Raw genomic sequence first — 72,089 nt, 5'->3', positions numbered from 1 at the left:
TTCACCCGAAGACATACATTTTTAGGGGTCGATATTCTTCGAATAACTCAAACTCCTCAGCAACTTATAGAGCATGTGTACACTCACAAACATATCAGTCTCTTAATCTATAAGTCTTCAATCCACCAAAATCACTAAGGGGCACTAGATGCACTTACATAGGTAAAACCCTACGTCCTGCTCTTTTTTATATTGATGATGGGGTATTGAGTTCAGAGTTGATTTACCTCGAGATCATATGTTGTGGTTTAAACCCTAATGATGTAGATGTTGTGTCTCGTGCATATATATCAAATGGCCTGGCCTCGGCTTATATAACACACATCGGAGGCCTAGGATAACAAGAGTCCTAGTCGGCTACGTCGGTGTAGAGGAGTCCTTGTCTTGATCACCAAGTCTTGTGGAATATTCCTTGTATATGTCATCGTGTGACTAAAGTAGCCCAAGAATCTGACCCGTAGAGGTAGGCCGGCGGCCCGAGGACGCCTTAGTCCTCGACTCCCTCAGTAGCCCCCGAACTGGCCACCAATGTCGCAGTCTTGATCCTTAGCATCATGCATCCAAAGTCATCGGCTTGCGGGGCGAGTTCTTCTCCCCATTTACGTCCAGCCAACACCACTTCGGTTGCTGATGACTTCCCGACTTCCAAGCATAGGTCTTCAAGTCGGGGAAACTCCTCAGTTCTATTGAACTGTTCTTCATCTTTGGTTGTCGGTCTTGAATAGTGTTTTAACAAATCTTCCTAGCACTCATCTTGAGGATCGCTGGGTGAATCAAATTGTTTACACGTCGGACATCCAAGGAACCCCTTTAAGTTACCGACCTTTATTAATGCCTTGTAATTTTTCATGCCACACCTCGGGTTCAAAATGTTTCCCGTGCGACGATATCCTCTTGCTTCCGAGCTCCAACACCAAACTACATCCGAGGTGCCCTCTTGCTTATGAGCTCCAACACCGGACCACATCCGAGGTGTCTTTTTGTAGTTGAGCTCCAACGCTGATCGGTATGCGAGGTGACATAGATTACCTCGGTTTGTGAAAATTCAAAGGAATACATCTGAGCTTAAATGCTGGAATAGTCAGCCATCCATTCACATCCGAACTATATGCCGGACTGCTTCCGGAGTGGTGCACCACCTCAACCGTGGGCTGATATTTTGTGGCTATATAGCCAGTAGCCCTCAAGGTGCATGTCGGTCTAAAACCTAAGATGCACCGTAAGGAAAAACTAAAACCATTGATCCCAATATCCCCTGAGACTCGGGTCTATTCATGAAATTGGCCCGAGGATCAATTTCTTGTTGGGGAGCAAACTTTAGGAATTAAAACGCGCTGTGCAGTAGCCCCTGAGACTGAGGTTGGGTGCGGCCGATCGACCCGAGGATCAAATCTACTTGGAAACCGTATTGCACATGTTGTGTGTGTTTTGACAACGCCAAGGTGCAAACCGGTAGGGAAGATGCCGAACTGCGAGTCGGAAAAGATTTTCCGGTTGGTTTAATTTATTCTCTGACGAGCTATATAGCCAGTAGCCCCTGAGACTTGGGTTGGGCAACATGGACAATCCTATGATCGTATCTCCTTGAGAACCATTTCATCCATTAAGTGTGTTTTGACAACACTGAGGTGGAGCTCGGGAGGGAAGATGCCGAACTCTAGGACGAAAAAAAATCTTAGAACAGAATCACCATGTAGAACACCTCGAACAAGAGGATGTCCCGCCTCCTAAAATAGAACATATAAATAGGTTAAAGGTGCCATAAGCTTGGCAATACCAAAAACTTTAGCAAAACATTACATTCCGAACTAAATCAAGTTTCATTCATGTGTGCAATAGCCTCTGATACTCAGGTTGGGTGCGACAGACGACCTGAGGATAGAATCTCCTCAGAAACCGTACTGCACTTCGAATTTGTTGCATTTAATAATCTATGCAGTAGCCTCCGAGCCTTTATTTGGGCACGGGTGGTCGAATAAGGATTGATATTTTCTTGACACAAACTTTTTTATGTTTGCCATAGTTTAAGTGTAATGATTCTATGTATCCAAGTACTTTACATCACTAATGCTTGTATCCGCATTTTACAACACTTTGTTAACCGACCATCGGCTTCAACCTCCTCCGCCAGTAGTCTAGGAGTGTTTGTACTACTTTATAAAGCCTTTATAATGGCAAAGGTTTACGACAAACAAGGTAATCCGGCCATATGTGTAACACCCTCAAATTTTCAATTTGGGATCTTCTCATTTATTTGCGTTTAAAGTGAATTTCCAAAACTTAGACAATTTTTTTTTTGGAATCTTCTTGGAAATCTTACTTGAGACAAATTATTTTGAGTTTTCCTTGTCAAACAATTCTGTTTTGGAAAGGAGATTTACTTATGTTCCCTTCTTGACCAAGATTTTCACTTGAGAATCCCCCTCTCCTTAAAAAAGCCCCTTAGTATTTTGGGTCAAACATTTTGCTAACTAAGTTTTGCACTAAAAAGTTTTCTCTCTTCCTCTCTCACTCATTTCTTGCCCATGGCTTCCCTCTAACATCATGTCATCTTTTAAAAACAGATTCTTAAAGTTTTGGGGTAGTTCAACTACCTTTCCTATTTTTAAATGACCAAAACCATTTTCTGTGGTCAGATTTGACCCCAAGAAAATTACAAAGGAACTTATAGATTCCTTTGGCTTTTGACCTCCAACTTCCTATTCAGTGTAGCCCTAGGTACCCTCAACCCTTTGCCACAAAACTTTCTCGTTTTAGGTTTAAAAATTTGAGATTCTCTTTGACCAAACTTTTGACCAGATTTGCTGTTTTTGCTAAAAACCTAACGTAACCATTTTAAAAAATTCAGAAACTTCGCACGCATCTTCTAGAGTCGAAGAGAGGCCAGCCCAAAAAATTTCAACACCTAACTCATTTTCCTCGTGCCTTTTTCATTTCATCGAACATGTGGCGTGCACTACTTCGAGCAAGGGAGAATGGCAGCGCAAATCTCACAAGTGCTAGCCCTGGTGGCTTGTGCACTATGCCTTGCTCTTATCCATTGTGCCGCATGGTCCTTTGGCTGTTTGCGAGAATCGGTGGTGAGCTGGCCTGAGCTCCGCCAGCTCTAGGGTTTGGGGTAGTTCAACTAGCAAGGGTTTGGGGTAGTTCAACTAGCTTTCCTATTTTTAAATGACAAAACCATTTTTTGTAATAAGATTTCACCCCAGGAAAATTAGAAATAAACTTATAGATTCCTTTGGCTTTTGTCCTCCAACTTCATATCCATTGTATCCCTAGGTACCCTCAACCCTTCGTCCCAAAAACTTTGTGGTTTCATGTTTAAATATTTCAAATTCTGTTTGGCCAAAGTTTGGACCAGTTTGTTGTTTTTGATAAAAACCTAACCCACCCATTTTCAAAAATTCTAAAACTTTTCGCGCATCTTTTAGAGTCAAAGAGAGGCCACCCCATAAAAATTCAGAAGCTAACTCATTTTCCTCGTGACTTTTTCATTTCATCGAACACATGGCATGCACTAATTTGATCACATGAGAATGGCAGCGGTAATCTCACGAATGCTAGCCCTTGCGGCTTGCGCACCATGTCCCATGCTTATCCACAGCGTCGAATAGTCCTTTGACTGGCTGTGAACATCGATGGTGAGCTGGCCTGAGCTCCGCCAGCTCTAGCAGCGACACGAGCGACGGTTGCTGCGGCCACGAGTGCAGCAATGTTGCAAAGCCGCGCTGCCCGGCACCGTCCAAGCACCCTGCGATCTCCACGTGGTCGTCCCCACCCCTGCATGGGATGATACTCGTCGTCACGCTTTGGATAGCATAGAGTGCGCCCTCTGCCGCCGACGCACCCGTGGCTAGCCGCTCCATCGAGATCCATCCACTGCACGTAATGTCGCGAAGCTAGTTGTAAAATAGAGCCCCCGTAGTCTCCTGTAGCTATTCCAGCCCCGTAATCGCGTGCCGAACCTATGGCTTGCCGTAATTCAGCGCCGGAGATATCATCTAAGTGGCACCCCTCTCGGCAGCCCATAAATAGGACCCCCGAACCTTGCTGAAGCCACCCCCCTCCTACACCTCACCAGATCCATGCGTGAGCCACTCGAAGAGCTCCGGGAAGGTCATCTTCCCCGCCTTCGGCCGCCCGATTTAGTTTCTGGTTCCGGTTAAATTCGAGATGGTGAGTGCACCCCGATAGCCCAAACCTTGCCAGTAAGCTCCTCAAACTCCAGCCCATCTAACTCGAGCTCCAATTCAGAGTTTGCAGGGGTCTCCGACGAGATCCACCTGCACCCGAAAGCGTCATCCGCCGGAGTTGGAGCTGTCGTCGACGTGCTGTTCTCCGACAACTGCCTCCAACTTCATCAGTTGGGGGACGTTCATGACAACACATATGCTCCCTTGGTGGTTTTCATAATTCATGACAACATACATTGTCTCTTGGACTAACAACTTTAGCTAGTATATTTGAGGTATAGTCCACACAGAGCTTTGGCTGTTGGATTGGGAGGAGATTCCCCCTGATGAAGGAAGGAATATGATTGGCTCAAGATTCAAGCAAGAAGACTCTTCATTTTATACTTTGTGAGATATCATTTTTGATTCCATAGGAAAGCCAATACTATTAAAAGGGGATGAGGTATTATGATGAATTGGTTGCACAAGTAATTAGAGATAGCCACCAAAAATAGTCGGCCACTTTCCCACATAATATACCTGTCCCAAGCCAAATATGCAAAATCGGTGCCACCAACGTTTCCCACTCAGCTATACCAATTTTACACTTAGACAAGTCGTATGTCAATCCCACCATCTCAGTACAACCAACATTCCTATTGGTGCCACCGAGATTGGGTGACGAATATTCTAGTGAGCTAACTTCAAGTGTCAAACTTTCCGAGTTTGAAGCCGGTCTCATCGAGTTTGGAAACCAGTCTAGGTCATCGTATCTGTACCAACAAGATTCCTATATCGGTCTCACCGAGAAATCAAAATTGCCACATTTAGTGCAACTCGGTACCACCGAGATTAAGATTTCAGTGTCACCGAGTTGGGTAATAATATTGTAACGGTTGGATTTTGGGAGATGCCTATATATACCACTCCACCTACCTCCCATTCATAGAGGAAGCACTCAGAACACACTTACACTTGCCAGATCCATTTTTCGAATAGAAATCCACCTAGTCATGTGTTGAGATCAAGAGATTCCATTCTAACCATTTGAACCTTTATTTTTAGCCTCCCCAAGTTGCTTTCCACAAGGTCAATGTCTCCTACCCGTGCAAAATCTCGGAGAGAGCGATTGAGTGTTGAGGATACTATCTTTAGAAGCACAAGAGCAAGGAGTTCATCGTTCTACCACATCTATTACCTTTTGGAGGGTGGTGCCTCCTAGATTGGTTAGGTGTCGCTTGCGAGCCTCCTACTTCGTGTTTTGGAGTTGAACTAAGAAGTTTGTACGAGCAAGGAGATCGCCTACTTCATGAAGATCTACCGTTACTGAGGCTAGTCGAATGCGGACGGAAGCCGTGGTGGAATATACAAGGCTGCTTCTTCGTGGACACCTTGTGGGTGGAGCCCTCCGTGGACTCTCGTAGTCGTTACCTCCATGGGTTGAAGTCTCCACTAACATGGACGTACGAATGCGATAACTATAGGAACCATGCCAAAAAATTTCGTGCCAACTTCTTTGGGTTTGATCTTCCTAAACTATGCTCCTTACTACATGTGCAAAGTCTTTACTTTCCGCTGCCATATTTGTTGACTACCATGTGTAGGGTGCACTAGACTTGTTAGAATTGCTAAACTCTCCCAACCATTGAATTTAGGAAAAGGCTAGGATTTTAATTATGCAAGTAGTCTATTCACCCCCCTCTAGACACCTCTTCTGTCGATCCCTCAATTGGAATCAAAGCAAGGTCTCCAAAACCTTGGTATAAACACCACTCGAGGAAGATGGATGTGCCTTGTTTGGGAAATATTAGTTGTAGAGTGCCTATTCTTGATGGGGAATATTTTAGACAATGGAAATATTAAATGCTTGATATATTTGATAAACTACATTTGTGCAAGTATGTTAAATATCCCTATGAGACTCCCATTGATCCTTTGCATCCTTCTTATGATGAAGAACTTGATATGCTTCGTAATCTTCAAACTGTTAACCTAATCCTTAGAGGACTTCCAAGAAATGTGGTTAATGAATTACAAAATTTTGAGTGCGATCATACTTTGTGGAAAAACTTAGAGAAAAGATATCCCGACTATTCACTAAAAAATCTTGAGATCATTTTCCATAAACGCATTGCGTTTCATAAAATGAAGCCAACCGATCCTAATTTTGATAAATGCCTTTTTGAGCTTCGTGACCTCATGTGTGCTAAATGAGATGTCTTACCATTAAAAATGTCATTGTTGAAGCCATTCACATGCATAAATATGAACATTGTCATAGTAAAAAATCTGATGAAATTCTTGTTTCTTATGACGAGGATATTTCGTCCGACGATGACAATGTGGAGCATGGCTACTATGATGAAGATGAAGAGTTTGATATCAAGTACGAGAAGACCATGAGGAACCTTAGTCTCATGGCGAACCTTAGAGACTACATGCAGGGTGGAAAGGAGTGCGTTCTCGATAGTGGATGCAGCGATCACATGACCAGAGATAAAGACATGTTCCATGAGATCACACCAAACCGTGGACCTCGAAGGTATGTGAATTTTGGAGAAAACTCCAAGGGTATGGACTTGGTCGTGGTAAGGTGGCCATATCTCTTGATAGTTCCATTCAAAATGTCATGCTTGTTGAATCCCTTGGCTACAATCTTCTTTCCCTATCTAAACTAGCAGACTTTGGTTTCAATGTGCTATTTACGTAAGTTTACTCCCAAGTGTTTCGTAGTGACAATCATAACATGGTCTTTACTGGTATCTGTAGAGGTGATCTATACATTATCGATTTTACTAAACAATCCAAACCCCGTACATGTCTTATTGCTAAATCTTCTAATGGTTGGTTATGGCATAGAAGGTTAGGACATGTAGTTATGCGTAACTGTGACACACTCATCAAAGGTGATAATATTCTTGGTTTTAGAGATGTTATCTTTGAGAAAGATAGACTTTGTAGTGTTTGTCAAGCAGAAAAGCAAATCGGTGGAAGTCGTCCCTTGAAGAACATCATGACTACAAGAAGGCCACTCGAGCTACTTCACATGGGTCTTTTTGGTCCCAATGGTTACAACAGCCTCGGTGGAAATTCTTATGGTTTAGTCATTGTTGATGATTTTTCTAGATTTACGTGGGTATTCTTTCTTGATGATAAGTCGCGGGTACAAATGATCTTCAAGAACTTCACTCAGAAATCTCAAAATCAGTTTGAAGCGAAGGTCATGAAAGTTCGGAGCGATAACAAAACAGAGTTCAAGAACACTAATATGGAAAATTTTCTTGACGAAGAAGGTATCTCACATGAGTTCTCGACGACGTACACACCTCAACAAAATGGAGTTGTTGATAGGAAGAACCGTACTCTCATGGAGATGGCCAGAATGATGCTTGATGAATAGAAGACGCCAAGACACTTTTGGGCAGAAACCGTGGAAACAGCTTGCCATGCCATAAACCGACCCTACTTAGACAAGCTTATCGGTAAAAAAGCATACGAGCTACTCACCGGTAACAAACTGCAAGTTGGATACTTTTATGTATTCAGCTCTAAGTGCTACGTTCTTGATAAGCATCGTGGCTCTAAATTTTCTCCTAAATCTCATGAAGGTTCACTACTCGGTTATATCTCAAACTCTCACACTTACCTTGTCTACAAGAACTTCACTCGAAAAGTTGAAGAGACGGTAGATGTGAATTTTGATGAATCTAGTGGTTCACAAGTCGAACAATTGCCAAATGATGTAGGAGATACGGAACCTTCGGAAGCCATCCAAGATCTACCTATCGACAAGCTTGGGTTTGCTCGGTTCGGAGCTCGCATGCGAAAGTTATGTCTGTTTCAGTGGCGAGCGGTAGTACCGCTTGTCCCAAATGGTAGTACCACTCCCTAGCGGTAGTACCGCTCTGGGTGGGCGGTAGTACCGCTTCGGGACGGTAGTACCTCTCTCTGAGCGGTTGTACTTCGTCAGACTTTTTGAGAATACTTTTCCAAGTGGTGGTAGGCCTCACAGTAATATCTTTACTACCATGGCCTAGCGGTAGTACCGCTCCTCACCAGCGGTAGTACCACTAGAGGCAGCGGTAGTACCGCGCCTCGCCAGCGGTAGTAGCGCTGTGTGCGGGCTGTAAGTGGGGGTAACGGTCTGATTCCTTCCCCCACTATATAAAGGGGTCTTCTTCCACCTTGGACTTATCTATCCGTTGAGCTCCTTTTCTTCCCCCATTGTTGACCTTCTTAGAGCTTTCTAACTCTCAATCCCTCCAATGATTCTTGCTAGTTCTTGAGGGAAAAGAGAGTGGATATCTAGATCCACATCTCCACCAATCACTTTCTCCTCTATGTGAGGGGAACCCCTTGGATCTAGATCTTGGAGTTCTTTGTGAGATCCTTGTTCTTCCTCTCATATTTCTCCATATCTTTTGTTGTTGTGGAGGGATTTGAGCGTGAGGGACTTGACCACTTCGTGTGTTCTTGCCATTGCATTAGTTGCATCGGTTTGAGTTCTCCACGGTGATACGTGGAAGTGAGAAGTTGAGAAGCTTATTACCTTTTGGTACTTAGTACCCTAGAGATTGTACTTCGTGGATGCTTTGGCATCCTAGAAGCTTGGTGGTGCCTTGGAGCTCAATCATTGTGGTGTAAAGCTCCGGGCAAGCATCAAGGTCTCCAATTCGGTTGTGTAGATTGCCCCGAGCAATTTGTACATGTATCGGTGACCGCCCCCAAGGGTTGCCATTTGGATGGGTTCGGTGACCGCCCTCAAGGGTCCCGTAGTGGAATCACGGCATCTTGCATTGTGCGAGGGCGTGAGGATATTACGGTGGTCTTAGTGGCATCTTGGGGAGCATTGTGCCTCCACACCGCTCCAACGGATATTAGCATCCGCAAGGGTGTGAACTTCAGGATACATCATCGTCTCCGCGTGCCTCGGTTATCTCTTACCCGAATCCTTTACTTATGCACTTTACTTTGTGATATCCATATTGTTTATTGTCATATATCTTGCTATCACTTAGTTGTTTATCTTGCTTAGCATAAGGAGTTGGTGCACATATGTGAGCCTAGTTGTTTTAGGTTTTGTGCTTGACAAATTAAACATTAGTTTTATTCCGCATTTGTTCAAGCCTAAACCGTAATTATTTTAAAGCGCCTATTCACCCCCCTCTAGGCGACATCCATGTCCTTTCAATAGCTCCCAACTCAAGATGGTCATCATCATCAACGTTGAGCATCCACGATAAGTTCACCTACATGCCACGTTATCAACACCATTCGAAGGTATGTACTCATATCCTTGATAAAGCTTTGCACCAAGTCATGAGGTAAAGCAACTCAAGAGATATGAAGACATTAATAGCTTAACTGAAAAATGGTAACCCCATTTTGCGCTTAACGATGAGTATGACCTATGATCAAGCATTCTTGCTTTACTCCTCAAGTCAAATACGCTAATATAGGTGACCTAGTCACCACCCTACATCTAGATGGAGTTTCCTGTACGGTTCACATTTTTCATTGCATACTTCCTTGGAACCATACAACTCACGTCTATATGTATGTTTATATTTTCAAAAAAACTTATTATTTGATGTTGATTTATGTTTTCTTTCATAATTGGTATCTTATAATAATCTTTAGATTATTTTCTGTCAAGTTTCAGTTAAGATGTTGATATTCATTGCAAATCGGTTTCATCGGTCTTGGAAACTCGGTCCAGCCGATTTCTCCGAGAGGCCTGTTACCATTCTCGGTTCTACAGAACTTGAATGCCTCGGTGTCTCCAAAATTTATCACTTCATAAGATTTTCAGATATTTTTTTGACTTTTGCCTTAGGGGGAGAAATATTATCAATGATCCCAAGTTTCATTTCTTTCTAAGACTTTATTGCACATTTTGGAAGACCATATTAGTTTTAGCATAATTTTCTAGGTGTAGAAAACTTGTCTCGGGGGAAAAACTCTCAATGATCCCACAATATAAGAGGGAGAATCATTGAGGATCCGTAACCTAGGGGGAGATAGTTCAAGGAAATCTTCTCAATTCTTAAGGGGGAGAAGTGTCAAATTTCAAAGAATCCTTATCAAGAGGAAAGACTCAAGGATCCCTTTCTCTCAATGAGTCCTGACCCTCTGATCTTTTTTGCAATTAATGCCAAAGGGGGAGAAATGTCAAACCTTCCAATTAACCTATGTAAAGGAGGAGAAATATAAATATCAAAGCTTTCAATGAACCTATAGAAAGGAGGATAAATATTGCCAATAAGCTTACATGAGGGGAGAAATATCAATAGTTGGAGATATATGTTCCTAAAGGAAGGTCTACCTAAGGTAAGATCTACCTCACGGGAGATGTCTCAAACCTTACATATTAATGACGATGGAGCTAAAATTGTTTCAGACATATGTTTTTTACTATCTTTGGATTGAACTTGTCTTACCCTACCTACTCCCAATATCTACATGCTATGATTCAGGGCAAGATGAAATTCTTACATATTCATCCTTAGGGGAGAAACTTCTGAATTCTAAGAACCTCAAGGTAAGTATATGCATCGTATCCTTGTTCATGATGATCTCTTCTCTCTTGAACATATGTTTGCAAGAGAGTCATGAAAACGGAAGCCCTTCATTCACATATGTTTGATGCATATAGCCAAGATCTATATGACTTGTCTTGTCCTGCTACCATGTGTGTGCCCATGCAGTCCAAAGCAACTATCATTTAAAAGGGATTGCACACATTTAGGGGGAACTTATACTAGTCATGTACTCTCTCCGTCCGGAAATACTTGTCCTAAAAATGCATGTATCTAGACTTATTTTAGTTATAGATACATCTATTTTATTCATTTCTATGACAAGTATTTCCGAACGGAGGGAGTATCTTTCAAAGCTGTCATATTGTAATGCCTATCTTTATTTGAAGCTTTCATAGTATGTTGTCATTAATTACCAAAAATGGGGATATTGAAAGCACATATGCTCCCTTGGTGGTTCTGACAATACATGACAACATACATTATCTCTTGGACTAACACTTTTACCTAATATATTTTAGGTATAGTCCACAGAGAGCTTTGTCTATAAGATTGTGAGGAGATGCCCCTTGACCAAGGAAGGAATATCATTGGATCAAAATTCGAGCAAGAAGTCTCTTCATTTTATACTTTGTGAGAAATCACTTTTGAGTCCATAGGAAAGCCAATACTATTAAAAGGGGATGAGGTATTATGATGAATTGGTTGCTCAAGTGCTTAGAGATAGACACCAAAAATACTGAGCCACTTACCCACAAAATATATATGTACCAAGCCAAATATGCAAAATCGATGCCAACAACATTTCTCACTCGGCTATACCGATTTTACACTTAGACATATCCTATGCCAATCCCACCATCTCGGTAGAACTAGCATTCCTACCGGTGCCACCGAGATTGGGTGACCAACATTATATTGAGCTAACTTCAAATTTCGGAATTTCCGAGTTTGAAGTCAGTCTCACCGAGTTTGGAAACCAGTCTAGGTCATCATATCGGTACCACCAAGATTCCTATATCGGTCTCACCGAGAATTCAAAGTTGCCATATTTGGTGCAACTTGGTACCATCGATATTAACATTTCGGTGTCACCGAGTTGGGCAATAATGTTGTAACGGTTGGATTTTGGGAGATACCTATATATACCTCTCCACCTACCTCTCATTAATAGAGGAAGCACTCAGAACACACTTACACTTGCGAGTCCATTTTTCTAGGAGAGAGCCACCTACTCATGTGTTGAACCTGATTCCATTCCAACCATTTGAAACTGATTTCTAGCCTCCCCTAGTTGCTTTCCACAAGATCAATCTCTCCTACCCCTGCCAAATCTGAGAGAGAGTGATTGCGTGTTGAGGAGACTATCTTTAGAAGCACAATAGAAAGGAGTTCATCTTTCTACCACATCTATTACCTTTTTTACGGTGGTGCCTCCTAGATTGGTTAGGTGTCGCTTGGGAGCCTCCTACTTTGGGTTGTGGAGTTGAAACTAGAAGATTGTATGGGCAAGGAGATTGCCTACTTCATTAAGATCTACTATGAGTGAGGCTAGTCCTGTGTGGACCGAAGCTGTGGTGGAATAGATAAGGCCGCTTCTTTATGGTCCACTTGTGGGTCGAGCCATCCATGGACTCTCACATCCGTTACCCACCGTGGGTTGAAGTCTCCACTAACATGGATGTACGATAGCGCCACCTATCGGAACCATGGCAAAAATTGTCGTGTCAACTTCTTCATATTTGATCTTCCTATACTCTACTCCTTACTACTTGCGCAAAGTCTTTACTTTCCGCTGCCATATTTGTTGACTAGCTTGTGTAGGGTGCACTAGACTTGTTAGAATCGCTAAAATGTACCAACCATTGAATTTGGGAAAAGGCTAGGATTTTAATTATGCAAGTAGTCTATTCACCCCCCTATAGACACCTCTTCTATTAATTCCTCACTTCTTGTGAGCGCGCCCGGGTCATCCTTCCCCTCTGGTTTGCTGCAGGATGCCGCCGGTGACATCGCATGCGTGTGCCGCTGATGAGGTGGATTCAAACCTCATAGTGGAGGCTGAGTGTGAGGATTGTAATTTCTATTCGAACCATTTTCCTAAAACGTATTCTTCCAGAATACGCCTTCCCCTATGGCCTGTGTAATTTCACCAAAGCGCTTTGTTTCTTTTTAGTCAGCCCTCTCGGCTAGTTTCTTTCTTCACAAATTAGCCCCTAAATTCATTTTGTTTATATCTTTTAAACTACAGGGGCTTTTCGAGTGATTCTTTTTGCCAAGAATTTCTCTTTCTGTATAGATCATTTCAATAGTTATTCAAATATACTTTGAGACATTATTTGAACCTTTATCATTTATGGTAGTATTCAGTGTATGTGACATAGATACCGACGAGGCAAGCGCTGCCGTCAACTTCACCGAGCTCGATCCCGACTTCGTCGAACCAGGCAAGTTGTTTACACAATTGATGTGATGTTTGCTGATACTATTGTTAGTGTTTTGCTGCATAAGAACACTTGGATATGATGAACTGCTTCATAATAACACCTGCATACGAGATGATTTATTTCTTAACAAAGTTGTTTGTCAAGGTGATGATGAGAGGCCATGGAGAACTTGGTCTTGTTAGTGCGTCACCTTACCTTCCATCCTACCACATGTCTTTACGGAAGGGAATATAGTGTAGTATGTCATAAACCTATTATCAGGTACACACCAACTAGACGAGCCGGGATGAATGTCTCCATGGCCCTAGAATAAAGCCCGTCATCCGGTCAGGGGGCATGGGTGTTTCTGGTCTGGGACCGAGAGGGGGGGGACCCCCTTGTAGTGTGCGGTAGAAATGTGATCCCATGCTATTCGAGGATGTTGGCCTCCCTGTCTTAGAGTTTTCCCATAAGAGCGTGACCCGGGTGATACGCGGCCTTGCTTGTTAAGAATGGGTGTGTGCTAGTTCTGAGTGTTTACTTGTGAAATACCATACACGGGATTAGTCTTAGTTAGTATGGAAACCCATTGACTGTGGGTAAAGAGTACACCCTCTGGAGGGTCAAAACTATTCGAGTACTTGTGTCCACGGTCAAGGACAACTAGTTTACGCATCAAGTGTCGGTCCAAGTGTCTGTCTCTGGAGAACGAGTTTGTTTATGAAACTGCTAATGTTGACATCTGACTGTGATGATAGAACTAACATGATGAAACTTGGTTGTTTTAAATATCTTGAAGGTTGGTTGTACCACCCGGATATTCATTAACTTTTATTTCATTTTTGTGGTGTCGCTAAGATGCCCGGCTGAGGCGAGCATTTACTTTTATGCCCTTTCTATGGTGTCGCTAAGATGCCCGGCTGAGGCAAGCATTTACTTTTATGCCCTTTATATGGTGTCACTAAGACGCCCGACTGAGGCGAGCATTTACTTTTATGCCCTTTCTATGGTTTCGCTAAGACACCCGACTGAGGCAAGCATTTACTTTTATGCCCTTTCCATGGTGTCCCATAGACGCCCGACTGTGGCTTGTTAATTTATTATGCCTTGTATATGGTGTCGCTGAGACGCCCGACGGTGGTTATTTATTTTTGTTTGTTAACCTTTCGAGGCGTCGCTTCACACACCCGATCAGTGCATTTCATTTTTATTTGGATATTTCGGGAGGACGACCGCCCGACTTATCTATTCTAACCTAGCTCCTATTAAGTTTTCTATCATGATAATTGTGATAATTAACCATGCATATAAAATTGTTGTATTCATCTTATCTTTTGTGCAAACTATCTTGCGAGTACTTTCAAAGTACTAAGTGGCCTTTTGATGTGGACAGATATGGATGAAGGAGACCTCATAGACGAAGAGTACGATAGCGAGTTTGATGCCTTGAAAAGTCCCAGTCAGTCTTGCGATCTTGGATTTAACCATTGTATTATTCCACCGCTTGTGCCACCACAAATAAATAGTCAAGCCTCACTCTGACGCTTGGCATGTAGTATTACTTAAGCTGTGTCACTTCACGCAGATGTGACATGCCTACCATTTTATGCGAGCAATAGAGCTACCCCATGACTACTGTGATATATCCACCCTTATGGTAAGTAGGGTGTGTTGTAATAAACTGTAGAGGGACCTCTGCTCTACCCTGTTTAATATTAAGTACTACTGGTCTTCTGTATCAAGTTGGTCTATGAGTGTGAATGATTTTTTGCACTGGTGGCATTCATGGCTGATTTAAATTTATTTTATTTGGAAACGGTTTTGACAATATGGTTTTATAAACAAAGTTACGCAGAGAGATGTGTTACATTACTATTTATCATAAGAAAAATCCTCTAGCAAAAATAGATCATTTATAAGTTCCTTTTCCCAGGATATAATGTTGACCATGATCGTGAAACCTTAACTCCGATCAATGCAGGAGGAAAATATTGAGGATTTAGTTTGGGGAATGTTCCCAAACTATGTGGTCGTTAATGAACCAAAATTTTCACTTCCTTCATTACCGACCAATTATATTCTTAAAATGGCTGCCTTTCGGCTTCACCGAGTGTGAGGTACTAACCCGGATGACCCGGAAGTAACAATCACAAAGGTGCTCCCTTTACCTCCCAGCCGAATAATTGGGAGCGTAGGGGGTAAGCACAGGAGCCAGGCAACTCAGCTTGGCCAAAATCTTAAGTCAAATTGATGCAAATTTATGGCTTTATAACAATGATTACGGAAGGGAGCACTCGCATATTAAATACAAATGCTTTTATGCTATATGCTATTTTGACTCCTTTGTGACCGTTTATCATTTGAGAGAGGCCCATCATCGGCTTCTACCCCTCTGTACATGTTATGCAGGGTGTTTCCGTAGTAACAAGACAACCCTTGGCCGACGTCTCGATACCTAGAGGTGGTTATGTTAGCGGAAACGAGGCAATTAGATATCTAGGCTTTATAACTCTCAATTAGTCATAGGAGAAGTTTAGGAGGCCAGTTACTAGCCCCTGGTAAGTGTTTAGTGTCAGCCGAGGTCAAGCCATTAACACTTCGGCCAATTTTATGAAAAGGCCATCTCCATCGATCTGTAGTTTGAGCGAGTCATTGGGTCGCTGACCAGTTTACACTCATTCTGACAATCAGTTTTCGGCTTTCTCCACTCAGGTACCTGACCCGTCAAATCGGAAGTACAAACGCAGTGGTTCTCCCTTTCCACACCTAGCAAAATAAAGCGGAACATGGGAGGCAATCACATGAGTTGGGCAACCCAACTATTGACCGAAGACACAATTCGAAACTGATGCATATAAAGCAAATCTGGGAAACCGAGCTACGGGTCGGCAGGGAAGATGTTGAATTGCGGGACGGTAAATATTTCCCCAGCTGAATTATTAGGTTGGGCACCTCGATGAAGAGGATGTTCCTCCTCTTAAAAACATTCAAGAGGTTAAAAGTTTCATAAAATTGAAAAACGAAAAAAATATGTACAAACTTGACATCTCAATTAATTATTTTTTTTGTGCCAATCCAAAATTTGTCTTTTTAAATAAATATGTGCTTAGGTCGTGCTTTAACATGATACATCCTATCTCCAGATTTCAAGCGGGTCAGCCTTTGGCTTCAATATCTATATCCCGGAGGCCGAGTGTGTCTCCGAGTCCTGTTTAGCGAACTAAACACGAGCGGCTTACAAAGAAACCATGCTATCCGGCTATTGACCACACACTATTGTCGAAAAAAGGAGCATTATAAAAATAATTTGCAACAACCAAGAAGAAAAAAAAATTATTTATAAAATGGCTCATATAAATTTAAGAGACCCTAGTTAATGTGGGTAAAGGAAGTGTTTGTAACAAACAACGCTTTTAACAAGCCAAGGTTTTAACAAACAGATTTTGTGTTTAACACAAATATAATGTTTGGTTGAACCGCACAAAAATTAAAAATTGAAAAAATTTGAGCATGAAATCGACTTATCTCGTTAATGTGCTCGGTGTGACGTGGTCCGAGCTTGTAGCGGTCTGAGGTCGCATCTCGCAAGCCTGTCACTAGGTAGCCAATGAAGAGTTTGGCTTGATGAAGTGACAACACAACACTTCAGAAAGGCCGATGCGATAACCCCGGTCCAGCCGAGGAGACAGAGTAGTTCGGCAGTGTGACGGCAAAGCCCCCACGTTAGTCGACCATGTCGACAATGCAATTCGGTTGAAGGAGGCATGACGATGACGTCGGCACGCCGAGGTGACTGTGTAACACGATTAGAGACGATCACGTGTGCACATAAAACATTGAAAGCCAAAGTAATATCAAATAAAAATAAAAACCATCTACTTAATGAACCTAGCGAAGTCAATATTTTAAAAAATATAGCGTGAGCGCCGAGGCGCCCGAGCAAAGAGCTCAGCTTGATGTAGAAGCGATGCTACATGATCGATGTGGTGAGGCGAAGCCCTCAGTCTAGACGAGGTGACAAAGCTGTTCGGCTAGTGATGCTGAAGTCCTCGGAGCATGTTGATGAAGAGGTGGTGAAGCCCCCGGTCTAGCCAAGGTGATGGAGGAGTTTGGTAAGGTGGCGCTAGAACCCATGCCAGCCGATGTGCTGAAGCAGGTCGACGTGTTAAATGTCGGTTTAAAGAAAGCAACGGTGCGGCGATGCCGACGCATGTCGGAATTTGTGACGCAGTCAATGCTCGCTTGATGAAGCAACCGCGCGCCCGACCCGTGCAACCCATGGGCGAAGAGATTCTCCAGAGATTATTCGGCCCTCGCAATGCCGAACTACTGGTCGGTTCATCGAGGTGTTGATCCGATAAGGTTGTACTCGGCTCGACGAAGCAATGATGTGTCTAGTGTTGCTCGAAAGCGGTGGAGCAACGTTATCGGACTAGTTTGCACCAATGAAATGATAAAGATTGCCTTGGAAAAGGCTCAAAATTTATGGACGTGTGTTTTAGAACAACACATACTACTTCTTTTTAAATCCTTAAAAAAGGATGCGTCAAACCCCATTCATGGAGAAAGATGACCTCGGGTTGGATTCGTTTTCGTGTAGAAAACACATTTAAAATTTGTTATATTTATCGGATGTTTTCCGGAGTTTGAAAGATCGGATCGGGCTCAAATTTGGAGGGCTGGTAAATATAGGAAGTCCGTAGCGGACGAAGGGTGGGATTTTCCAATGGATGCCCGAGATGGATACTGGACCCCTCGCTCTAAACTAATCCAAACTCCCGTCCAGATTCGACACGGCTCCGGTATATGGAGATCATCGGAGATTCCTACATCGTAACATGACAAAATTCTGCATGATTGTTGTAGATACAATTCTGCCCAATTCCACCGAAGCAATCATCAAACCTGCTCTCGAGGAAACGGGGACGACCAACACAAATTGGTTGTCGAGAAAAAACGGCAATCAATCTGCAGACGGGCCATCAATCCTTCTGTCGATCACACATCGGAACTCCCAATGAATGCACCAATGTCAGTGTCAAAACCGGCTGATCTCGATTAGGGGGTCCTAACTGTAGATATTGGATCGATGGATAACAAGGGACAAAGGAGATGATGTTTACCCAGGTTCGGGCCCTCTTGATGGAGGTAAAACCCTACGTCCTGGTCTTGTTTATATTGATGATGGAGTATCGAGTACAAAGTTGATCTACCTCGAGATGATATGTTGTGGTCTAAAACCTAATGATGTAGACGTTGTGTCTCATCCATATCTATCAACTTTCTTGGCCTCATCTTAAATAACACACCGGAGGCCTAGGATAACAAGAGTCCTAGTCGGCTACGATGGTGTAGAGGAGTCCTTGTCTTGATCACCAAGTCATTGGAATATTCCTTGTATATGTCATCGGATGCCCGAAGTAGCCGAGGAGTCCGACCCATAGAGATAGATCGGCGGACCGAGGACCCCTTAGTCTTGGACTCCCTCACTCCCGCTCACGTCCAAGTGGAAGTCCCTATGCTTCGCTATAACACCCCAGATGCGACCCTATCCTTATTTTGGCGTGAGGGCCTCGACATGGATAGAAGCGCATCTCGTCGTTTCATAAGAATGGATATCGTTACAAGTACATGTACTGATAAGATGAGTATAAGGAGTTGGCTTACACTCGCCACAAGCTACATCAAGTTCACATCAATACAACAAAATGCAGTCATCATGAAGAAGAGCATGGTCCGACTACGGACGAAAACAAACGATAAAATAATGACATCCATCCTTGCTATTCCAGGCTGCCAGCGTGAACCCATCCTAGATCGAAGAACAACAAGAAGAGGAAACTCCAAAAGCACATTCATTGCACTCACATCATAGTATCACTTTACGTGTACCTGCAATTGGCGTTGTAGTAATCTGTGAGCCACAGGGGACTCGTCAATCTGATTTCCAAAGGTATCAAGACTAGCAAAGCTTAATGGGTGAGGTATGATTAAGTGGTGAGGCTGCAACAAGCGACTAAGCATTTATTTGAGTGGCTAACTTACGAGTACAAGAATAAGAGAGGGGGATAATCCACACATAGAGGACGTGATATACTGATGATCAAATGAATGATCCAGAACACCCACTTGCGTCAGACATAACCCCATCGTGTCCTCTTCCGGATATAGAACTCACATGAAGAGACAGTCATGGTTACGCACACAGTTGGAAATTTTATTTAAGTTAACTTCAAGTTATCTAGAACCGCATGTTAAACAAAGTTTCCAAGTTTGCCACATAACCGCGGGCACGACTTTCCCAAAGATTTAACCCTGCACGGGTGCTCCACCTAGTCCATCACAAATTGCCAAAAGCTGGATAGAAAGCCTCAATCACGAAACTCATGATTTCGTCAGATTCCTTAGTGGAAAACCTCAACTCTGAGATAACCCAAAGCATCACCGGAATCCCGATGCACAAGATATTTCGTAAAAATAAAACAAGTCTAGCAAGGCCACCTAACGTGTCGATGATCCCAATAGGAGCCGCGTATCTCGTTCTCAGGACACGACGAATTGTCCAAACTTCCGGTAGGCTAATCACGGAGGTGCCCTTGGTAGCCACCGGTGGTTGACATGTTGGACCAACACTTGTGCGGAGCACTGGCCCGAGGGGTTGGTTAATTATCCACGGGGGTCGACTGGTCCCTATGCAAGTTTATTAGTTATTAGGAAAATGTAGTACCAACGTTGGGCCTTGCGAGACAAGCTTTAACTAAGACGAATTATCAAGGGGGTCCCCATAACAACCCCGATCATGTTAGGAGTTCTCAAATATGGAATATAACACTGGTAGCCAAAACTAAGGTGGCAAAGGTGGAACAAAACACCAGGCTAAAAAGGCCGAGCCTTCCACCTTTTACCAAGTATACAGGTGTATTAAATTAGATATCATTAATATGGTAATATAACAAGAACCCATGTTTATCACATGGAAGCAACTGCACCTGCAACTAGCAACGCTAACACATGGTTAAGCAAGCGGTAATATTGCCAATCAGTGGTTTGCAAGGTTATAGAAGGTTGAAGGTTTCATGGCAATGTTGAGAGGCTGACATTTAGCAGGTGGCAGGTAGTGAGACATAGCAATAGAAAAGAAACTACTAGCATGGCAATGATAGTAATGGTATCTAGGGAAATGGTCATCTTGCCTGTGATCCCGCTTGGAAGAAGAACGATCCGTGTAGCAGACGAACGTAGTCAAACATATCCTCACATTCCGAAGTGGTTCGGAACTCTATCGAGAAGAAACAAACCGGAAACAAGAAACAACACACAATATTCACCACGACACATGCACGACAAGTTCACCAAAGTTGCTCATTTTCTCCCGGTCAAAGAATCTATCTCGGCAGCTCAGCTTGCAGAGTTGTATATGTCAAGCATAGTCTCCTTGCACGGTGTTCCTATGCTCATTTCTTTAGATCATGGAAGCAAGTTCACTTCCAAGTTCTGGGATTCCTTTCAGACTGCTATGGGTACTAAGATCCGTTTTAGTACACCTTTCCATCCTCAGACAAGTGGTCAAGTTGAGAGGGTCAATCAGATCCTTGAAGATATGCTCCGAGCTTGTGTGATTTCTTTTGGCATGTAGTGGGATTATTGCCTACCGTTTGCCGAGTTCTCATACAACAACAGCTTTCAGGCAAGCTCAGGCAAGGCTCCATTCGAGATTTTATATGGCAGGAACTGTCGTACCCCTCCCAATTGGTCAGAGACTCATGAGCGTCAGATTCTTGGGAATAATGACATGATTGCTGAACCAGAAGAAATGTGTCGTGTCATTCGGGATAATCTCAAAGCAGCTCAGTCCCGTCAGAAGAGCTCCTACGATGATTTTGTGTATCTCAAAGTGTCTCCCATGAAGGGCACTCGACACTTCAGCATCAAAGGAAAGCTTGCTCCTCGCTTTGTTGGTCCTTTCAAAGTTGTTGGCAAGAGAGGTGATATTGCATATGAGTTAGAGCTTCCATCCAACTTTTCCAATGTGCATGATGTGTTTCACGTCTCTCAGCTCCGAAGATGCTTCAAGACTCGTGAGCACATAGTTGATCCCCAAGATATTGATCTCCAGCCCGACCTATCCTACCATGAGCATCCTATAGCAATTCTTGAAGAGACTCAGTGCAAGAGCCGCAATAAGTTAATCAAATTCCCCAAAGTGCAATGATCACATCATTCAGACAAAGAAGCCACTTGGGAGCGCGAGGACCATCTCCGTTTCGAATTCCCACAGTTCTTCCAGTCATAGATCTTGGGTCGAGATCCTCTTGTAGTGTGGGAGTTTTGTGACAGCCCGAGTGCATTCCTTCCCCTTTTTGTAAATCTTTCCTTGTATGGCAACCTTCTTATGTTGGGATGTTGGTTTTGAATAAAGAGTTTAAGATTGTGTCTTCATTTTACGTTGCATCATGGCATCATGCATATCATCACTTATTTTGTTCTTCTCTTTTGTTTTTGTATTACACCTTGGTGTGAAGTGTGAGTGCATGTGTGGATGTGCCTTGGGTATTGCAATGTGACTGGGTGCAACAAGAGTCCCCTCAAAAACCCCTTGTTGCACCATAGTTTCAACACCCCCTCTTTTCCAATTATATTAGAGGCAGATTAGTAAGTTACTGTTTTGCCCAAATAAAATGTTCCTCGCATTTGAAAAATCTTCTTGCTAATTGTGGAGTGCAACCCTTGGTTTATTATTGTTTTTTACTTTTGGTTTTGTTTTAAAACAGTGCCTCACTTTAAATAATGGTCATTTATTTTTCTCTTCAAAAAAAATTCGAGCTTATTTTTATTAAGTGTGGCATGTTTTTAGAAGGCCATAGTTATTTTTTTTGTTAAAAACCCTTTTCCTGTTAACTCCTCGGAATTATTCAAACCTGTTCTGTTTGATTTTGGAAAATTTTTTAAAGCAGAGAGAGGGAGAGCACATGCCCATGACCTGTTTTTTTCGGCCCAGAGCCCAGCCAATGTTCCTCTTCCTCCTCATTGTCGTCATCCTGTGTACGACCAAAGCTCCACCATCAGATCGACCTCCTCCATGAGACAGACACTAGAGCCCCCCTCCAGCCTATTTAGCCATGCCTGTGCCCTAGGGTTGCTCCTCAACCCATTTTACTCCTGCTCACCCTCCTAGCGCCATCAAGGCAAGCCTCTCGACGCTGCCGTTGCCATGGACAACCTCTCGTGAGCTTGATGCCGGCAGCTGAGCGTCGCCCTTCCTCCACTTCTTCAGCGCCAGAAGCACGCGCAACCACAAGAGTTCCATTCCCGTAGCACTCGGACGCCAAGGTCGATGCCACGACGCCCCCGATGACGAGCATCTTCTTCCCCTCTGGCGAACACCTTCTGTAGCAGGTCGTCGACGCGCCGTTCCCCGCTGTCGCCGTCCAACCTCTTCTCCGCCCCTGGGTAAGCAACGCCCCGCTTTCCTCCCTTGCCCTATCTCCCTGTAGCCGCACCATTGCCACGTAGCGCGTCGCCGTCTGATCTGTCACGGGCAGAGCAACACAGCAACGCTTAGTCAGTTCAGCAGCAGCATCGCCTTCGTAGTTTCCGGTAGCAGCGCGCCTTCGTAGTTCCGTAGTAGTAGAAGCAACAGTGCTCGAGCGCAACCCTGGTAGCAGTTTTCCCTGTGTAGCGCTTAAATTGCGTGTGTGTATGTGTGTGCTTCGGTGAGACGTCATCCGCGTTCCAATGAAACTGGGGAAGATTCCCCTTTTCCTTTATAACCGTGTTAGCATCCCCTCTCCTCCTTTTAATTTTTTTTCTGTGTAGCTAGTCACTCATAGGTGGGCCACAAGGCCCACATGTCATAGTAGGGGGCCCTGGTGTCTATGACCAGTGCCCCCCTGTTAATTGTTTTTTTATTGTTTGTGATGTATTTTTTCCATACTTGGAATATTCCACAAGAGGAATATGCCAAATCTGGCATATGCAACTCAACCTCTGATTTTGATATATAGTGTTTATGATTTTGGGTAGATTTCCTTTTCAGTTTTGTGGTGTTTTTATGCATGCCAGTATAGCAGTATGATATATGGATTTGGGGTAGAAAAACAGAAGGAATACAATGGTGGCACTGGATTTCAGTTTTGGACAGTTCTGCAAAAGTGACATTGTGTGATGAGGTGGCACTTTGTCATTTGAGTAGGATTATTTATGCGCGTGCTTTGAAGTGTGTGCCATACATGCACCATATTGTGTGTAGCATTATCATTTGCTGGTGTTTATTTGCTGTTTATTTCTTTGGGTATCATCGGGTGCAGGAATCGAGTTCGAGGAGTCCCATGAGTTCATTTAGGAAGATCAAGAGCAGTTCCACTCTGAAGATTGCACACGCAAGATGATCGTGACCTTGACACCGTTTCTAGCTTTGTTATGCATAGTTGATTCATTTCCATCTATATTCCCCGCTGCCTACCACCTGATATATAGGCCATCAAACATTGCCATGAAACTTCTAACACTTCCCCTCTTAGCAAATATTGTTTGGCTAACTAAGGATTGCTTAACCATTTCATTAGCATTGCTAGTTGCAGGTGCAAGTTGGTCCATGTAATAACATGGGCAATTTGATTATCATCTTATTTTAAATGTTGTTTAATTAATGCACCTATATACTTGGTAAACAGCGGAAGGCCTGGCCTTTTGCCGGGTGATTTGTTCCGCTTTTGCCGCCTTAGTTTCGGCTACCGATGTTTTATTCCATAACTGAGCGCTCCTAACACGTTCCGGGTTGTTATGGGGCCCCCCTTGGTAAATCGTTAGTGTTAAGGCTTGTTTGGAAAGGCCCAACTTTAGTGTTAGATTTGTTAACAAATTAATAAAAAGCATAGGGAATAGCTACCCTGAGGAACTTAATCAACCCCCTGGGCCAGTGCTCCTCATGAGTGTTGGTCCAAACTTTCAACCGCAAGTGGGTGTCAGGGGAAACTCTGCGATTGGCCTACCGGGAGTTTGGTCAATCCAACGTGTCCTGAGACTGATATACGCGGCTCGTATCGGGGTCGTCGTCACGTTGGGAGGTCTTGCTAGACTTGTCTTACCTTAACAATATAACTTGTGCATTGGGATTCCGGTGAGACATTGGGTCTTCTCAGAGTTGAGGTTTTCCACTAAGGAATCCAACGAGATCGTGATTTTCGTGATCGAGGATTTCTATGTGGCCTGTGGTAGTTTGTGATGAATTAGTTGGAGCACCCTTGCAGGGTTAAATCTTTTCAGAAAGTCGTGCCCGCGGTTATGTGGCAATCATGGATATTTTGTTAACATTCGGTTCTAGATAACTTAAAGTAACTTAATTAAAACCTGCCAACTATGTGCATAACCGTGACTGTCTCCTTCAGAGTTCCTTCTATGATCGAGAACATGGTGGGGTTATGAATGACGTAAGTAGGTGTTCAAGATCAGTTAGTGATTATCCTTAGTTCACGACTGTCATGCGTAGACCACCATATTTTTACTTCTTGTTCAACGTAATTTATCCACCATAAATTCTTAGGTTGCTCCAAACTCAAACACATACCCAGCCTCACCTAATGCTTAGTTAGATTCGATACTAAGTTCATGAGATTGCTGAGTCCTTGTGGCTCAAAAATTACTACAACCACCCACAGGTACAGGTACCCCAGATACAGATGCTTCTGAGGACACCCAACTGAAGTAGGAGTTTGACGAGGACAGTGGCAAGCTATAAGTGATGTATCCCGAGGACTAGAGGCACTTGGTTGTAATCGTGGGCCTAGCAAGGCGGGATATCATTAGCTTTTGTCGTTTATCTTGTTCGTAGTCGGACCCTAATTTATATTTGAATAATGGAAGTCCCTATGCTCCCTGCTCATGGAATGACTGTCAAACCGCGATTATGCCCACGCCCAAGTGGAATCACCTTGCATCGCGTTTGGGGAACGATCGAAGAAGACGTCTTGCGGGTCGCAACTAACCCCTGGCTGACCCGTGCTCGACAAGGCAGTCACACTTCTTTTAGGCTGACCCGTGCTGGACACGACATCTGCATTTCTTTCTAGGCTAACCTGTGGTGGATATGGCAGCCGCTTTTCATCCATTCCTTTTTTACTTGTAAACAAGGTCAAACAAGGTCAACAGTGTGACCCATGCTGGACACGACAGCCACATCTCCCCTTTTTGGGCTTGTAAACAAGTTCGCCCCAGGTTTTAGTGAAGATCTTGGTCTTCTGGTTTTCGCAGGGTTTCATTGGTTTTCTCTTTTCTTACCATGCCCACGCCTAGTGGAAGCCCCATGCATCGCACTCGGGAGTATACAACGAAGAATGCCCCCGGGAGCCGTGCCACCTCACGGTGGAAAGCCCTCGGTTCGATAGCCGCAGGTTTCCCCCTGCGGCACGTGCTTGCTGGCCTTACCTTGGGCCTCATGCTCGTGGGGGCTGGGCATGGTGCCATTGACTGGGTCCGCCTCGGCGGTGCTGGGAACCCAGAGAATTTTGTTCTCGTTCGCGGGCACGCCCACGCGCACGTCACCTCACGAAGGCCCTTGGGGCCTATACTTCTTGCGTAATGCCCAAATGCAAGCGGCCAAGCGCGTACCGTTCGGGACAAGGCATTTTCTCTACAGGACTTCCCTTAAGGGCCCTCGTGAGGCAGGCCTTGGAAGCAACAACCTCGAGCAACCCTCGTTCCCATGCTGGGGGGCCGGGCCTTAGTAACACAAAGTGTCGGGATGACCTCAGAGAGGGTGCAAGGTAAAAAAAGAGCACTAGGGAGAAGATTATTTTGGACCCAAAATATCATTTGATTTCAAGCATAAAGGATATAATCCCCTTTTACATGCGCCTACGTGGCCAACATGTTGCATTACATGTAAGGGAAGACAACGCAAAAGAAGGAAGACCAGGCTCATGAAGCACCTCCGCGAGGGACCCCAACGCTAGCATCACGCGCTTAGCGAGAGCCATCCTCTTTGACATGGGCACCCGGGGAACCGTCGGAGTCGCTATCGCCCTCGCTCCCTCCGGAGGAAGAGATGTCACTTCCATATGTGCGGGAAGGGCTGCTACTGCTGCTACTATCACCTTCCATGCAACAGTCGAGGTGACCGTAGGTGTTCCCGAAGGCCTTCATGAAGAGCGTGGTGGTCCCGTTAAACATGAAGTGGAGAAGATTCCCTTACCGCAAGCCATGGGCAAGGGCGAATGACTTCCACCCATGTCTCAAGACCATGAAGCCGAGGGAGTTGAAATCCGTCGCCACCCAGGTAGGCCTGTTACACCAGCCGTCTGGATGCAGCTACATGCCCACGAGCGCGTGCTCCTCCATCTCCTCCACGAAAGAGTTCGAGAGCCGGAGCCAGGTGCAAGGCCTTCCCTCCATCCGTACGATGAACTCGCGGGCCGTGTAGGCGGAGCAACTTTGCACCTTCGGAGGCTGGGTGTTTACGACGTACCGCTGGCCCCGTCCGGGGCCACCTCATCCAGCGCGCCCGCGCCCGTGAACAAAGCCCCTCCCACGGCTGCTCGGGCTGGCATGAGTCGCCCATAGGGAGCGCCCGCACCCCTCGAGAGGTGCCTCGAGGGCGGCAACAAGAACATGGGGCCGGCCTCTTCCCCTCGCCGGCCGCAGTGCGCCCGCTCCCCCCATCACTACTTTCTCTTCCTTGGCGGGAGAGGATCTCTTCATTGGTGACATCACTATTGCAACGACAAGCAAGAACGAAGAGCAAGGGCGAGGTAGTTTGGGTAGGAGACCCTTCCCCATGCCCTTATATGGGGCTTCCAAGTGGGTGTTCAACCCGCACCTCCTTGCACGCATTCAGCGGGCGGAAGGTTAATGGGGGGGGGGGAATGATGACCCCGCACCATGCGCAGGCTTTATGTCAGCATCGAACGGTTGCTGAGGCATCATGGGAAGTGGGAGTGCCCCGCGCCCTGTCGCACTCCACGTGTCGGGCTCGACTCTTAGATGGACGGGCCCCGCGTCATCCCAATTCACCTCATCGGGAGAAGCACGCCCATCGCCCGCCACATGCCACTCTGCTTGGCCCACAGGACTGAGAAAGCCCATGAATGCCTGCTCGCGACCTCGTGACTCATGCCGCGGCTTGGGATCAGCCCACCATCAAGTTGCGCGGACAAGGACCTCGAGAGGGCACCTGCCTCTTGAGGCTCACACAAGCAACCGTCGTCAGGGGCTTCACGGCGCCCCCGCGGGGCCGCATCAAGAGGCTGCCCCCGAGGACTTCATGGAGTAGGATGAACAAGGGAACGCGAATTAACAACCTAGCCGGGTAAGGGAAAGTACTAAGAAGTGCTCGGGAGCTGTCGCCCCGAGGCCTTCATGACGCATCAAGGATGGAAGCCTTGGGAGCCGCGTGCTACGGGACCTTGCCAGCCAGAGCGCAGGAAACACACGAAACAAAAAGGAAGACCTCGAGGAAGGAACGAAGGCCCCCAAGCATAACATGCAACTACTACTTAAGGCAAAAGTATGTTACATAATGTATGACGCCCTCCCAGGGCCAAGTGATTCTTCATGCAACAAGAAACGTATAGGAAAGCCTAATAGGCGGAGGCGTTGTTTTCGTCATGGCCCTCGGAGGCTTCAGCGTCAAGGCTGCCGCTCTCCTCGAAGGGTGCCGCATGGACGAACCATCCGACCAGGGACTCCACATGCTCGCACACCTCATCCCTGCGGGGGCTTCGCAGCTCCGCGGGCACCAGCTCCATCACACTGGAGAGGTCGAACACGGGGTTGTGGCGGTGCAGGTTGGATAAGACGCGCGTCAGCGCGCCGACCAGAAGGCCGTGTGTGCTGGACTCGATGTCTTCGTCCACCTTGGAGACGCCCGCTTCTAACACTTCCACCACCTTGAGGAATAAGTCAAGGTAGCCTCCGTCACCATGCGTGCGTGGCAGTGCAGGGGCGTCCATGATGAAGTGGTGGAGTGGCCCACCCGCACGATGGGCCATCTCTAGGAATTGCTTGGCGTGTTGCGCCTCCATCAGCCATGCATACACAACGTCGACCCTGGCCATATGCACGACATCGGCGGCTTCGCCAACTAGGGTCTGAAGCAATGCCATCTCCTCCTTAGCACCCTCCTTACTCCTAAGGGCGGACTTGAGAGGGGCTTGGGCGTCCTGGAGATGGGCCGTGAGGGCGCTCACCTCCTTGTGGAGCGTATTGCACCTGAGCTGGAGGCGGGTTTCGTACGGGGCGAGCTTGCCGAGATACTCCTCCAGGGCGGCCTCCCGCTCTTGATCCACCCTCACGTCCACATCGGCAAGGGTTTCCTCACAAATCATCGCGAGGGAGGCCTCATCCGCAAGAACGCACCCTTCCAGAGCCTCGAGACGCTCGTGCTCCGTCTCCTTATCAAAGGCGGTCCGGGCGGCCTCCCGCTCGCGGAGATCCACGTCCACCTCGAGCTTGATGATGGTCACCTTCATGAGGTCCAGATCCGCCTAAATCCCGACGCGCCGAGAAGTGGATGTGGTGGTTTGAGCCACTCGCCCCACGGCCTCGCCTCGCCCCAGACGGGGCCACGGATCCTCCGGGCCTCGTCAGGCCAACGCGAAGGTAGAGGCCTCACCAGCAGGCGGCGCGTGAGAGGGCGCCCCCGACGGGTTATCTCTACGCCTCTTGGGTGTTGGGGCCCTGGAAGGTTTGCTAATCAGATTCATCGGGCTACACAAGGTACGCAAGGAAAAGCAATGGCAGCAGCGTACTTAGTTGTCACTGGTAGCCCAGCGCCCTCGCATTGGGGTCGCCGTGGCTCCAAAGGCCCCACCCGTGCTTCAGTGCTTGAGGCTTCCCTCCTGGCTTCCATGGGAAGAAGAAAAGGGGGAGAAGGCAATGCTTGCACAAGAATGGCACAACAACGCAAGAGGACGACAGATCCGAGAAGCTTTGTGGTGGTGGCTCCGCCCCTCGGGTGTGGCGGTTTTATATGCACAACCGCGGTCCCCGAGGCGATGTGGGAAGTGGAGGAGACATGTGATCCATCAAGCGCCACGTGCCATGCCTGTCCCACAGGCGGTTATGGCTCATGTCGCCTCGTTCCCCCAATAGGTGACTCCGCGCGTGCCGCGGGCCAGGAGCAGTTTTACGCGAGAATGAAGGTGCATGGTGGCGACGCTAGTCAAGGGGAGCAATGATGGTCGACGCTATGCACAGGCTATACCTCAACTCACCCGGGGCAGTTCCCGAAGCGTTGCGGGAAGGAGAAGAGTCCCACGACCCGCCGGGTGCCATGCATCGAGCCTGGCTTGTAGGCGGTTGGGACCCACGTCGCTTTGCCCCTCCCATCGTGTGGAGTCATGCACAACATTGTCCCAGGGGATTTTGTCGAGCCCTTGGGACCGGGGGTACCCAAGCTCGTCGGCCTGTGGCCCCAGGTGTGACGCGCAACACATGCCTGATTCTGCCTAGCGGTGGGTCCAACAAGCAGGATTCTCGCGAGGGCCCTTACCTCGCGAGGCATGTGCCGGAGGGTTGTTGTCGAGGACTGCGTGAAGCGCTCACAACAAGGGAGCGTCCTAAGGCCACCCTTGAGGCCCTCGTGGGGCGGGCTCATCAAGGGCGACCAAGTAGGGTCTTGTGACCCTCCATCTTCACATGGGCGGCGCAGGCCGTGCAGGCGTTGCAGGAACGGTGCCAGTGGGCACGAATAGATACGCTTTCCACTTTCGTGCTAAGGGAGCGGGGCCACTGACGGGCTCCCAAAGCAACCCCAAAGGCTTCCCATTTGGTGCAAGAGGACAAAGGCTGGGGGCTCGAAAGGACGGAGGTTGATGGGGTTGTACATTAGGGGTAGGTCTACGGACCTGCTTCCATAGGCCCACCTATGAGCCCTTACGGAGATCAGTGTCCTTAAAGTCACCGATGTAGTTTTTACCTCACTCGGTACACCGTCACTCGTCCTGCCCGGAGTCACTCGGATCACCTTGTATCAGTCGGATGCATCCTGCCACTCGGACGACAACAAGGTGAAGGCACTGAAGAGGCTGCAATGGCTAAAGACTTAATCCATCACATGAAGTGCAGTGAAGATCCATGTTACTAGTAACGCCAAGAGTTATAGCTTCAGTTTCTAGTAACTTCCCTACTTATTAGCATTAAGTCACCTTGTAATGAAACTAGGTCGGTCGTGGCATGTACTATATAAGCCACTCCCAGGCGCTAGCTCAAGGGTTCAACACCTTGTAATCTTTCATACCCCATAAGAAAACATCACCCTCAGGGCTCAACACGTAGGGTTGTTACCACTTCCAAGTGGGGCATGAACTCGTACATCCGAGTGTATCCGCTACGCCTAGTTAGACTTTGCCCCTTCGTTCGTACCCTTAGGTACTATTGTCACGGTCATTCCCACGACAATTGGCGCCCACCTTGGGGCTTCGAGTCTAGCAAATCCAGCGCAGTTGAAGGTTTGTCGCCTTTTTCGTCAACACGATGACACTCGGCGGTGAGATCCTCTTCGGTTCCCTTAGCTTCATCATCGATGACTCGACGTGGCTGTAGGATGCGCCAATGGACATCGACCCCCTCCCTGCACGAGGTACGTCACATTTCAGTGCAGCCATGCATGGAGTCCTGATCTGGCATCTGTCGGTGTCGTATCACTCCGTGCCTCCGTGCCCCGCTGCTGTTCGCCACCAGCCCTCTGGGCGCTCACGGATGTAGCGGTGGATCAAGCACGCTATGGCTAAGCAGGACATTTCCGGGCAGGTGGCTATAGTCAGCTCCGATGAGTCTACCGCCAGCCTCTTCTCGTCATCAAGCGAGGAGTTACTCAGCGACTGTGACTGTCAAAGCAGCAGGGGTGCTACCGAGATCCTGATGGTCGACACCAATAGGGGAGGCAACACACGTTTCGCCATGGAGAATTCTCCAGTGTGTGATGGCGGAGAGCGTCGCCACGGCGATGGCAGGAACCTCGTTCCGCACCCGCTCACCGAGCAGTAGCGGGACGAACTTCGGTGGAGGAGTGATCAAGCTCTTCGCACGCCCAAGACTGGTAACACCCCGGAGGAGATCACGCTAGAGAACGCGTGCCTCACCAATTTGGACAAGTGTGAGCGACTTGAGTGACTCCAGCGGTCACTCGACGCTCGGGCCGGAAGGAACAACAGAGATCCAGCCCTAATTGCAAGCACTTGTTTTCGAATAACCACCAGCGTCATATCGAGGTCATGCAGACACCTCTGCTGAACTTGGCGGCGGCCACTCAGATCACTGATTCAGTTCAGCCGAGTGACAATGCGGCCGGTGATGGCATTCGACAGATCCAGGTTCTGTTCAGGACTACCATGCAGCAGAATTCCGTAGTGTCGCAGTCCCGACATCGCATTCACAACAAGTCCGTCCAGGCAGACACCATATAGTGGGATGATAGCCCGCATGTGAAAAGAAGGCGCCAAAGGTTTCCTCCTCTTCCGAGAGGCCCATGTGGAGACTAGAGGCAAGGTCACCGAGATCAAAGCAGGTCACCCCCGCGAAGTGGCTCACTCGGTCATCGCCCCCATGACCGCAAGCCAAGGCCCAATCATCGTTGGGGTAATGGGGCCAACGACTACCGGGCCCTCGAGTTCAACGCTCGGTCCATAATCACGCAACACATGGTTGATTGATCATGAGCTGGCCGGGGAGTGTCCGGCCTCGAGTGCTTCGGCTGACACATCCGAGAGGCAAAACTCCCCTCCAACTACCGGTTGGCTACAGGGATCAGAAAGTTCAATGGCGAGTCGAAGATAGAGACCTGGCTAGAAGACTACCGTGTGGCCGTCTAGATCGGCGGTGGTGATGATTACGTCGCTATGAAGCATTTGCCCCTCATGTTGGAGGGGTCCGCGAGGGCGTGGCTCAACCAGCTGCCCTCTAGCAGTATCCACAACTGGGCGATCTTGCCCGAGTGTTCGTCAAGACTTTCGAGGGCACATACAAGCGCACATGCGGCCTGACGGAGCTGCAACATTGTCTCCAGAAGATCAACGAGACTCTTAGGGAGTACATCCAGCGGTGGGCCACTCTGCACAAGACCATTGAGTATGTCACTAAGCACCGACCCATGTGCGTTTTCAAAGAGGGCACTTAGTAGCGGGAGCTGATTCTCAAGTTTGGCCGATCGAGGGACCTGTCCCTCACTCGGGCCATGGAAATTGCCAATCGGTATGAGAATGGCGAATAGGAAGACCGCCTCCACAGCAGCAAAATTCAAGCCAGCGAAACCCCTTAGTCGGGAAATGCTGAGAAGAAGCATAAGTGAAAAGGCGACCCATCAGGCAAAGCCGAAGTAGCTGCTGTCCGAGGACACGGCCATAATAAGTCCAAGTGTAGGATCGAAAGTATGTCTAGCGGGGGGGTGATTATACTACTTGACAAGATATTTTTTTGCCTTTTCCCATTTTTAGTTGAGAGGAAGCTTTGGCAGTCATAGCAAGTCAAGGACACCCTACACATGCAGTTCTAAGAGTGTAGCAGCGAAAAGTAAAACATGCAAGTGTAAATTAAAGGAGTAAGGTAGGGAGATCAAACACATGAGGTTGACACGGTGATTTTTGGCATGTTCCGATAGGTGGCACTATCGCATGTCCACATTAGTGGAGACTTCAACCTACGGAGGGTAACGTCTGCGAGAGACCATGGAGGGCTCCACCCACAAGGGGTCCATGAAGAAGCAACCTTGTCTATTCCACCACAGCTTCCGCCCACAAAGGACTAGCCTTACTCACGGTAGACCTTCGCGAAGTAGGTGATCTCCTTGCCCTTACAAACATCATGGTTCAACTCCACAACACGAAGCAGGAGGCTCCCAAGCGACACCTAACCAATCTAGGAGGCACCACCCTCCAAAAGGTAATAGGTGTGGTAGATAAATGAACTCCTTGCTGTTGTGCATCTAAAGATAGTTTCCTCAACATAAGATCACTCTCTCATAGAATAGGCATGGGTAGGAGAGATTGATTTGGTGGAAATTAGTTTGGGGAGGCTAGAGATCAAGTTTCAAATGCTTGGATTGGAATATCTTGTTATCAACACATGAGTAGGTGGTTCTCTCTCAGAAAATGAACTTGGCAATGAAGTGTGTGTTTTGAGTGCTTTTCCCACGAGTGAGAGGTGGGTGAAGGGGTATATATAGGCAGCACAGAAAATCAAACCGTTACACCTAAAGTGGCAAACTCGGTGACACCAATGTCATAAACTCGGTGGTACCAATTCACACAAAGGCAGTAACTTTTGAATCTCGGTGGGACCGATATACACAACTCGGTGGCACCAAAAAGGTAGCTAACGGTCAGATGCCCGAACTCGGTGGCACCGATACTCAAAGTCAGAAATTCCGATTTCGTGTGCCGAGGCAACATAAAGTTGGTCACACTCAACTCGGTAGCACCGATATGGATTCGGTTGCACCGATTTGGTGGGAATGGCTAGGGTTTTTGTCTAAGGACAAACTCGATGGGTCCGAAGTGTGAAAGTTGCTGACACCGAATTTGAGTATGTGGAATTGGATAGAATGGTTATGTGGGAAAAATGACTGAGTATTTTGGTGGCTAACTTTGAGCACTCGAGCAATCAGTTCATTTTACTACGTCACCCCCTTGTAATAATATTTGATTTCCTATGGACTCAAAAGTGATTTCTCACAAATATAAAATGAAGAGTCTTCTAGCTTGAATCTTGAGCCAATCTTATTCCTTTCTTGCACCAAGGGGCATCTCCACATAAGCCTTTAGACATAACATCTTTCTAACTTTTTTGAAACATACTTGGAAAACATATTAGTCCAATGATGCATATGTTGTGATCAACTATCAAAACCACCCTAGGGCGAAATTATGCTTTCAATCTCCCCGTTTTTGGTAATTGATGAAAACATATAGAACAAAGCTTCGAGAAAAGATATAATCAATGATTACCATCGACGCTTTGAGAAGTATGTGAAAAGCAAGAGCTCCCCCTAAATTTGTTCATTATTTAAATTTGTGTTTGAATGCAAATGCACAATTAATTAGGATCATGTTTCACTCTTCCATGTCACATACATCTTGGTGATGCCCATACAAGATAAGAATGAATAGTAATGCACATGAAACCAACAAGATAAGTGAATGATCATCACAAAGATAGATAAAAGGATAATAACGTAGCATCAACCAAGCAAAGCGTATGATCAAACACAGATAATGGGATAAAGTCATCCAAAGGACCAAAGTTTTAAAACCAAATGAGAGCAAATAAAATCAAAAGCTCTCTCTCTCTCTCTCTCAAAGTCTATGATCTATACATCCCCCCTTTGGCAACAATGTACCAAAAAGTTCAAAAAGTATAGAGCTACTCGTCTCTCTGGGCAACTAATGACAGAGTCAATAGAAGAGCGTCCACGAAGGCATCTGTTGAGTGTCCTTAAGATGGAGGAGTGAATACTGGACGTGCTTGAGCTGGAGCTGGTGCTGAAGGTGCTGATGCTTGAGCTAAAGAAGTCTGTCTTGTCTCCTGAGCACGAACATCAGCTGATCTAGCCTGGGTAATGATTCATGTGGTAGTGGGAGGAGGTGACTCTTCATCATCGTCATCTTCACCATCATCATCTGAGGTGGTATTTCCATTGAGTCAACTTCATGTTGAAATTGTTTGACTATAGTGGTCAACTCCGTTACCTTCACATCCATGTCATAAAACTTTGATTCCACGACTCTCTCAAGGCTTTTCTCACTTTGCAGTATCTCCTGAATGTTCCTCTCCATACCTTAGACAGAGCTAACTAGAAATGCCATTTTCTCAGCTTGAATTTTGAGATGTGGAACTGGTGATGGCTCATTTCTAGCAGCCTAAGCTTTTGCTGCCTCTGTTGCCATTCTTGCTGCAGCTGAGCTGGGATCATTTTCATCCACTACCACAAATTCTCTTCAAATTATGGCTGAAGGGGTAGATGGGGACGATCAAGGAGACATGCATGCTTGCCTACCTTGGCATTGATAAGCATCAGAATGTAAGGGGCATATCCACATGATCTTTTCTGGTCAGCAGCAGTCCTCCAGATAGTCTCTACTATCAAGTCCACCACTCTGAATCTAGTGCGAGAGTCCAAATGGTGTAGCATATTGATGGAGTGTCCTCGAATCATCCTATCATCACCCGATTTAGGCATCAAGGTGTGTCTCAGAATGGTGTTAGTTGTGGGTATCCCTGCTTGCAAGAAGTATACCGAGCCCATCTTGTGACTAGCCAAATACTTGTGATAAATTGGCTTGTACATATTGTCCATGGTGTTGTGGATCATCTTTGCTTTAGAATACACATCCACATCACCCTCTTTCTGCTTGGGGGCACCAATGATAGAGGCCCACTCAACAATCATAGACTCATATTTGTGACCATCAGTCATCCAGACAAAAGAACCATCTCCATAGAAATTAACACTTGAGTAAAATTGCATGATCAACTCATCATTCCATGGGATCATCTCTTTTCAACAAAGTCTTCAATGTCCACTAGCCTGAATTTTTCTTGCACATGGGGAATGAAAATTTCATTTTCTTTGATGTAAGCCCAGTCAACATATCTCATGTCACTAATAGCTGGAGTCTTGTCATACATGACAGTCTCATAAAAATCTTGTTGTTACTTGGTGTGAAACTTTGGATCAACAAGAGTTCTTCTCCTTATGGCATATGGATCTGCAACTCTCCATTTCCTCAAACCTGCATCTTTCCTCTTCCTCATATCTTGTACTACTTGGTGAGCAGCATTGTGTACTTGCAAATTTGGTCGGAGCTTCCTGAGAATAGGTGCATTCTCATCTTCCTCCCCCTCTGTAGCAAAGGCACTCGAAGCATGGCCTTTTTCCTTGGTAGCTACAAGAATATCCTTTGTAGTCTCCCTATGAGCTACAACCTTCTTTGCCTTGGATGGAGGCTCAGGAGCAGATTTCTTACACATGGCATCAGCCATGAGCTTCTTTTTCTAAGGAGGAACTCGGATCTCATCTTCACTCGCATCTTCTTCATGATCCTCATACATGGAAGTATGTCTCCCCACAACATGAACTTGTTGGGGAACGTCGCATGGGAAACAAAAATTTTCCTACGCGCACGAAGACCTATCATGGTGATGTCCATCTACGAGAGGGGATTTCCGATCTACGTACCCTTGTAGATCGCACAGAAGAAGCGTTAAGAAACGCGGTTGATGTAGTCGAACGTTCTCACATCCCTCGATCCGCCCCGCGAACTGTCCCAAGAACCGCCCCGCGATCCGTCCCACGATCCGCTCCGATCTAGTGACGAACGGACGGCACCTCCGCTTTCAGCACACGTACAGCTCGACGATGATCTCAGCCTTCTTGATCCAGCAAGAGAGACGGAGAGGTAGATGAGTTCTCCGGCAGCGTGACGTCTCTTCGGAGGTTGGTGGTGATCTAATCTCAGCAGGGCTCCGCCCGAGCTCCGCAGAAACGCGATCTAGAGGTAAAACCATGGAGGTATGTGGTCGGGCTGCTGTGGCAAAAGTCCTCCTCCAAGGGAGGAAGAGTCCTCCTCCAATCCTAGTCCAACTAGGATTTTTTTCTTTTCTCTTTGATTTTCTATCTATGGCGCATAGGGCCTTCTTGGGCTGTCCCACCAGCCGACCAAGGGCTGGTGCGCCACCCCCAAGGCCTATGGGCTTCCCCGGGGTGGGCTCCCCCCCCAGTGAACACCCGGAACCCATTCATCATTCCCGGTACATTCCCGGTAACTCTGAAAACCTTTCGGTAATCAAATGACGTCATCCTATATATCAATCCTCGTTTCCGGACCATTCTGGAAACCCTCGTGATGTCCGTGATCTCATCCGGGACTCCGAACAACATTCGGTAACCAACCATATAACTCAAATACGCATAAAACAACGTCCAACCTTAAGTGTGCAGACCCTGCGGTTTCGAGAACTATGTAGACATGACCCGAGTGACTCCTCGGTCAATATCCAATAGCGGGACCTAGATGCCCATATTGGATCCTACATATTCTACGAAGATCTTATCGTTTGAACCTAAGTGCCAAGGATTCATATAATCCCGTATGTCATTCCCTTTGTCCTTCGGTATGTTACTTGCCCGAGATTCGACCGTCAGTATCCGCATACCTATTTCAATCTCGTTTACCGGCAAGTCTCTTTACTCGTTCCGTAATACAAGATCCCGCAACTTACACTAAGTCACATTTCTTGCAAGGCTTGTGTGTGATGTTGTATTACCGAGTGGGCCCCGAGATACCTCTCCGTCACACGGAGTGACAAATCCCAGTCTCGATCCATACTAACTCAACGAACACCTTCGGAGATACCTGTGGTGCATCTTTATAGTCACCCAGTTACGTTGCGACGTTTCATACACACAAAGCATTCTTCCGATGTCAGTGAGTTATATGATCTCATGGTCATAGGAACAAATACTTGACACGTAGAAAACAGTAGCAACAAAATGACACGATCAACATGTTACGTCTATTATTTTGGGTCTTGACCATCACATGATTCTCCTAATGATGTGATCCCGTTATCAAGTGACAACACTTGCCTATGGTCAGGAAACCTTAACCATCTTTGATCAACGTGCTAGTCAACTAGAGGCTTACTAGGGATAGTGTTTTTGTCTATGTATCCACAAATGCACTGTGTTTCCAATGAATACAACCATAGCATGGATAATAAGCGATTATCATGAACAAAGAAATATAATAACAACTAATTATTATTTCCTCTAGGGCATATTTCCAACAGTCTCCCACTTGCACTAGAGTCAATTAATCTAGTTCACATCACCATGCGATTTCAACGAATCCAACACCCATATAGTTCTGGGGTCTGATCATGTCTTGCTCGTGAGAGAGGTTTTAGTCAACGGTTGTGAAACTTTCAGATCCGTGTGTTCTTTACAAATCTTTATGACATCTTATAGATGCCGCTACTATGTGCTATTCGGAAATTCTCCAAACATCTACTCTACTATACGAATCCGTTTCACTACTCATAGTTATTCGGATTAGTGTCAAAGCTTGCATCGACGTAACCCTTTATGATGAACTCTTTAACCACCTCCATAATCGAGAAAAATTCCTTAGTCCATCAGTTACTTAGGATAAATTTTGACCGCTGCTAGTGATTCAATCATGGATCACTTTCTGTACCTCTCAACAGACTTTGAGTCAAGGCACACATTAGGTGCGGTACCCAGCATGGCATTCTTCAGATTATATGGCCAAGGCATAGAAGACGACCTTCGTCTATTCTCTTTATTCTGCCGGGGTCGGGTTTCGAGTCTTACTCAAATTCACACCTTACAACGCAACCAAGAACTCCTTCTTTGCCGATCTATTTTGAACTCCTTCAAAAACTTGTCAAGTCATGCACCTTGTTGAAACTTCTATTAAGCGTTTTCGATCTATCTCCATAGATCTTTGATGCTCAATGTTCAAGTAGCTCAATCCAGGTATTCCTTTGAAAACTCCTTTCAAACAACCTTGTATGCTTTACAGAAATTCTACATTACTTCTGATCCACAATATGTCAACCACATATACTTATCAGAAATTCTATAGTGCTCCCACTCACTTCTTTGGAAATACAAGTTTCTCATAAACCTTGTATGAACCCAAAATCTTTGATCATCTCATCAAAGTGTATATTCCAACTCCGAGATGCTTGCGCCAGTCCATTGAAGGATCGCTGGAGCTTGCATACTTGCTAGTATCTTTAGGATCAACAAAACCTCCTGGTTGTATCACATACAATGTTTGCTCAAGGAAACCGTCAAGGAAACAATGTTTTGATATCCTATGTGCAATATTTCATAAATAATGCAGCAACTACTAACATAATTCTAACAGACTTTTAGCATCGCTACGAGTGGGAAAGTCTCATCATAGTCAACTGTTTGATCTTGTCGGAAACATCTTTGCGACAAGTCGAGCTTTTCTTAATTGTGACTTATCACCATCATCGTCTGTCTTCCTTTTAAAGATCCATCTTTACTCAATGGTCTTACTACCATCAAGTAGTTCTTCCAAAGTCTACACTTTGTTTTCATACATGGTTCCTCTCTCGGATTTCATGGCTTCCAGCCATTTGTCGGAATCCGGGCCCACCATTGCTTTCTCCATAACTCGTAGGTTCACTGTTGCTCAACAACATGACCTCCAAGACAGGGTTACGCGACCTTGTCAACCTACGAGGCTTGTAGTAACTTGATTCGATGCTCGATGATCACCATCATCAGCTTTCACTTCAATTGGTGTAGGCGCCACAGGAACAACTTCCTGCGCCCTGCTACACACTGGTTGAAGTGATGGTTCAATAACCTCATCAAGTTCTACCACCCTCCCACTCTATTCTTTCGAGAGAAACCTTTCCTCGAGAAAGGATCCGTTTTTAGAAACAAACACTTTGCTTTCAGATCTGAGATAGGAGATGTACCCAACTGTTTTGGATATCCTATGAAGATGCATTTATCCGCTTCGGGTTCGAGCTTATCAGACTGAAACTTTTTCACATAAGTGTCGAAGCCCAAAACTTTCAAGAAACAACAGTTTAGATTTCTCTAAACCTCAGTCTATACTGTGTCATCTCAACGGAAATACGCGGTGCCCTATTTAAAGTGAATGCGATTGTCTCTAATGCATAACCCATAAACGATAGTGGTAATTCGATAAGAGACATCATAGCATGCACCATACCAAATAGTGTGTGGCTATGACGTTCACACACATCATCACACTATGATGTTCCTGGTGGCATGAACTGCGAAACAATTTCCACATTGTCTTAACTGCGTACCAAAACTTGTAACTCAGATATTCATTTCTATGATCATATCGTAGACAGTTTATCCTGTTGTTACGACAAAATTCACTCCGAAACAAAATTGAACTTTTCAATAATTCAGACTTGTGATTCATTAAGTAAATACTCTTGTATCTACTCAAATCGTCATTGAAGTAAGCACATAATGATATCCACTGCGTGCCTCAGCACCCATTGGACTGCATACATCAAAATGTATCACTTCCAACAAGTTACTTATCTTGTTTTCATCTCAATGAAAACAAGGCCTTGCTCATGTGGTATGATTTGCATGTCACTAGTGATTCAAAATCAAGTGAGTATAAAGATCCATCAGCATGGAGCCTCTTCATGCAATTTATACCAACATGACTCAAGCGGCGATGCCACAAGTAAGTGGTACTATCATCATTACCTCGTATCTTTTGGCACCAATATCATGAACATGTGTAACACTACGATCGAGATTCAATAAACCATCGAGGGTAATTATTCAAGCAAATAGAATAACTATTATTCTTTTAAATGAATAATTGTATTGCAACAAACACGATCCAATCATGGCATGCTCAACGCAAACACCAAATAACAATTATTTGGGTTTCACCACCAATCCCGATGATAGAGGGGGCGTGCGATGTTTGATCATATCAACCTTGGAAACACTTCCAGCACGTATCGTCACCTCGCCTTTAGCTAGTCTCCGTTTATGCCGTAGCTTTCATTTCGTGTTGCTAATCACTTAGCAACCGAACCGGTATCCAATACCCTCGTGCTACTAGGAGCACTAGTAAAGTACACATCAACATCATGTATATCAAATATACTTCTTTCGACTTTTGCCAGCCTTCGTATCTACCAAGTATCTAGAGTTGCTCCGCCTCAGTGACCGTTCCCCTCATAACAGAAGCACTCAGTCCCGGGCTTGGGTTTAATCTGCGGTCTCTTCATTAGTGCAGCAACTCCTTTGCCGTTTTATGAAGTATCCCTTCTAGCCCTTGCCTTTCTCGAAACTTAGTGGTTTTACTAACCATCAACTATTGATGCTCCTTCTTGATTTCTACTTTCGCAGTGTCAAACATCGCGAATCGCTCAAGGATCATTGTATCTATCCTTGATATGTTATAGTTCATCACGAAGCTCTCACAGCTTGGTGGCAGTGACTTTGGAGAACCATCACTATCTTATCTGGAAGATCAACTCCCACTTGATTCAAGCGATTGTCGTACTCAGATAATCTGAGCACATGCTCAATGATTGAGCTTTTCTCCTTTACTTCATGGACAAAGAATCTTGTCGGAGGTCTCATACCTCTTAACAAGGGCACAAGCATGAAATCACAATTTCATCTCTTTAGAACATCTCTTATGTTCCGTGACGTTTCAAAACGTCTTCGGTGCCTTGCTTCTAAGCCATTAAGTATTTTGTACTGAACTATCGTGTAGTCATCTGAAACGTGTATGTCGGATGTTCACAACATCTACAGACGACGCTCGAGGTGCAGCACACCGAGTGGTGCATTAAGGATATAAGCCTTCTGCGCAGCAACGAGGACAATCCTCGGTTTTACAGACTCAGTCTGCAAAGTTTGCTACTATCATCTTTCAACTAAATTTTCTCTAGCAACATATAAAAACAGTAGAGCTATAGCGCAAGCTACATCGTAATTCGCAAAGACCATTAGACTATGTTCAATTAATAATATTACTTAAGAACTCCCACTCAAAAAGTACATCTCTCTAGTCATTTGAGTGGTACATGATCCAAATCCACTATCTCAAGTCCGATCATCACGTGAGTCGAGAATAGTTTTAGTGGTAAGCATCTCTATGCTAATCATATCAACTATACGATTCATGCTCGACCTTTCGGTCTCATGTGTTCCGAGGCCATGTCTGCACATGCTAGGCTCGTCAAGCTTAACCCAGTGTTCCGCGTGTGCAACTGTTTTGCACCCGTTGTATGTGAACGTTAAGTCTATCACACCCGATCATCACGTGGTGTCTCGAAACGAAGAACTGTCGCAACGGTGCACAGTGGGGAGAACGCAATTTTGTCTTGAAATTTTAGTGAGAGATCACCTCATAATGCTACCGTCGTTCTAAGAAAGATAAGGTGCATAAAGGATTAACATCACATGCAATTCATAAGTGACATGATATGGCCATCATCATGTGCTTCTTGATCTCCATCACCAAAGCACCATAACGATCTTCTTGTCACCGGCGTCACACCATGATCTCCATCATCATGATCTCCATCAATGTGTCGCGATCGGGGTTGTCGTGCTACTCATGCTATTACTACTAAAGCTACGTCCTAGCAATATAGTAAACGCATCTGCAAGCACAAACGTTAGTTTAAAGACAACCCCATGGCTCCTGCCGATTGCCGTACCATCGACGTGCAAGTCGATATTAACTATTACAACATGATATTCTCATACATACAATATATCACATCACATCATTGGCCATATCACATCACAAGCATACCCTGCAAAAACAAGTTAGACGTCCTCTAATTGTTGTTGCATGTTTTACGCGGTGACCATGGGTATCTAGTAGGATCGCATCTTACTTACGCAAACACCACAACGAAGATATATGAATTTCTATTTAACCTCATCCAAGGACCTCCTCGGTCAAATCCGATTCCACTAAAGTTGGAGAAACCGACACTCGCCGGTCATCTTTGAGCAACGGAGTTACTCGTAGCGATGAAACCAGTCTCTCGTAAGCGTACGAGTAATGTCGGTCCGAGCCGCTTCGATCCAACAATACCGTGGAATCAAGAAAATACTAAGGAGGGCAGCAAAACGAACAGCACCACCCACAAAAACTTTTGTGTTCTACTCGAGAAGACATCTACGCATGAACCTAGCTCATGATGCCACTGTTGGGGAACGTCGCATGGGAAACAAAAATTTTCCTACGCGCACGAAGACCTATCATGGTGATGTCCATCTACGAGAGGGGATTTCCGATCTACGTACCCTTCTAGATCGCACAGCAGAAGCGTTAAGAAACGCGATTGATGTAGTGGAACGTCCTCATGTCCCTCTATCCGCCCCGCGAACCGTCCCATGAACCGTCCCGCGATCCGTCCCACGATCCGCTCCGACCTAGTGCCGAACGGACGGCACCTCCGCGTTCAGCACACGTACAACTCGATGATGATCTCGGCCTTCTTGATCTAGCAAGAGAGACGGAGAGGTAGATGAGTTCTCCGGCTGTGTGATGGCGCTTCGGAGGTTGGTGGTGATCTAATCTCAGCAGGGCTCCGCCCGAGCACCGCAGAAACGCGATCTAGAGGTAAAACCGTGGAGGTATGTGGTCGGGCTGCTGTGGCAAAAGTTGTCTCAAATCAGCCCTAATAGCTCCATATATATAGGAGGAGGGGAGGGGAGGCTTGCCTTGAGGCTCAAGGAGCCCCAAGGGCTGCGCCACCAAGGGAGGAGGAGTCCTCCTCCAATCCTAGTCCAACTAGGATTGGAAGGTGGAGTCCTTCTCTCCTTTCACACCTCCTTTTTTATCTTTTCTCTTTGATTTTCTATCTATGGTGCATAGGGCCTTCTTGGGCTGTCCCACCAGCCCACCAAGGGCTGGTGCGCCACCCCCAAGGCCTATGGGCTTCCCCGGGGTGGGCTGCCCCCCCTGTGAACACCCGGAACCCATTCGTCATTCCCGGTACATTCCCGGTAACTCCGAAAACCTTCCGGTAATCAAATGAGGTCATCCTATATATCAATCTTCGTTTCCGGACCATTCCGAAAACCCTCGTGACGTCCGTGATCTCATCCTGGACTCCTAACAACATTCGGTAACCAACCATATAACTCAAATACGCATAAAACAACGTCGAACCTTAAGTGTGCAGACCCTGCGGGTTCGAGAACTATGTAGACATGACCCGAGTGACTCCTCGGTCAATATCCAATAGCGGGACCTGGATGCCCATATTGGGTCCTACAAATTCTACGAAGATCTTATGGTTTGAACCTCAGTGCCAAGGATTCATATAATCCCGTATGTCATTCCCTTTGTCCTTCGGTATGTTACTTGCCCGAGATTCGATCGTCAGTATCCGCATACCTATTTCAATCTCGTTCACCGGCAAGTCTATTTACTCGTTCCGTAATACAAGATCCCGCAACTTACACTAAGTCACATTGCTTGCAAGGCTTGTGTGTGATGTTGTATTACCGAGTGGGCCCCGAGATACCTCTCCGTCACACGGAGTGACAAATCCCAGTCTCGATCCATACTAACTCAACGAACACCTTCGGAGATACCTGTAGATCATCTTTATAGTCACCCAGTTACGTTGCGACGTTTGATACACACAAAGCATTCTTTCGGTGTCAGTGAGTTATATGATCTCATAGGAACAAATACTTGACACGCAGAAAACAGTAGCAACAAAATGACACGATCAACATGCTACGTCTATTAGTTTGGGTCTAGTCCATCACATGATTCTCCTAATGATGTGATCCCGTTATCAAGTGACAACACTTGCCTATGGTCAGGAAACCTTAATCATCTTTGATCAACGAGCTAGTCAACTAGAGGCTTACTAGGGACAGTGTTTTTGTCTATGTATCCACACAAGCACTGTGTTTCCAATCAATACAATGATAGCATGGATAATAAACGATTATCATGAACAAAGAAATATAATAACAACTAATTATTATTGCCTCTAGGGCATATTTCCAACAGAACTACCCTCTTCCTCGCTCTCTTCACACCGGCCTTCTTGGCAAGTTTGTCAGTGGAGAGTGCTATACTCTGCATTGCATATTTAGGAGCTCTAAGATCAGCATGGATTGCGTACTATTTCCTGACAGTATTCTTGGGAGGCTTTGGAGGAGCTGAACTTTCCCCTGGCACAAAGTCTGAGTCTTCTTCATCTGAGTTCAATTTCTTCCTCTACCTAGTGGCTGCCTTGGGCAAGCCATGGGAGCTGTAAGATCCAGGGTCAGAGTCGGTCTTCTCAGGACTAGTCCCTTGGTCCATCTCAACACTTTGCTCTCTGAATTCATTCTGGCTATCTTCTAATGCACACATCTTGGCACACAAGCAGATACTCAACAGCATACCAACAAAGCTGTGAAGTAGATATAGGAAAGCCAGAAGGGTTGAGCATCACAAAACACAAAAGGATTTTTCAAAAATTGAAGTGTGAAACTTAGGGTATGATCTTCCGCAGGATGTAAATCGGTGGCACCGAGTTGGTATTTTTGGAGTCATCGAGAAAGCTTACTCGCTTAACAGAAACTTGGCAGTCTATTTTGGTAGGACCAAAAAGAGCTGTTCGGTCTCACCGAGGTGCTTCTCAGGAACCCCAAAAGGAAAATAGGTGGAACTGATTTTGCAAACTCGGTATCACCGAGTTCCATGCTACGGCAGATCAGATCCAAAAGTTCATCTTTTTTTTGAAGGAAAACTGTAAGGGAAACCCCCCACAGCGAGTTTTTTTAATAATAAGAACCCATATTCGCGCCCGTGGGGACTTGAACCTGGGTGGCTGGGTTGTACATCCACTCCACTAGCCAAGTGAGCTAGGCTCACTTCCTTCAAAATTTCATCTTTCTCTATGATACGAGATACTCTGGTGAAAGGGAAGGGTTTGCACATGGTGGTTTGTAGATAAAGTTTCCCAATGCGTATGAGTTGGACATGGGAACGCAAAAGGAGATTAGATTTGTACCCTAGCTTGGTGGCGGTCCAGCTATGGTAGCGACGGCGGTGATTCCCAACGGCGGAGGCGCTCGGGGGGGCAAAGGCGATGACCAGGGGTCTTTGCGGCAGCTTAGGGTTTTGAGGTGAAGGGTTTTTTGACAATCTGAATTCAAAGAACCCATCCACTGGATCATATACCCTTTCACTGTCGGTGTCACTAAGATTACGAAATCGGTGTCACCGAGTTCCTCTACTATCAACTGACAGGAAAACTCGGTGCTACTGAGTTTGTGATTTTGGTGGTACCGAGATTGAAAAAACAGATCAGCTTTGTAAATTCGGTGGAATCGAGTTTGTGGAGTTGGTCTCACCGAGATTTTCAAAGAGGTTTTGGAAGGCAGGCTTTGACGATACGGAACTCTGTGCATCTTCACACAGAGGGATCGTCAAGTGCTTGTTCAAGTTTTGTGATGAAGCATGGATAGAACTTGAGATGAGATAGCATAGATAGATAGAGAAGGGTCCTAGGCACTCTTGTCCATCCAATTGGCAAAAGATAAATCAAGAGCCAAATAACAACAATTAGATGTCCTCGAATGAGCAAACACATGCAGACTAACATTCTCACACAATAAGATGATGGATAAAATATGGTGAACATGCGTAAACATCATAGCAGCTATCAAACACTTGGGCAATGAAAAATTCATCTATATATGAGTATATTTACTTAGGAGCCAGGTAAGAATACTTGAGCATAGGTCATACTCATCGTTAAGCACAAGTGGGGTTAGCACTTTTACATCAGCATTAATGTGTTCATATCCTTAGGAGATGCTTATACTCAAGATTTAGAGTAAAGCCCCCCTTGATATGACATCCCCCCTAAGAGGGATAAACTAACCTTGGGTTTTGTCGTAGAAGACTTCAAGTAGGTGAAGTAGTAGTGGATGCTCAAAGTTGACGAAGATCATCTTAAGTTAAGAGCAATCCTTGTTGTTTCTTACTCTTCTCACCTTTGAGGAGATGTGTGACTCCTTGAGCTAATGCATATGGTTGTGGCTAATTGCATATAGTTCTTGCCCAAATGAATTAGAGTGAATTTCATTGGCGGAGTCACCCCTCAAGAATCTTCCAGTTCTTCCTCTTGGGGATCCACATCAAATTGATGGGAATCCTTGGAGTTGTTGTAGCACTAGATGAGGTAGAGCTAGTAGTGTCCTTGGGAATCCACTTGACCTTGACTTCGGGTTCTTCTTCAAATAGATCAATGTCATCTTAAAGCTTCCCCTTGCGCTTGCGGTCTTGTGGTAGAAGGCCATCTTGTGATCTTGTTCCTTCGGGAGGAGCAGGATCATACTTCTCCTCTTCGGGAACAAACTTAGGAATGGGATATGGACCTTCTTCCCAATTATCTCCGATGACGTTGAAGTAGCAAACACCTTGTTTCTTCTGATGTCCTCCTTGCTTGCGCAGAATTTTCTCAAATTTCTTACTTCTGGCAAGACTCTTGAAGACACCTCTCTATATAATCCCTTTCAATAAATTGGTTTATTGATCAATTGTAACTTGGCTAAGAGAATCATCAGTGGAATCAAGAGAGCTACTAGCAACAACATTATTGGATTTAGCTTTAGCATTGTTGTTACTAGATGAGGAAACTTTCTTGCCTTTATTACTAGCATGTCTAGGTTTAACTTGTGGAAGAAAGTTAGACATAAGTAATTGTTTGGCTAGATAAGAAGAAATCTTCTTTCGAAGATCATCATTGATCTCTTTTAGGAACTCATGCTCTTGCTCCAAATTGAGCTTCTCGAGGCGTGGCTTCTCATGGGTTCTTGCAAGCTCTCTATGATCTTCTAGAGTAGTCTCATGAGCTAACTTCAGAGTTTTTATTTCTTGATTTAGTCGTTCAATTTCTATCTTATCATTATCACTCAATTTATCTTAACTAGCATGATAATTATCAAGTTCATTTTCATTGCAATCACTAGTTTTATCAAAGAGCAAGTCATCTTCTCCTAACAAGTCATCCTCATCACTATTAAAATCAAGATACTCGAGGTGTGATACCTTGGGGCCTTTAGCCATGAATCAGTTTCTGAACCCCTCATTTGGTGAATCAAATAGGTCGAAGGAGTTGGAGGAAACAAGTGCAATGCCGACAACACCTTCATCTTGACTATAATCGGAATTGGAGTGATAGCTTCTCTCGGAATGGTTGTCAGACTCGGAGCCAGAAACCCATTCACCAACATGAGCTTGATGTCTTCTTCTTGAGCTGCTCTTGGTGTATTTGTCCTTCTTCTCCGATTCCTTGCCTCTCCGTGAGTGTCTTCGTTCATAACGATCTTCTCTACTCCTTCTCTCTCTGCGAGGTGACTCATCTCTTGAGCTTCGTCATTGAGGTGAATCTTATCTTCATTTGTAGGGAGTCGAGCACTCATTGTAGCTGTGCCCGGGCTTCTCACAATTGAAGCAGTTTCACTCACGACTGGACAAATGCTTCTCATCATGTCTTGAGCTTGAGCTTCTCTCTTTGCCTCTACTCTTGTAGAAGTTGTTGAATTTTGTGACCATGAGGCATATCTCTTCATCAGTGACAAAATTGTCCTTTGAAGTAGCGGGAGTATCACATGAAACTTAGTAAGCATGGCTTGACTTGTTGTGCAGCTCATCTTTGTCCTTGAGTGACATCTCATGAGCAACAATCCTACCAATGACTTTAGTTGGCTTGAGATCTTTGTAGTTTGGCATCATTTGGATCAATGTGCACACTGTGTCATACTTTCCATCAAGAGCTCTAAGTATATTCTTGATGATGAATTTATCGGTCATCTCTTCGCTTCCTTAGCCGGCAACCTCATTGGTGATGAGAGCTAGCCTTGAGTACATTTCAGTGACACCTTCCCCATCCTTCATCTTGAACATGTCAAGCTGACTTTGAAGCACATCCAACTTAGATTCTTTGAAAGAATCAGTACATTCGTGCATATCGATCAAAGTATCCCAAATTTGTGTTGCATTCTCAAGACGACCGATTTTGTTGAATTCTTCGGGGCATAGAGAATTGAAGATGATGTCGCAGGCTTGAGCATTGAGTTGCGACATCTTCAGTTCATCAGTTGTCGCATCATGATCAGGTTCATGCCCTTCTCGAAAGAAGTTACCTTGCACACCAACACGAATAGCAGCCCAAACATGAGGATTAAAACCAAGAATATGCATTTTCATCTTATGCTTCTAACTAGCAAAATTAGTGCCATCGAAATATGGACCTCTATGGTGATAATTTCCCTCACTAGACGCCATACTCTCCTAGGTTGTGAAACCAATGCAATGGAGTGTTGGAAATATGCCCTAGAGGCAATAATAAATTAGTTATTATTATATTTCCTTGTTCATAATAATCGTTTATTATCCATGCTAGAATTGTATTGATTGGAAACTCAAATACATGTGTGGATACACACACAACACACTGTCCCTAGTAAGCCTCTAGTTGACTAGTTCGTTGATCAAAGATGGTCATGGTTTCCTGGCCATAGGCAAGTGTTGTCACTTGATAACGGGACCACATCATTAGGAGAATCATGTGATGGACAAGACCCAAACTATGAACGTATCATATTGATTGTGTTGTTTTATTGCTATTGTTTTCTGCGTGTCAAGTATTTATTCCTATGACCATGAGATCATATAACTCACTCGCACCATAGGAATACCTTGTGTGTATCAAACGTCATAACGTAACTGGGTGACTATAAAGGTACTCTACAGGTATCTCCGACGGTGTCCGTTGAGTTAGTATGGATCAATACTGGGATTTGTCACTCCGTGTGACAGAGAGGTATCTCGGGGCCCACTCGGTAATACAACATCACACACAAGCCTTGCAAGAAATGTGACTAAGTGTATGTCACGGGATCTTGTATTATGAAACGAGTAAAGAGACTTGCCGGTAACGAGATTAAAATAGGTATGCGGATACCGACGATCAAATCTCGGGCAAGTAACATATCGAAGGACAAAGGGAATGACATACGGGATTATATGAATCCTTGACACTGAGGTTCAACCGATAAGATCTTCGGAGAATATGTAGGATCCTATATGGGCATCCAGGTCCCGCTATTGGATATTGACCGAGGAGTGCCTCGGGGCATGTCTACATAGTTCTCGAACCCGCAGGGTCTGCACACTTAAGGTTTGATGATGTTATAGTATAGTTGAGTTATATGTGTGGTTACCGAATGTTGTTCGAAGTCCCGCATGCGATCACGGACGTCACGAGGGTTTCCGAACTGGTCCGGAAACGAAGATTGATATATAGGATGGCTTCATTTGGTTACCGGAGGGTTTTCGGGCATTACCGGGAATGTACCGGGAGTGACGAATGGGTTCTAGAAGTTCACCGGGAGGGGGGCAACCCACCCAGGGGAAGCCCAATGGCCCTAGGGGTGGCGCACCAGCCCTTTGTGGGCAGGTGGGACAGCCCAAGAGGGCCTTGGCGCCATAAGGGGAAAACCAAAGAAACGAAAAAAAGAGGTGGGAAGGAAGAGAAGGACTCCACTTTCCAATCCTAATTGGAGTAGGACTGGAGTACGACTCCTCCTCTCCCTTGGCCGGCGCACCCTTGAGGGCTTGACCCTCAAGGCAAGCCTCCTCCCCCTCCCTCCTATATATAGTGGTCATTTAGGGCTGATTCGAGACAACTTTTTCCACGTGCAACTCAGATCTAGACACCATAGTTCTTCCTCTAGATCATATTTCTGTGGAGCTCGGGGGGAGCCGTGCAGGAGTAGATCGTCACCACCACCGGAGGGCTGTCACGCTGCCGGAGAACTCATCTACTTCTCCTTCTTGCTTGCTTGATCAAGAAGGCCGAGCTCATTGTCGAGCTGTACGTGTCCTGAACACGGAGGTGCCGTCCGTTCGACACTAGATCGGAACGGATCGTGGGATGGGTCGCGGGACAGTTTGTGGGACGGTTCGTGGGGCTGATTGAGGGACATGAAGACGTTCCACTACATGAACTGCGTTTCTTAGCGCTTCCTGCTGTGCGATCTACAAGGGTTCGTAGATCCAAATCTCCTCTCGTAGATGGACATCACCATGATAGGTCTTTGTGTGCGTAGGAAATTTTTTGTTTCCCATGAAACGTTCCCCAACATTGGCATCATGAGCTAGGTTCATGCGTAGATTTTATCTCAAGTAGAACACAAATGGTTTTGTGTTTACGGTGATGTTCGATTTGCTTCCCTCCTTAGTGTTTTCTCGATTCAGCGGTATTGTTGGATTGAAGCGGCCCGGACCGACATTATTCATACGCTTAGGAAAGACTGGTTTCGTCGATTGACATGCAACCTCGTTGCATAAAGATGACTGGCGGGTGTCGGTTTCTTCAACTTTAGTTGAATTGGTTTTGACCGAGGCGGTCCTTGGAGAGGTTAAATATAAATTTGCACATCTCCGTTGTGGTTTTTGCGTAAGTAAGATGCGATCATACTAGATACCCATAGCAGCCACGTAAAACATGCAACAACAAATTAGAGGACGTCTAACTTGTTTTTGCAGGGTATGCTTGTGATATGATATGGCCAATGACGTGATGTGATATATTGGATGTATGAGAATATCATGTTGTAATAGTTAATATCGACTTGCACGTCGATGGTACGGCAATCGGCAGGAGCCATGGGGTTGTCTTTAAACTAATGTTTGTGCTTGCAGATGCGTTTACTATATTGCTAGGACGTAGCTTTAGTAGTAATAGCATGAGTAGCACGACAACCCCGATGGCGACACGTTGATGGAGATCATGATGATGGAGATCATGGTGTGACGCCGGTGACAAGAAGATCGTGCCGGTGCTTTGGTGATGGAGATCAAGAAGCACATGATGATGGCCATATCATGTCACTTATGAATTGCATGTGATGTTAATCCTTTATGCACCTTATCTTTCTTAGAACGACGGTAGCATTATGAGGTGATCTCTCACTAAAATTTCAAGACGAATTTGTGTTCTCCCCGACTGTGCATCGTTGCTACAGTTCGTCGTTTCGAGACACCACGTGATGATTGGATGTGATAGACTCAACGTTCATATACAACGGGTGCAAAATAGTTGCACACGAGGAACACTCGGGTTAAGCTTGACGAGCCTAGCATGTGCAGACATGGCCTCGGAACACATGATACCGAAAGTTCGAGCATGAATCGTATAGTTGATATGATTAGCATAGAGATGCTTACCACTGAAACTGTTCTCCACTCATGTGATGATTGGACTTGAGTTAGTAGATTTGGATCATGTACCACTCAAATAACTAGAGAGATGTACTTTTTGAGTGGGAGTTCTTAAGTAATATGATTGATTGAACTAATTATCAAGAACATAGTCTAATGGTCTTTGCGGATTACGATGTAGCTTGCGCTATAGCTCTACTCTTTTTATATGTTCCTAGAGAAAATTTAGTTGAAAGTTGATAGTAGCAACTTTGCGGACTGAGTCCGTAAAACTGAGGATTTTCCTCATTGCTGTGCAGAAGGCTTATGTCCTTAATACACCACTCAGTGTGTTGCACCTCGAGCGTCGTTTGTGGATGTTGCGAACATCTCACATGCACGTTTTTGATGACTACGTGATAGTTCAGTGCATAATACTTAATAGCTTAGAAGCAAGGTGCCGAAGACGTTTTGAAACGTCGTGAAACATATGAGATGTTCTAAGACATGAAATTGAGATTTCATCCTCATGCCCTTGTGGAGAGGTATGAGACTGATACGTCCATTTTGCATCATGCTTTCATGTTGATATTAATTTCTTTTTGGGCTGTTATATTACTTGTGGTACCATATTTATGCCTTTTCTCTCTTATTTTGCAAGGTTTATTTGAGAATGGAGAATTCAGGCAGCTGGAATTCTGGACTGGAAAAGGAGGAAATCCTAGTCCACTATTCTGCACATCTCCAAATGCCCTGAAAATTTATGTGGATTTTTTCTGGAATATATTAAAAATACCGGGCGAAAGAACTACCGGAGGGGGCCACCAGGGCTCCACAAGCTTGCCCACCGCCACCACCCCTGGTGGCACAGGGCAGGCTTGTGGGCTGCCTAACGGCCCACTAGCCCCCCTCTTTTGCTATATGAAGCGTCCTGGTCTGGAAAAAATCATGAGGGAGCTTTTTCGTGGTTTCGCCCCGCCACGAGGTGGAACTTGAGCAGATCCAATCTAGAGCTCCGGCAGGACGATCCTGCCGGGGAAACTTCCCTCCCGGAGGGGGAAATCGTCGTCATCATCATCACCAACACTCCTCTCGTCGGAGGGGAGGCATCTTCATCAACATCTTCATCAGCACCATCTCCTCTCCAATCCCTAGTTCATCTTTTGTAACCAATCTTCGTCTCGCGACTCCGATTGGTACTTGTAAGGTTGCTAGTAGTGTTGATTACTCTTTGTAGTTGATGCTAGTTGGAATACTTGGTGGAAGAGTTTATGTTCAGATCCTTCTATTCATTACACCTCTGGTCATGATTATGATTATGTCTTGTGAGTAGTTACTTTGTTTCTGAGGACATGGGATAAGTCATGCTGATAATAGTCATGTGAATTTGATATTCATTCGGTATTTTGATATGCTGTATGTTGTCTTTTCCTCTAGTGGTGTTATGTGAACGTGGAATACATAACACTTCACCGTATTTGGGCCTAGAGGAAGGCATTGGGAAGTAGTAAGTAGATGATGGGTTGCTGGAGTGACAGAAGCTTAAACCCCAGTCTATGCGTTGCTTCGTGAGGGGCTGATTTGGATCCACTAGTTTAATGCTATGGTTAGACTTTGTCTTAATTCTTCTTTTGTAGTTGCGGATGCTTGCGAGAGAGGTTAATAATAAGTGGGATGCTTGTCCAAGTAAGGGCAGTACCCAAGCACCGGTCCACCCACATATCAAACTATCAAAGTAATGAACGTGAATAATATGAACATGATGAAACTAACATGACAGAAATTCCCGTGTGTCCTCGGGAGCGTTTTTCCTCATATAAGACTTTGTTCAGGCTTGTCCCTTGCTACAAAAGGGATTGGGCCACTTGCTGCACCGTTGCTACTACTTGTTACTTGTTACTCTTTGCTTGCTACATTTCACCTTGCTACACAATCACTTGTTACCGCTACTTTCAGTGCTTGTAGTTATTACCTTGCTAAAATCCGTTTATCAGAGCCTTCTGCTCTTCCTTGGGTTCGACACTCTTACTTATTGAAAGGACAACGATTGATCCCCTATACTTGTGGGTCATCAAGACTCTTTTCTGGCGCCGTTGCCGGGGAGTGAAGCGCCTTTGGTAAGGGGAAATTGGTAAGGAAACATTTATATACTGTGCTAAAATTTATTGTCACTTGTCACTATGGAAACTGTTTCTTTGAGGAGTTTGTTCGGGGTATCTTCACCACGAATGGAAGCACAAGGAGTTCCTCCTCAACCTGAGGTACCTACTGAAAATATCTTTTATGAAATTCCTTCGGGTATGATTGAGAAACTGCTGGCTAATCCTTTCACAGGAGATGGATCTTCACATCCAGACTTGCATCTAATCTATGTAGATGAAGTTTGTTATTTATTTAAGCTTGCAGGTTTGCCCGAGGATGAGGTAAAGAAGAAAGTCTTTCCTTTATCTTTGAAGGATAAGGCGTTGACATGGTATAGGCTATGTGATGATGTTGGATCATGGGGCTACAATCGGTTGAAATTGGAATTTCATCAAAAGTTCTATCCTATGCATTTAGTACATCGTGATCGGAACTTTATTTATAATTTTTGGCCTCGTGACAGGGAAATCATAGCTCAAGCTTGGGGGAGGCTTAAATCAATGCTATATTCATGCCCCAATCATGCGCTCTCTAGAGAAATCATCACTCAAAACTTTTATGCTCGACTTTCTAATGAAGATCGTACCATGCTTGACACTTCTTGTGCTGGTTCTTTTATGAAGAGGGATATTGATCACAAGTGGAATTTATTGGAGAGAATCAAACGCAACTCTAAAGATTGGGAGCTAGAGGAAGGTAAGGAGTGAGGTATGAATTTCCACTTTGATTGCGTTAAATCTTTTGTTGAGACAAACACTTCTAGAGATTTTAGCGCTAAGTATGGACTTGAGTCTGAGATAGTAGCTTCTCTATGTGAATCTTTTGCTGCTCATGTTGATCTTCCCAAAGAGAAGTGGTTTAAATATCATCCTCCTGTAGAAAGCAACATAGCCAAAACCAATCTAGTTGAGGAGAAAATCATAGCTTTTAGTGATCCTGTTGTTCCTCGTGCTTACAATGAGAAACCACCATACCCTGCTAGGATAAAGGATTATTCTAAAGCTCCAATTGTGATACGTAGGGGTTACATTAGACCACTTGCACCCCCTGAGGAGCTTAGAGTTGAACCTAGTGTTGCTATTATCAAAGATCTCTTAGCCGAAGACATAAACGGGCATGTTATCAAATTCTGTGAGGACTCCGCTAGAATTGCTAAACCTCACGTGAAAGACAAACACGGACCTGTAGTTGGCCTGCCCGTTGTTTCTGTTAAGATAGGACATCACTATTACCATGGTTTATGTGATATGGGAGCTAGTGTTAGTGCAATACCCCGTTCTCTATATGATGAAATCAAAGATGAGATTGCACCTGCTGAGTTAGAACCCATTGATGTCACTATTACGCTAGCTAATAGAGACACTATCTGCCCTCTGGGAATTGTGAGAGACGTAGAAGTCCTGTGTGGTAAGACGAAGTATCCTACTGATTTCCTCGTCCTTGGTACTGCACAAGATAGATTTTGTCCCATCATATTTGGTAGACCATTTCTCAACACTGTCAATGCTCACATTGATTGCATTAAGCACACTATCACAGTAAGTTTCGAGGGTGTGTCTCATGAATTTAACTTCTCCAAGTTTGGAAGACAACCCCATGAAAGAGAGTCGTCTGGTAGGGATGAAATCATTGCTCTTGCCTCTATTGTCGTACCTCCTAGAGATCCTTTAGAGCAATATCTGCTTGAGCATGAAAATGATATGCATATGGAGGAGAGAGATGAGATAGATAAAATTGTATTAAAACAATATCCTATTCTCAAGAATAATCTGCCTGTTGAACTGCTTCGGGATCCTCCCCCACCAAAGGGTGATCCTGTGTTCGAGCTTAAACAGTTGCCTGATACTCTTAAGTATGCCTATCTTGATGAGAAGGAGATATATCCTATCATTATTAGTGCTCTCCTCTCAGAGCGCGAAGAGAAAAAGTTACTAAAAACTCTGAGGAAGCACCGCGCTGCTATTGGATATACTCTTGATGATCTTAAGGGTATCAGTCTTACTCTATGTCATCACAAGATTAAAACCGATCCTGACTTTAAACCAGTTGCTGATCATCAAAGGAGATTAAATCCTAAGATTAAAGAGGTCGTTAGAAAAGAAATATTAAAGCTTCTGGAAGCAGGAATCATTTATCCTGTTGCTCATAGTGATTGGGTAAGTCTAGTACATTGCGTACGCAAGAAGGGAGGTATCACTGTCGTTCGTAATGATAAGGATGAACTAATCCCACAAAGGATTATTACCGGCTATATAATGGTGATGGACTTCTGGAAACTGAACAAGGCAACCAGGAAAGATCATTATCCTTTGACGTTCATGGACCAAATGCTAGAAAGGCTATCAAAGCACACACACTTCTGCTTTCTAGACGGGTATTCAGGTTTCTCGCAAATACCTGTTGCACAATCTGATCAAGAGAAAACCACTTTCACCTGCCCTTTCGGTACCTTTGCCTATAGACGTATGCCTTTTGGCTTATGTAATGCACCTACCACCTTCCAAAGATGTATGATGGCTATATTCTCTGACTTTTGTGAAAAGATTGTTGAGGTTTTCATGGATGACTTCTCTGTTTACGGGTCTTCCTTTGATGATTGCCTCAGCAACCTTGATCGAGTCTTACAGAGATGCGAAGAAACCAACCTCGTCTTGAATTGGGAGAAGTGCCACTTTATGGTTAATGAAGGTATCGTCTTAGGACACAAAATTTCTGAGAGAGGCATTGAAGTTGATAAGGCTAAGGTTGATGCAATTGAGAAAATGCCTTGCCCCACAGATATCAGAGGTATACGAAGTTTCCTAGGTCATGTTGGTTTCTATAGAAGGTTCATTAAAGACTTCTCTAAGATTTCTAGGCCTCTTACCAACCTCTTGCAGAAGGATGTTCCTTTTGTTTTTGATGAGGATTGTGAGGAAGCCTTTGAAATACTTAAGAAGGCTTTGATAACCGCACCTATTGTTCAACCACCTGACTGGAACTTGCCCTTTGAAATCATGTGTGACGCTAGTGATTATGCTGTTGGTGCTGTTCTAGGACAAAGCGTTGACAAGAAGTTGAATGTCATGCACTACGCTAGTAAAACTCTAGGCAGTGCCCAAAGAAACTATGCCACTATAGAGAAGGAATTTTCAGCAGTCGTGTTTGCATGTGAAAAGTTCAGATCTTACATAGTTGACTCCAAAGTCACTATTCACTCTGATCATGCTGCTATTAAGTACCTCATGGAGAAGAAGGACACTAAGCCTTGGCTGATCAGATGGGTTCTCCTGCTACAGGAATTTGATTTGCATGTCGTTGACCGAAAGGGTGTTGATAACCCTGTAGCAGATAACTTGTCTAGGCTAGAGAATGTCCTTGATGACCCACTACCTATTGATGACAGCTTTCGTGATGAGCAATTAAATGTCATCCGCACTTCACTTAGTGCATCGTGGTATGCCGATTATGCAAACTATATCGTAGCCAAATACATACCACCCAGTTTCACCTATCAACAAAAGAAGAAATTCTTCTTTGATTTGAGACACTACTTTTGGGATGATCCTCACCTTTATAAGGAAGGAGTAGATGGTGTTATTAGACATTGTGTGCCTGAACATGAACAGGGACAGATCCTCCAGAAGTGTCATTCCGAAGCCTACGGAGGACACCATGCTGGAGATAGAACTGCCCATAAGGTATTGCAATCAGGTTTCTATTGGCCCACTCTCTTCAAGGATGCCCGTAAGTTTGTCTTGTCTTGTGACGAATGCCAAAGGATAGGGAACATCAGTAAGCATCAAGAGATGCCTATGAACTATTCACTTCTCATTGAACCATTTGATGTCTGGGGCTTTGATTATATGGGACCCTTCCCGAGTTCCAATGGGTACACTCACATGTTAGTTGCTGTGGATTACGTTAATAAGTGGGTAGAAGCTATCCCCACTAAAAATGTTGATCACCACACCTCTATTAAGATGCTTAAAGAAGTCATATTCCCAAGATTTGGAGTCCCTAGATACTTGATGACTGATGGTGGTTCACACTTCAGTCATGGTGTTTTCAGCAAGATGCTAGCTAAGTATGATGTCAACCATAGAGTTGCATCTCCTTATCATCCTCAGTCTAGTGGTCAAGTGGAGTTGAGTAATAGGGAGATCAAGTTGATCCTACAAAAGACCGTCAATAGTTCTCGAAAGAATTGGTCTAGCAAACTTGACGATGCACTATGGGCTTATATGACTGCTTATAAGAATCCCATGGGCATGTCACCGTATAAAATGGTTTACGGTAAGGCCTGTCATTTACCTCTTGAGCTGGAAAACAAAGCTTATTGGGCAATCAAAGAGCTCAACTTTGATTTCAAACTTGCCGGTGAGAAGCGGTTGTTTGATATCAGCTCGTTAGATGAATGGAGAGCCCAGGCATACGATAATGCCAAGTTGTTCAAGGAAAAGGTTAAGAGATGGCATGACAAACGAATACAGAAACGAGAGTTCAACGTAAGTGATTATGTCTTGCTATACAATTCTCGTTTGAGATTCTTTGCAGGCAAGCTTCTCTCTAAATGGGAAGGTCTCTATGTTGTGGAGGAAGTATATCATTCCGGTGCCATCAAAATCAATAACACGGAAGGAAATTTTCCTAGAGTGGTAAATGGGCAAAGAGTCAAGCATTACATCTCTGGTACTCCCATAAATGTTGAGACCAATATCATCAATGTCATAACTCCAGAGGAGTACATAAGGGATGTTTATCAGCCCGTTTCAGACCTTGAAAACGAAGATGTATCTGTTTCGGTAAGAAATTGGACTCGGATACTTTTCCAGTAGGAAATTTCTTCCGTTTTGGAATTTTTGGAAAATTAGAAAAATAAAAAGCAGTACGGAGAGCAAACGAGGCGGCCACAAGCCCTGCCACCGCCCCTACCCCCTGGTGGCGGAGGGCAAGCTTGTGGGCACCTCGTGTGCCTCCCAGACCCCGTTTTCTTGCGGGGGACTCCTTCTGGCCCAGAAAAAATCAATATATAGTCGCCCGAAGGTTTTGATCTCTGTATCGCGTAGTTTTCCTCTATTTTTGTTTCGAGCTTGTTTCTACCGCAGATCTAGATCATCATGACTTCCCTTAACGCTCCTAAGGACAAGATCTTCGAGAAGGTCATCAATCCCTACCGCACGGAAGTGCTGAAACACCCTCAATCTATCAAGATGAGTGAGGGGATGTTGCACATCCGTGATGTTGAGGGGCCTAAGAAGACCGGAAGCATGGAGACGAGGCTCGAAGCAATGGAGCAACAAGTCTTCAAGTGCCAAGGGATGGTGGAGCATGGACTCAACGCCAACCACACAATGATCACGGAGTTCACTAGCAACCACAAGATGGATGCCATTGATATTGGGAAACACCTCTCAAGGAGCTACGATAGGGTTGACCAACTTTAGGGCCAGATCTATGACCTGCAGAATCAAAACTGTGAGTATGAGTACAGATTTAAATCAATAAGGTTGGCTGCAGATTTGAGGATTCCGGCGACTCGTTCATCCTACCATGATGGAGCACCTATGACTTGGAAGATGGAGGATCAAACTACTCCAACAACACCATCATCACCACCAAAGGAAGACAACTAAGCATTGGTATGGGCAATCCCCTTGGCTTCTGCCAAGCTTGGGGGAGTTACCCTGGTATCGTATCACCGTTATATCTTTTTCTTTTACCTTTGTTTTAGTTCTTTCCTTTTCAGTTTTTATTTCTTCTTTTAGAGGAATAAGTCTTTAGATTTTAGTTTGAGTCTTTTGCTTTTGTCTCTCCCCCGATGTATTCGAGCTTACGATCTATATAATAAAGAGTTTCTTAGTCAAGGATTTGCTTTGTGCCATGATCAAATGTATGAAAAGTACGATAGCATGAAAGATCATGAGACGATCTTATGGGAAGTGATAACTTCACTTAGGACACGTATGATGATTGAAACTTGTTGAGAATAAATCAACATAGACCTCAGTCATTGTTGCAATTAATAAGAAGTAATAAGGAAAGAGAGGTTCACATATAAATATATCATCTTAGACACTTTTTACAATTGTGAGCACTCACCAAACTATTACATGCCTAGGAGTAGATGTTGGACAAGGAAGACAACATAATGAATTGTGTTTTCTTAGTTCCAAACAATGTTATATGATTAGAGATCCCTTAGCCTGTGACGATTGCTTCCACCTCATATTAGCCAAAACTCCCGCACCAAGTAGAGATACTACTTGTGCATCCATAAACCTCCAACCCAGTTTTGCCATGAGAGTCCATCATACCTACCTATGGATTGAATAAGATCCTTAAACTAAGTTGTCATCGGTGCAAGCAATAAAAATTTCTCTCTAATATGTATGATCTATTGGTGTGTGGAAAATAATCTTTGTACGAACCTGTGATGAGGAAGACATAAAAGCGACAGAGTGCATAATAAAGTTCTTTATCACAGGAGGCAATATAAAGTGACGTTCCTCCGCACTAAGAGGACACGCATTCAAACCTCAAAAGAGCATGACAACCTCTGCTTCCCTCTGCGAAGTGCCTATCTTGTACCTTTACTTTTTACCCTTGTAAGAGTCATGGTGAACTTCACCAATTCCCTTTTTGCCTTTGTCTTGGCTACCGTCACAAGTTTGGGAAAGATCTATATTCATATATCAACTTGGAGTTGAGTACTTATGCTTTATTGTTGTTGAGTTTACCCTTGAGGTAAATGGTTGGGAGGCAAAACTATAAGCCCCTATCTTCCTGTGTGTCCAGCTGAAACTTTGACACCATGAGTACCACGTGATTTGTAACAATTGTGGAAAACAAAAGAGATGATTGAGTATGTGGGTTTGCCTTACAAGCTGTTATTTGACTCTTTCTAATGTTGTGATAAATTGCAATTGCTTCAATGACTATGGACTATTGTTGGTTACTTCTCGGTAAGGATTTTGCTTCATGCTTTGCTTTGTGAAGGAATTGCTACTTTCCCATAAGAATCTTTATGATATATTGCTGTCCTATGAGTGATCATAATGCTCTCATGTCCGTATTATGTTTTATCGACACCTTCGTCCCTCAACATGTGGACATGTTTATGGAACTTGGTTTTCGCTTGAGGACAAGCGAGGTCTAAGCTTGGGGGAGTTGATACGTCCATTTTGCATCATGCTTTCATGTTGATATTTATTGCTTTTTGGGCTGTTATATTACTTGTGGTACCATATTTATGCCTTTTCTCTCTTATTTTGCAAGGTTTATTTGAGAAGGGAGAATTCAGGCAGCTGGAATTCTGGACTGGAAAAGGAGCAAATCCTAGTCCACTATTCTGCACATCTCCAAATGCCCTAAAAATTTACATGGATTTTTTCTGGAATATATTAAAAATACTGGGTGAAAGAACTACCGGAGGGGGGCCACCATGGCTCCACAAGCTTGCCCACCGCCACCACCCCCTGCTGGCGGAGGGCAGGCTTGTGGGCTACCTGACGGCCCACTAGCCCTCCTCTTTTGCTATATGAAGCGTCCTGGTCTGGAAAAAATCAAGAGGGAGCTTTTTCGTGGTTTCGCCGCCGCCACAAGGTGGAACTTGAGCAGATCCAATTTAGAGCTTCGGCAGGACGATCCTGCCGGGGAAACTTCCCTCCCGGAGGGGGAAATCGTATTTGGGCCTAGAGGAAGGCATTGGGAAGTAGTAAGTAGATGATGGGTTGCTGGAGTGACAGAAGTTTAAACCCGAGTCTATGCGTTGCTTCGTGAGTGGATGATTTGGATCCACTACTTTAATGCTATGGTTAGACTTTGTCTTAATTCTTCTTTTGTAGTTGTGGATGCTTGCGAGAGAGGTTAATCATAAGTGGGATGCTTGTACAACTAAGGGCAGTACCCAAGAGCCGGTCCACCCACATATCAAATTATCAAAGTAACGAACGCGAATCATATGAACATGATGAAACTAGCATGACAGAAATTCCCGTGTGTCCTCGGGAGCGTTTTTACTCCTATAAGACTTTGTTCAGGCTTGTCCCTTGTTACAAAAGGGATTGGGCCACTTGCTGTACCATTGCTACTACTTGTTACTTGTTACTCTTTGCTTGCTACGTTTCACCTCGCTACACAATCACTTGTTACCGCTACTTTTAGTGCTTGTAGTTATTACCTTGCTGAAATCCGTTTATCAGAGCCTTCTGCTCCTCGTTGGGTTCGACACTCTTACTTATCGAAAGGACTACGATTGATCCCCTATACTTGTGGGTCATCAGAGACCTCCGACAAGATTCTTTGTCTACGAAGTAAAAGAGAAAAGCTCAATCGTTGAGCATGTGCTCAGATTGTCTGAGTGCAACAAATTGCTTGAATCAAGTGGGAGTTAATCTTCCAGATGAGATAGTGATGGTTCTCCAAAGTCACTGCCACCAAGATGCTAGAGCTTCATGATGAACTATAAACATATCAAGGATATGATGATCCTTGAAGCGATTCACAATGTTTGACACTGTGAAAGTAGAAATCAAGAAGGAGCATCAATTTTTGATGGTTAGTAAAACCACTAGTTTCAAGTAGGGCAAGGGCTAGAAGGGATACTTCATGAAACAACAAACCAGTTGATACACCAATGAAGAAACCCAACATTGAACCCAAACCCGAGACTAAGTGCTTCTGTTATGAGGGGACGGTCACTGAGGCGGAGCTACCCTAGATACTTAGTAGATAAGAAGGCTGGCAAAGTCGACAGAAGTATATTTGATATACATGATATTGATGTGTGCTTTACTGGTACTCCTAGTAGCACGAGGGTCTTGGATACCGATTCGGCTGCTAAGTGATTAGTAACTCGAAATGAAAGCTATGGTATAAATGGAGACTAGCTAAAGGTGAGGTGATGATAAGTGTTGGAAGTGTTTCCAAGGTTGATGTGATCAAACATCGCACGCTCCCTCTATCATCGGGATTGGTGGTAAAACCTAAATAATTATTATTTGGTGTTTGTGTTGAAGCATGAACATGATTGGATCGTGTTTATTGCAATACGATTATTCATTTAAAGAGAATAAAATTTATTCTATTTGCTTGAATAATTACCCTCAATGGTTTATCGAATCTCGATCGTAGTGTTAGACATGTTCATAATATTGGTGCCAAAAGATACAAAGTAATAATGATAGTACCACTTAGTTGTGGCACTGCCACTTCAGTCATGTTGGTATAAAATGCATGAAGAAGCTCCATAGAGATGGATCGTTTGGACTCACTTGATTTTGAGTCACTTGAGACATGCAAATCATGCCACATGAAATGAGAGAGTAACTTGTTGGGAGTAATACATTTTGATGTGTGCAATCCAATGAGTGCTGAGGAACGCAGTGGATATCATTATGTTCTTACTTCACTGATGATTTGAGTAGATACAGGAGTATTTACTTGATGAATCACAAGTCTGAAATATTGAAAAGTTCAAAGCTATATCAGAGTGAAGATCGTCGTGACAAGAGGATAAACTGTCTACGATATGATCATAGAGATGAATATGTGACTTACGAGTTTTGGTACGCAGTTAAGACAATCTGGAAATTGTTTTGCAATTCATGCCACCTAGAACACCATAGTGTTTGGTGTGTCCGGACGTCATATCTACACCATATTTTGATATGGTGCATACTATGTTGTCTCTTATTGAATTACCACTATCGTTTATGGGTTATGTGTTGGGGAACGTAGCATAAATTCAAAATTTTCCTACGCCATATTCAGATCTTCCTATGGAGAGAACAGCAACGAGAGACGGGAGAGTGGATCTTCATACCTTTGAAGATCGCTAAGCGGATGCGTTGCTAGAACGCTGTTGATGGAGTCGTACTCGCGGCGATTTAGATCGCGGTGTGATTCCGATCTAGTGCCGAATCACGGCACCTCCGCGTTCAACACACGTGCAGCCCGGTGACGTCTCCCGCACCTTGATCTAGCAAGGAGGAGGGAGAGGTTGGGGAAGATCTCCGGCAGCACGACGGCGTGGTGCCGATGGAGAGACGAGGTCTCCCGGCACAGCTTCGCCAAGCACCGTGGGCGAGTAGGAAGAAGAGAGACAGGGCTGCGCCGAGAGAGATCGAAAACCGTGTTCTCAAAGGCCAAAACCCCCCGCTATATATAGGGGGAAGGGAGGGTGGTGCCCCCTTTAGGGTTTCCCACTCTAAAGGGGGGTGGCAGCCCTAGATGGGAGAGGGGGTGCCGGCCAAGAGGGGGAGAGGGGGTGGCGCACCCCTGGTGGGCCTTAGGACCACCAGACTTAGGGTTTCCCCCCTTTCCTTCTCTAGGCGCCTTGGGCTGGGTGTGGGAGCCGCACCAACCCACCCAGGGGCTGGTTCCCTCTCACACTTGGCCCATGTAGCCTCCTGGGGCTGGTGGCCCCTCTCGGTGGGCCTCCGGAACCCTTCCGGTGGTCCCGACACTTTCCGGTGGTACCCGAAACATTTCCGGCGTCCAAACCCATCCATCCTATATATCAATATTTACCTCCGGACCATTCCAGAGCTCCTCGTGACGTCCGGGATCTCATACGGGACTCCGAACAAACTTCGGTAACCTCGTATAGCGATTCCCTATAACCCTAGCATCATCCAACCTTAAGTGTGTAGACCCTACGGGTTCGGGAGGCATGGAGACAAGACCGAGACACTCTCCGGCCAATAACCATCAGCGGGATCTGGATGCCCATGGTGGCTCCCACATGTTCCACGATGATATCATTGGATGAACCACGATGTCAAGGATTCAATCAATCCCGTATACAATTCCCTTTGTTTGTCGGTATAGAACTTGCCCGAGATTCGATCGTCGATATACCCATACCTTGTTCAATCTCGTTACCGGTAAGTCTCTTTACTCATTCTGTAGCACGTGATCCTATGACTAACTCCTTAGTCACATTGAGCTTATGATGATGTTCTACCGAGTGGGCCCAGAGATACCTCTCCATCACATGGAGTGACAAATCCCGATTTCGATTCGTACCAACCCAATAGACACTTTCGGAGATACCCGTAGTGCACCTTTATAGTCACCCAGTTACGTTGTGACGTTTGATACACCCAAAGCACTCCTACGGTATCTGGGAGTTGCACAATCTCATGGTCGAAGGAAAAGACACTTGACATTAGAAAAGCTTTAGCATACGAACAACACGATCTAGTGCTATGCTTAGGATTGGGTCTTATCCATCACATCATTCTCTCAATGATGTGATCCCGTTATCAATGACATCTAACTCCCATGTTCGGGAAACCATGATCATCTATTAATCAACGAGCTAGCCAACTAGAGGCTTGCTAGGGACACATTGTGATCTATTTATTCACACATGTATTACTGTTTCCTGTTAATACAATTATAGCATGAACAATAGACGATTATCATGAACAAGGAAATATGATAATAACCATTTTATTATTGCCTCTAGGGCATATTTCCAACAGTCTCCCACTTGCACTAGAGTCAATAATCTAGTTCACATCACTATGTGATTGTAATAAATTCAACATCCATACAGTTTTGGGGTTTCATCATGTCTTGCTTGTGAGAGAGGTTTATATTCAACGGCTCTGAACCTTTCAGATCCGTGTGTGCTTTACAAATCTCTACGTCATCCTATAGATGCTACTACGCCCCATCTGAAACCATTCCAAATGATTGCTCCACTGTACGAATCCGGTTTACTACTCATAGTCCTCCGGATCAGTGACAAAGCTTGTATCAACGTTAATCCTTTACGACGAACTCTTTAATCACTTCCATAATTGAGAAAAATTCCTTAGTTCATTAGTTACTAAGGATAACTTTGACTGTTGTCCAGTGATCCATTCCTGGATCACTCTCGTACCCCATGAGTGACTCATGGCAAGGCACGCATTAGGTGCGGTACACATCATAGCATAGTTGTAGAGTCTACGGCTGATGCATAGGGGACGACATTCATGCTTTCTCTTTCTTCTGTCATGGTCGGTCTGTGAGTCGTACTCAAATTTACACCTTGCAACATAGCCAAGAACTCCTTCTTTGCTGATCTATTTTGAACTCCTTCAAAAACTTGTCAAGGCATGCAATTCGCTGAAAGTTCCATTAAGCACTTTGATCTATCTTTATAGATCTTGATGCTCAACTCTCAAGTACCTACATCTAGGTTTTCTTTGAAAAACTCTTTTCAAACAACCCTTTATGCTTTACAGAAGTTCTACATTATTTCCGATAAAAAGTATGTCAACCACAAATATTCATCAGAAATTCCATAGTGCTCCCACTCACCTTTTGGAAATACAAGTTTCTCATAAACTTTGTATAGAACCAAAAAACTTTTGATCATCTCATTAAAATGTATATTCCTACTCCGGGAGGCTTGCTCCAGTCCATAGAAGGATCGCTGGAGCTTTGCATACTTGTTAGCACCCTTTAGGATCGACAAAAAATCTTCTGGTTGTATCACATACAGCCTTTCGTCAAGCAACCCGTTGAGGAAACAATATTTTAACATCCTATCTGCAATATTTCATAAATGATGCAGCAAATGCTAACATAATTTCAACAGACTGTCAACATCGCTACAAGTGAGAAAGTCTCATCATAGTCAACTCTTTGAACTTTGTCGAAAACACTTTTGCGACAAGTCAAGCTTTCTTAATGTTGACTTTTCACCATCATCGTTTGTCTTCTTTTTAGAGATCCATTCAGAGTTAATAGTCTCATGACCATTAAGTGGTTCTTCCAAAGTCTATACTTTGTTTTTCATACATGGATCCTCTCTCAGATTTCATGGCCTCCAACCATTTGTCGGAATCCGGGCCCACCATCGCTTCTCCATAGCTCGTAGGTTCATTGTTGTCCAACAACATGACCTTCAAGACAGGGTTATTGTACCATTCTGTAGCAGCAGTACGTGACCTTGTTGAACTGCGAGGTTTCTAGTAACTTGATCTGATGTATCACGATCATTATCATTAGCTTCCACTTCAATTGGTGTAGGTGCCACAGTAACAACTTCCTGCGCCCTGCTACACACACACTGGTTGAAGTGATGGTTCACATAACCTCATCAAGTTTCCACCAAAACTCCCACTCAATTCTTTCGAGAGAAACTTTTCCTCGAGAAAGGATCTAGTTCAAGAAACAAACACATTTGCTTTCGGATATGAGATAGGAGGCATACCCAACTGTTTGGGTGTCCTATGAAGATGCATTTATCCGCTTTGGGTTCTAGCTTATCAGGCTGAAAACTCTTTCACATAAGCATCGCAGCCCCAAAATTTTAAGAAATCATAGCTTAGGTTTCTCTAAACCATAGTTCATACGGTGTCATCTCCAACGGAATTACGTGGTGCCCTATTTAAAGTGAATACGGTTGTCTCTAATGCCTAACCCATAAACGATATTGGTAATTTGATATTAAATATCATAGTAAGCACCATATCTAATAGGGAACGACTATGACACACGGACACACCATCAGACTATGGTGTTCCAGGTGACATGAGTTGTGAAACATTTTTCACGTGAAACTATTTTCACATTGTCTTAAATGTTTACCAAATTCGTAACTCATATATATATGTTTACCTCCACGATCACATCGTAGACATATTATCCTTTTGTCACGATGATCTTCAACTTCACTCTGAAATTACTTGAACATTTCAATAATTCAGATTTCTGTTTTATCAAGTAAATACACTAGTATCTACTCAAATCATTTGTGAAGTATGAACACAATGATATCCACTGTGTGCCTCAGTACTCATCGGACTGCACACATCAAAATGCATTAATTCCAACAAGTTACATTTTTTTCCATCTCACTGGAAGAAGAGGTATTCAGTCATCTTGCCCATGTGGTTTGATTTGCATGTCTCAAGTGATTGAAAAATCAAGTGAGTCAAACAATCCATCCGCATGGAGTTTCATCATGCGTTTATACCAACAGGCTTGGTTTGCATGTTTCAAACGTTTCAAAAATGAGTGAGTACAAAGATCCATCAGCATGGAGCTTCTTCATGCATTTTATATCGAGATGACTCAAGTAGCAGTGCCACAAGTAAGTCGTACTATCATTACTACTTTGTATCTTTTGGTAACAATATTATGAACATGTGTATCACTACGATCGAGATTCAATATACCATTCATTCTAGGTGTAAGAACATTTAAGGTATCATTCAACTAAACAAAATAACCATTATTCTCTTTAGATGAATAATCGTATTTGCCATTAACATAATCCAATCATGTCTATGTTCAACGCAAACACCAAATAACAATTACTTCGGTTTTACACTAATCTCGATGGTACAGGGAGCATGCGATGTGTGATCATATCAACCCTGGAAACACACACATCATCACCTTGCCTTTAACTAGTCTGTGTTTATTCCGTAGCTTTTATTTCGAGTTACTAACACTTAGCAACCAAACCGGTATCTTATAACCTGGTGTTACTAGGAGTACTAGTAAAGTATACATCAATATCATGTATATCCAATATACTTCTATCGACTCTGCCAGCCTTTTCATCTACCAAGTGTCTAGGGTAGTTCCTCTTTAGTGACTGTTCCCCTTATTTCATAAGCACATAGTCTCGGGTTTGGGTTCAACCTTTGGATGTCTTCATAGAGCAGCAACTGGTTTATCGTTTAATGTAGAATCCCTTCAAGCCCTTTCCCTTCTTGAAACTAGTGGTTTTACAAACCATCAACAATTGATGTTCCCTTTTGACTTCTACTTTCGTGGTGTCAAACATCACGAATGGCTCAAGGATTATCATATCCATCCTTGATATGTTATAGTTCCGAATAGCACATAGTAGAAACATCTATCAGATGACATAAAGATTTCTAAAGCATGCACGAATCTGAAAGATTCAGAACCGTTGACTAAAACCTCTCTCACGAGCAAGACGTGATCAGACCCCAGAACTATATGGGTGTTGGATTTGTTAAAATCACATGGTGATGTGAACTAGATTATTGACTCTAGTGCAAGTGGGAGACTGTTGGAAATATGCCCTAGAGGCAATAATAAATTAGTTATTATTATATTTCCTTGTTCATAATAATCGTTTATTATCCATGCTAGAATTGTATTGATTGGAAACTCAAATACATGTGTGGATACATAGACAACACACTGTCCCTAGTAAGCCTCTAGTTGACTAGTTCGTTGATCAAAGATGGTCAAGGTTTCCTCGCCATAGGAAAGTGTTGTCAAATGATAACGGGATCACATCATTAGGAGAATCATGTGATGGACAAGACCCAAACTATGAACGTAGCATATTGATCATGTCGTTCTATTGCTATTGTTTTCTGCGTGTCAAGTATTTATTCCTATGACCAAGAGATCATATAATTCACTCGCACCATAGGAATACCTTGTGTGTATCAAACGTCACAACGTAACCGGGTAAATATAAAGGTATTCTACAGGTATCTCCGAAGGTGTCCATTGAGTTAGTATGGATCAAGACTGGGATTAGTCACTCCGTGTGACGGAGAGGTATCTCGGGGCCCACTCGGTAATACAACATCACACACAAGCCTTGCAAGCAATGTGACAAAGTGTAAGTCACGGGATCTTGTATTACGGAACGAGTAAAGAGACTTGTCGGTAACGAGATTGAAATAGGTATGTGGATACCAACGATCAAATCTCGGGCAAGTAACATACCGAAGGACAAAGGGAATGACATACGGGATTATATGAATCCTTGACACTGAGATTCAAACGATAAGATATTTGGAGAATATGTAGGATCCAATATGGGCATCCAGGTCCCGCTATTGGATATTGACTGAACAGTGCCTTGGGGCATGTCTACATAGTTCTCGAACCCGCAGTGTCTGCACACTTAAGGTTCGATGATGTTTTAGTATAGTTAAGTTATATGTGTGGTTACCGAATGTTGTTCGGAGTCCCGGATGAGATCAGGAAGTCACAAGGGTTTCTGGAATGGTCCGGAAACGAAGATTTATATATAGGATGGCTTCATTTGGTTACGGGAGGGTTTTCGGGCATTACCGGGAATGTACCGGGAGTGACGAATGGGCTCCAGAAGTTCACTCGGAGGGGGCAACCCACCCGGGGGAAGCCCAATGGACCTAGGGGTGGCGCACCAGCCCTTAGTCGGTTGGTGGGACAGCCCAAGAGGGCCTTGGCGCCATAAGGAGAAAACCAAAGAAATAAAAAGAGAGGTGGGAAGGAAGAGAAGGACTGCACTTTCCAATCCTAATTGGAGTAGGACTCCTCCTCTCCCTTGGTCGGCGCACCCTTGAGGGCTTGGCCCTCAAGGCAAGCCTCCTCCCCCTCCGACCTATATATAGTGGTGATTTAGGGCTGAGTTGAGACAACTTTTGCCACGTGCAACTCAGATATAGACACCATAGTTCTTCCTCTACTTCGTATTTCTGCGGAGCTCAGGCGGAGCCTTGCAGGAGTAGATCGTCACCACCACCGGAGCACCGCCACGCTACCGGAGAACTCATCTACTTCTCTGTCTTGCTTGTTGGATCAAGAAGGCCGAGATCATCGTCGAGCTGTACATGTGATGAATGCGGAGGTGGCGTCCGTTCAACACTAGATCGGAATGGATCGTGGGACGAATCGCGGGATGGTTCGTGGGACAGTTCGTGGGGCTGATCGAGGGACGTGAAGACGTTCCACTACATCAATTGCGTTTCTTAACGCTTCTTGTTGTGCGATCTACAAGGGTACGTAGATCCAAATCTCCTCCCGTAGATGGACATCACCATGATAGGCCTTCGTGTGTGTAGGAAATTTTTTGTTTCCCATGCAAGGTTTCCCATGATGGAGACCAAAGCTCTGATACCACTTGTAGGATTAAAATTATGTCTAAAGGGGGGTGATTAGACTACTTGACATGATAATTTTTTTTCCTTTTCCCAATTTTAGTTGAGAGGCAGCTTTGGCAGTTATAACAAGTCAAGTACACCCTACACATGCAGTTCTAAGAGTGTAGCAGCGGAAACTAAAACATGCAAATGTAGAGTAAAGGAGTAAGGTAGGGAGATCAAACGCATGAGGTTGACACGATGGTTTTTGGTAGGGTTCTGATAGGTGGTGCTATCGTACATCCATGTTAGTGGAGACTTCAACCCATGCAGCGTAAGGCTGCGAGAGTCCGTGGAGGGCTCCACCCAGAAGGGGTCTACAAGAAGCGGCATTGTCTATTCCACCATGGCTTCCGCCCACGAAGGACTAGCATTACTCATGGTAGATCTTCTTGAAGTAGGTGATCTCGTTGTCCTTAAAAAATCTTGGTTCAACTCCACAACACGAAGTAGGAGGCTCCCAAGCGACACCTAACCAATCTAGTAGGCACCATCCTCTAAAAGGTAATAGATGTGATAGATCAATGAACTGCATGCTCTTATGCTTCTAAAGATAGTCTCCTCAACACAAAATCACTCTCTCATAGAATATGCATGGGTAGGAGAGATTGATTTTGTGGAAAGAAGTTTGGGGAGGCTAGAGGTAAAGTTTTAAATGGTTTGAAGTGAATATCTTGGTCCCAATTCATGAGTAGGTGGTTATCTCTCGGAAAATGCATCTGATAATGAAGTGTGTGTGTTCTGAGTGCTTCTCCCATGAGTGAGAGGTGGGTGAAGGGGTATATATAGGCAGCACACAAAATCCAACCGTTACACGTAAAGTGGCAAACTCGATGACACATAAGTCATAAACTCGGTGGTACCGATTCACACAAAGGCAGTAGCTTTTGAATCTCGGTGGGACCGATATACACAACTCGGTGGCACAAAAGGTAGCTAACGGACAGATGCCCAAACTCGGTGGCACCGATACTCAAACTCGGAAATTATGTGTACCAATGCAACAAAAAGTTGGTCAGACTGAACTCGGTAGCACCGATATGTATTCGGTTGCACCGATTTGGTGGGAATGGCTAGGGTTTCTGTGTGAGGTCAAATTCGGTGGGTCCGAAATATGAAAGTTGGTGACACCGAATTTGAGTATGTGGAATTGGACAGAATGGTTATG

Source organism: Hordeum vulgare, chromosome 1H (genome assembly GCF_904849725.1).
Source record: "Hordeum vulgare subsp. vulgare chromosome 1H, MorexV3_pseudomolecules_assembly, whole genome shotgun sequence".
NCBI lineage: Eukaryota > Viridiplantae > Streptophyta > Magnoliopsida > Poales > Poaceae > Hordeum > Hordeum vulgare.
This window is presented reverse-complemented; position numbering follows the sequence as displayed.